Consider the following 72,089-nt stretch of genomic DNA (forward strand, 5'->3'; position numbering starts at 1 on the left):
ACTTTTTCACTCCATTATTCTGACCTGAGCTAATGATAAATCTGGCCCAATTTGTCTTACCGTGGACTGATGAACAGCAAGGCTTTTGGAGATACTTTTATAAGCCTTTCCAGCTTTATGCAAGTCAACAATTCTTAATCGTAGGTCTTCTGAGAGCTCTTTTGTGCGAGGCATCATTCACATCAGGCAATGCTTCTTGTGAAAAGCAAACCCAGAACTGGTGTGTGTTTTTTATGGGGCAGAGCAGCTGTAACCAACACCTCCAATCTCATCTCATTGATTGGACTCCAGTTGGCTGACACCTCACTCCAATTAGCTCTTGGAGATGTCATTAGTCTAGGGGTTCACATACTTTTTCCACCTGCACTGTGAATGTTTACATGGTGTGTTCAATAAAAACATGGTAACATTTAATTCTTTGTGTGTTATTGGTTTAAGCAGACTGTGATTGTCTATTGTTGTGACTTAGATGAAGATCAGATCACATTTTATGACCAATTTGTGCAGAAATCCATATCATTCCAAAGGGTTCACATACTTTTTATTGCAACTGTATATGGTGAAAGCGTTTAGTGGCGTATTTAAGTACTAAAAGAATAATATATACGCACTTCACTGTTGCAGTTATTTGCAGTAAAAGCGTTTAGTTACATATTTCAGTACAAAAATAAAAATTTATAAGCAGTTAACTTCTGCAGTTATATGTGGTGAAAGCATTTAGTGGCGCATTTCAGTACAAACAGAAAAATATATACGCAGTTCACTTCTGCAGCTATATGTGGTGAAAGCGTTTAGTGGCGTATTTCAATACAAAAAGAATAATGTATTTCAGTACAAAAGGAAAAAGATATACCCAGTTAACTGTTGCAGTTATTTTTATTGAAAATGTTTAGTGGCCTATTTCAGTACAGAAATAAAAATATATATGCACTTCAGTACAAAAGGAAAAAGATATACGCAGTTCACTGTTGCAGTTATTTGTGGTGAAAGCATTTAGTGGCCTATTTCAATAGAAAAAGAAAAATATATTTGTCGCTTTTAGGGGTGATTTAATTTGCTTTTAATTAATTTAGTTCAGCTAAAAGTATGTCAGACAGAGAAGTGCCAGGCCATGCACAGAGGAGTGGCCTAAATGTTTCTGGTGCAGGCATAGGTTGCAGCAGAGTAAGGGGCTGTGGCAGCAGCCTACCTGCCCGGAAAGGAGTGGTGCACGGGTTCAAGAAAGCAGCGGCAGTAGCAGTTATTCAGTGCGTACTGTTGGGGGTGAAATCACCTACTCGGTGGTGTGGCAGTTTTTTGTTAAGCCACCGGAGGAGGTGAACGTGGCCATATGTAGAATCTGTGGGCAGAAGGTGAAGCGTGGCCAGGGTGCCAATGTTGGCACTACGGCCCTGCGTCAACATATGCAGCATCACCACCCAGTGGCTTGGGAGAACCGTGGCTCTGATGTGGTGGTCCAGCCTGCCGCAGCAAACGCTGCATCACCCAGTGGCACGCACCTGATTTCAGGCAGTCAAGGCTCCACCACCTCAGCCGAAGGGAGCTGTCTGTCCTTCCCATCGTCTGCTGTTCCTGATGCTCCTGCTCCTCCTGCTCATTCCATCAGCAATCGATCACCGAAGCGATTGCCAAGAGACAGCAGTATGTGTGCACGCATCCAACAGCGCAGAAGCTGAACGTGCTCCTGGCCAAGTTGCTGGTGCTGCAGTCCCTCCCTTTCCAAGTGGTGGACTCAGCACCTTTCACAGAACTGATGGCTTGTGCCGAACCGAGGTGGAGAGTCCCAAGCCGTCATTTCTTTGCGAAAAATGCAGTACCAGTCCTGCACAAATATGTAGAACAGAAGGTGGGCCATAAGCAATGTGTAGCGAAATGGGTGGTTTTTCTACACAGGTAACATGAGAGGAGGAGCAGGAGCAGCCAGAGGAGCTACAGGGTGATGAGGAAGATGAGACAGAGGACCCAGACACACGGTGGCAATATGCAGTGGAGATGGAGGCAGGGAGTCCCTCCGAGTCACCTGCACAAACGGCCCGATGCATGCTCACATGCTTGTGTAGTGACAGCTGAATTGTCACTATTCGGCAGAGGGATGATTCTGGCTCTCTACCTTGTTGGACCCTTGCTACCGGTCCAAAATGGGGGCCTTTTTTACACCCACTGAGAGGGAGGACAAACTGAACTAATATAGAGACATCCTATGTAGTCAGTTGGACTCTGCCTATCTGCGCCATCGTCCATCCTCTCGCAGGTCTGACCAAGGGGGCCCTCTGCGCTGACGTTCCACTGCCATGGCTGCTGGGGAGGGGTGGCAGAAGCAGTACCAGCTTCATCAGCATCAGCCTGAGTCTACAGTCGCTGATGAGTAGCTTTCTTCACCCGCATAGTGAAGAAGCTACTCACAAGCAGCAGCAGGTGCGGTATGCCAGACCGACAGGGGAATTATACGTGAGGTCTCGGTGTGAGCAATAGGTGGGCCGAGGTAAATACAGTTCTGGTTACTCACAGGTATGTCGTCCCTGGGCAGGCCTGCACAAGTGATGAGGAGAACGGCACAGGGATTCTCTGGGGCACACTCTGGTGTAAGGGACACTGGCCAGATGGTGGTTCGAGGTGCCCTTGATGGTCTGTATTAATGTGCCTATGGCAAGGTCCCTTGTAGTCGTGACGCCAGTACCTTTTATGGTGGTACAACCATTTACTGTAGTGTTAACTGAGGAATTGGAGACTGAGACAAGGATGGTGCAATCCAGTTTATAAATTTTACTGAGCGTTATTCCTGATAACGGTTACTTCCAAGTATAAAACGGTCTTTAGTACATCCAGATATGCAATATAGTCTCTCCTGCATACGAGGGTAGGATATTGTAAGTCCTCAGATAAAACAGGCTCTTTGTCTTTTATATATATGAAAGCTACTGATTCAGACTAGGCTTTTGAAGTATAAAAAGTCTTAGGCTGGTATTAACTCTCGACTTATTCTAACCTGAATTGAAGGTGTTTTTCAGAATCCTTGAACCTCTATTTCCAGCGCTTTTCTGACAGATGGCCTAACTGTCCTCAGGGTTTAAACTGGAGGTGTGGATGCCGTTTGCTATCCTTTGACTTGAATAAAATATACTAATCCCCTTAAATACTTGCTGTAGAAGCTTGTCACTGGTCACCCTAGAGGAGAGAGCTGAAGAAGTAGGTTTCTCACCTCTAGGTTGAATCTTGTGGGCTTTAACCCTAGACTGTGAAGCCATTAGGGAGAAAGCAGAGAGGCAGAAGGCCTCCCTCCAGCAGGCAGCTACACCATAGATGCCCCCAATCATGTGCCAGTAACAGGTGCCCCCATAGATGCCCCCAATCATGTGCCAGTAGTAGTATCTTATAAAAAAAATAAACACTTATACTTACCTCCATCAGGCTGGCAGCGATGCAGGCCTCTTCCAGCCTGTGTCCCGCGCTGTACGGCTCAGGTGGCGCGATGAAGTCATTGCGCCGCCTGCATCAGCCTCTGATAGGCTGCAGGCCTAGTGCCTGCAGTCTATCAGAGGAACGGGGAAGGGAGACGCCTCTCCCTCCCCTGCCCAGCCGCAGCACTTCCTGTCCTGAGGACGGCGATACAGATGACTATGGAGATGAGCACTTCCACAATGGAAGCACTTATGTACCTGTGCTCTGCTGCCCCCCCCCCCACGTCACCAGTCGTCAGCGGGTACTGGTATTGCCACCCACCGCCCCACTCTGTCACCGGGTCACTTTGTGATCTCCTGATGGTGCTTCTTCCATATCCACACTATGTCACCTTGCCAACCTGTGGTGTCCTGATGCTGCTGCTGCAGCCATATCCACACTATGTCACCTTGCCACTCTGTGGTATCCTCCTGATGCTGCTGCTGCCGCCAACTCCAGACTCTGTCATTGTGCCACTCGGTGGCCTTCTTCTTTTGTAAATTCTTTATTTTTCTTATTCGGTGGCCTTCTTCTGATGCTGCTGCTGCCCCCTCCAGACTCGGTCATTGTGCCACTCTGCGGCATCCTCATACTGCTGCCAACTCCATACTCTGTCATTGTGCCACTCGTTGGCCTTCTCCTGATGCTGCTGCTTCCACTTCCAGAGTAGGTCATTGTGCCACTCGGTGGCCTCCTCATACTGCTGCCAACTCCAGACTCGGTCATTGTGCCACTCGGTGGCTTTCTCCTGATGCTGCCAACTCAATACTCTGTCATTGTGCCACTCGGTGGCCTTCTCCTGATGCTGCTGCTGCCTCCACCTGCAGACTCAGTCATTGTGCCACTCGGTGGCCTCCTCATACTGCCTGTAGCTGGCCAGCTAAGACCTGTCCTAGGTTGCTAGTATAGCTTACATGTGTATACAGCTAGACCTGCCAATACAGTTCCTATGTTTATGTGTTAAAGACAAAAGCAGAGTTATTTACTGTGACATCATGTTTTGGATGCCATATAACTGTTATATATTTTGTGTTCACAGAAGCAGAAAAAGATAATATGCCTTTAAGATTCAAATTATTGTGTAAGGTAAGCTCAGTGACACAGCAAAAACAACAGAAAGCATAGTGTTAATCTGTTGTTGCTGGGTAGATGTCTAGACCAATCACAGCCAGGTTCTCACACAGCAAGAGTTTTCACCAATCACAGCCAGCCTCACACACAGCCTGTCTGGGAATAACCCCAGCTCCTGCTGCTAGAATCATTATTCACCAGAGACAGGAGTTGAAGAGACAATCACTCCACTGAGAGCTGTGTTTTTATGGAAGCAGGAGAGGCCAAAATAGGTATTTAAAACAGTTATATAAGGTTCCTGTTGTTAGTATTGTGATTGGAACTGTATACTGAACTAGATATATATGTGTTTACTTACAGCTCCACCAATTACAGCCATACCAGATCATACTCAACCAATCTGCAAACAGTCACTGCTAACTGCATACTGCAAGTGAACTATTAGTTAGACCTCAGATATAGCGCTCAAAGAGATCATAAAGTGCTTAAATAACTTAAAGTGAGAGTACAGATACTGAAGAGAGAAATATATCCACCATTTTATGTTGAATGACAAGATTGAGCAGTTGAACCACGATCTTAATCATACCGCCATTTTGTGATATCTTTTCAACATGTGTTATCTACATTGACTATCTGCTGCGGAGGCGGCAGTGTTATATGTTATAAGTTAATAAAGAGGTTATTTCAAGCATTTGGTGTGCTCTTTAAACCTACTGTTTCCACAAAACGGCACTAGAGGAATTACAGGGTAATAGACAGTCTGGTTAGACTAAAAGTCAGAGATATCAAAATTCTTCTAATGCCACAGCGCAAAAGGCACTTCATAGTGCTGTGCCTGCCACACTGCCGCTGCACCTGCCACACTTATCTCACACTGCCGCTGCACCCGCTGCACCTGCCACACTTATCCTGATGCTGCCAACTCCATACTCTGTCATTGTGACACGGCCGAATCAAATTTTTGAGAAATTCGCTCATCTCTAGTCATCATCAATACTGAACTCTCATAAAACCTCTTTAATACTCCAAAATTCATGACCATCATGTCTTTGGATCGAGCAAAGATTTCACATTCTTTTTTACCTGGGAGGTACTTCTACCCCTCAATATTATCACAAAGCTGAAAATACCCTCATCTCTGGCTGTAAGGCAGCTGAATGCAGCAGGAGCTCTCCCCCGCTGCTCTATAATAGACCAGAATCATTAAACCCTCCCCTTGCCGAAGCCCGTACACTTCACCACTGCATCATTGCCATTAGGTCCATATTACTTCCCTATAGCTCAATTGCTATCAGATCCAATGTAAACACCTAAATGTAAGGCTGGGGCTCCAGAGCGACATAATGCATGAAATGAGGCACAAATGTGCTCACAACTCACCATTGTAGGAGTCGTGAGGAGGTAAACCAATATAATTTGCGATTTAAACAAAAAAACAACAGTGTTCTAAATTTTTGTGATTGTGAGACTGTGGAGGAATGACCTCACATGATGTGCCTGCTTGTGCAAATGTGTTACTCCTTCGAACAGAAGAACCGGCTACTGACAGTTGAAGGATGGAACTGAGCATGTGCGACCACCTCAGCGATGTTACACCTGGTGGCCTATCTTCAGGATGAGTTATCTCTATCTGATTGGAGGGGGTCTCATTGAGCAGCTGTTTCAGAGTACCTTCAGCCCCGGAATTTCATGCTAAAACTACGCAGCTCCATCCATCATGTAGAGGTTGGAGCTGGTAACTGCTACACAATGGAGAGAGTGGTGTACCTACTGCGGAATGGCTTGTCAGAGGGAATGCGGCATGTCAGATCCCCACTGAGCAGATCGTGATGGCCTCAATCTGAGAATAGGTCATCTCTAGTAAAATCCTGGACAACCCCTGAAAGGGGTTTCAGTGTATACATTTTAGGTCGAATCCCCTTTAAGAGCTTTAAAATCCCTTTTTGTACATACTAGATCAGTGGTGGAGAACCTATGGCACTGGTGCCAGAGGCGGCACTCAGAGCCCTGTCTGTGAGCACCCGCACCCTGGAAAAAGTCTAAGGCATACCAATATTCCTTAGATTTTACATTCATCAGCGCAGGGCGCACTATGTACAGCACAAACAGCGCACTAAATGTAGGCAGGTTATTATAGCTAAATGATAAAGTACATAGAAGATGTACTATATTGGACTGTAGTATTCAGGGTAAATTGCTGTGTTGGCACTTTGCGATAAATAAGTGGGTTTTTGGTTGAAGTTTGGCACTCGGTCTCTAAAAGGTTCGCCATCACTGTACTAGATGGTGCCTACATACAGAACCTGCTAACTGAGACCATTTAGACCTCCCCAATGAGCTATATATTGAGAAATGTGCTTCATTCACGTTCTATGGGACTTCCAGAAAAAGCTGAGCCTTGAGGTTTTCACGCTTGTGGAACTCCTATAGAAGTGAATAGGGAGCATGCAGTGGATGTGTGGTACACTCTCCTTTGCTTTGGAGGCCTCCTTTTACAGATAAGTGCGGGTATAAGAGGTGGCACCTACACCTATCGGTGCGATATGGCACCAACATGTGAGATGGGCCAACACCTAGGAGTTTTCCCACAATACAAACCTATCCCCTGTCCACAGGATAGGTGCTAAGTATCTGATTGGTGGGGGTTCAACCAATGATCACCAGAAAGGCGGCCCGTTTTCCAGACTGAACAGAACGACAGGTCGAGTATGCCGCTGCAGTCACTTTCCAGAAAAAGCTGAGCAATGAGTCCCATAGAGAAGGAAGGGAGCAGCAGAGCGCATGTTACTCCTGTCATTCCATTCATTGGGAGAAATGGGACCCCAATCATCAAATACTTCTCCCCTTTAAGATGGTCCAAAGAAATAAATGTCACACAGTAGTTGGTGATGGGGGGGGGGGGGGGGGCTGTTACAGTATTTTCTTTGGTATGCCTTGGGTGGAGTCCTAAGCAGCTGCCTCTGTTGCCTAACCCTTGACCTGGTAAACAAAGTGAATCATGTACAGACGTAGCAGAGTTTACCGTCACATTTGGTGAGTTCTCACATCTAGTTAATGCTTTATGACTGTGATTGTTAACACTGCTACATCTGTAGGGCTATGCTTTTAGTGGGTAGGTTTTGTGTTTACTATCCCCCCCCCCCCCCCCCCCCCGATGTAAACATTGAGAAACCAATAGCCACCAATTGTTCTTTACATCTTACATTTATTTTTTCATTGCATTTGATAATAAATACATTGCATCGAACTCCTGTTACATATAAAAGTATAAATATATAAATACAAAAAATTTAAAAAATATTGTCTGAGAATTTGCAATGTACATTGCTACCTAATACCCGCACTTTACCAGTGCTACTTTTATTTGACTTCTTCATTTTCTAAATTTTGCTCCATCCATTAAACACAATAGATAAACATCCTGGTATGGGGACTTCTCTTTATGCCGGAGCTGGATCCTCTCCTCTCTATTGCTGCTCTTGGGTGACGGCTCGTACGCAGGTGCAGCCCACAGTCACGATCTTTCTCTCCAGCGTGAAGACGGGGACGCACCCCTTCATCTCACGGTGAAGGACCAGGATCTCTTGTCTAATGGGGACAGAATTTAATTCGTTGTCCACTTTGCCCTCGGCGTCTATGCATCCGGAAAGTTCACACTTGGCCTCGGCAATAACCACAGGGTGTCGGTGGATGTTTTTGTCATAGCTGTGGACAAAAAGAAAAAATAAATAAATACATGGAGATATTGATTCAACTTTAACTAAAGCTCCTATGGAACAAACCTTAACGTCAGAGTTCAATGTACCATGCAGCTCGTTGGGCCCCCTGGAGAGATGGGGCTAGAACACACTGAATGGGGCCAACTCATGCCAAGCACTATCTTGGCCTGTCCCTCTCTCATGCTGTAATGGGGTATGAGGCACCAGAGCAGCCCTGGTGGGCTCCCCCTGTCTGGGGCTGCATCCCTGGGTGAGCGGCTCTTGAGCCGCCCCCCAGCGCCGTTACAGGGGGGCCAGGAGGTGGAGGTCCTTCTAAAATATGGCAGAGCAGGCATCTGCTTACCCTGATGGCTGGTTCCTGCTCTGCCAGTAAATTACTGGAGGAGAGGAGGCGGGCGGCAAAGGAGGCTGTTCTAGCAGCTCCCCACTCCTCCCTCGTGCGCCCTCTGTGATGCCGGAATATGACGTCATTCCGGCCCCGGCATACTAAACGGCGCGCTGGAGGACTGAGGAGCTGCACCACACTGGAGTGTTTAAGTGTTTGACTGAGTATTTATGTCAGTGAGAGAGTGTATGTATGTCTATCTGTCTGTCAGTAAATGTATATGTGTCTGTCATTGAGTGTTTGTGTGTATATGTCAGTGAGTGAGTGTATGTCAGTGAGTGTGGATGTCTGTCGGTCAGTAAGTGTGTGTATGTTTGTCAGTGAGTGTCTGTGTGAGAGTATATGTGTGTGTTTGTCAGTGAGTGAGTGTCTGTCAGTGAGTTTCTCAGTGTGTGTGTTTCAGTGGGTATGTGTATGTCTGTCAGTGAATGTGTGTCTATCAGTGAGTGTTTGAATGAGTGTATGTGTACGTCATTCAGTGAGTGTCTGAGTACTTGTCTGTCTGTCAGTGTGTGTGTCTGTCAGCAGTGATGGCTAGTTCGCATTGTTCGCCCGCGAACATATGCGGGCTGCCATCTTTTTTCACAAGTCTGGCGAGACACAGGTAAGCCCTTATCTGTGCTTATGCCGCGAGCCGGTCTGAAAACAAATGCGGTCACCGGGAGCAGGCAGTTCCGACAACAGCCCGATGAAGGCCCCGGTGGCTGTTCTCGGAACTGCCTGCTCCTGCTGACCGCACTTGTTTTCAGACCGGCTCGCGCACAGGTAAGGGCTTACCTGTGCCTCGCTGGACTTGTGAAAAAAGATGGCAGCCCGCATATGTTCGCGGGCGAACAATGCGAACTAGCCATCACTGCTGACAGTAAGTGAGTGACATGAGAGGTGGGCAAAATGGATCTTTGCCTAGGGAGGCAAAAATCCTTGCATCGGCCCTGCACCAGAGACCGCGTTTATTATATCTATGCCTACCCTGATAGCTCCGCCTATGTAGTGAGCTCCGCCTACTTGTTTACAGGAACTACACCCTTAGAAGGGTTTGAAAGTGTCAACCATTGCAGTAAACCCAACATTTGCTCAGGACGGTTGTCACCTCCCTTCCCCCACAAATTAGTAAAGGGCAAGAAGACTTTACTGCATCACATAGGAAATGTGAACATGGTGTACAGTGCAAAGCATGATGGTCATTTTCTTCACATTATCCACATTGCCATGAATCCTGGAGCATGATGGGATCTGTGCAACTTTCTTCTATTACTCTATCCTTTATATGCAATTTTGCAGCTATTTGCATTACTTCCGTTTAGTTTACTATTTACAAGGCAGGGGCGGGGCTTCCAGGAGTTGCTCTGGGGCGGTATGAATCCCAGTCACGCCCCTGCTTAGTGCAATGTTAATCCATGGTTGCTGATTTCGTTCATGAATAATCAATATTTGATTAGATAGGCAAATGTACATTACCTGTACTCCCATGGAGAGGTGGAGCGCTTCCTCACATCACCACTCAGGAGAGGCGAGTCCTGTCCACTCATATTTAGGCTGACTTTCACCGTAGGTGGGAATTTAGTGGCAGGTGGACATCCTTTATGACGATGAAGATCCAGGCATTGGACAGACATCAAAGTGGTGACTCCAAGGAGAAGCAGCACCGCTGTGAACTGAATGTGAGAAGACGATTAGATGACAATATAGACAATATATTTATCCCATTTACTGCCAGTGTGCGGAACATAAAAAGCTCAACCACAAGACATGCAGAAAATAACAAAGATTAGCCTAAAGAATAATAATTTACATACATAGATACAGACAGAAAGATAAGAGATAGATAAATAGATATTAGATAGATAGATAGATAGATAGATAGATAGATAGATAGATAGATAGATAGATAGAAGAAACAAAAAAAGTGGAGAGCAGCACACAGACGGTAAATGTGGGTGCAAAACAAATTCTCCAAAAGACCAACGACCAAGGTCTTGTTAAACAATCTTGAGAAAAAAAGAAATGTAGCCTTCCTTTTTTCTCTAGATAGATAGATTATAGATAAATAGATAGATATTAGATAGATATATAAATAATAGATAGATAGATAGATAAATAGATAGAAAGATAGATATGAGATAGGTAGATAGATAGATAGATAGATAGATAGATAGATAGATAGATAAAACAGACAGACAGATAGATACAGACAATAGATTTAGTTACAAAAATTACAATTCTCTGTTGACCAGCTAAAAAGAAAAAAAAATCAAATACTGTCTAAATGTATTATGTTGAATAATATGAAAATGATGCATGGAATAATAGATAAAATGAAATTATATAAAGTACTAAAAAATCAGAAATCTAAGCAGTGCATAATGGAAATAATATATAATAACTAAAATAAAAAACAAAATATAGAAAAAAATCTTAATATGTAACACAATCATAATGAAAAGTTAAAATAAATAATATCTATTAAAATAAAGTATATAACATAAAATAAACAATAAATCCTAATAAAGTAAAGGAAGAGGTCATTGTCGGTGCTGTCTGTGGCGGTGGGTCCGCTTCTCACCTTGCAGGTTCCTGTCAGGATGTCCATGGTTCTGCTGCTGTTTGATCTCTGGCTGCTTTCTAGTCTTGAGCAGGTGATTGCTGTGATGTGCTGAGGTCTAGACCCGGCATTATATAGAGAGCACGCCTTCCATATCTGGTTCAGCCTGTGGTTTCAGGTTCTTGTCAAGTAGGAAAATCTTAGCTGATAAATCATAGAGAGCGATAGGCTTCCTGAGCTGGAATCTGCTGATAGTTGCCCCGTCAGGGAGTCCGGGGTGAAGAATTCAGTAACAGATTTGCATATTAATAGACAATACGTCACAGTGGAAGTGGGTCGTGGTTTTCTCCAATGAGTCTTCTGATTTTTATCTCGCTTTATAACAGGTGCTTCTATGTTTCCCCATTTCTCAATTTTTCTATATCAACATATAGAAAAAATACAAAAATTCCAGATTTGAAAATTCGCAGAAAGATTTAATTGGAATAAATAATCAGGCTACCAGTACAGAGATAATACACACAGTGATGTCACAGTACAGAGATAATACACACAGTGATGTCACAGTACAGAGATAATAAACACAGTGATGTCACAGTACAGAGATAATAAACACAGTGATGTCACAGTACAGAGATAATACACACAGTGATGTCACAGTACAGAGATAATACACACAGTGATGTCACAGTACAGAGATAATACACACAGTGATGTCACAGTACAGGGATAATACACACAGTGATGTCACAGTACAGAGATAATAAACACAGTGATGTCACAGTACAGGGATAATAAACACAGTGATATCACAGTACAGAGATAATAAACACAGTGATGTCACAGTACAGAGATAATAAACACAGTGATGTCATAGTACAGATATAATACACACAGTGATGTCACAGAACAGGAATAATAAACACAGTGATGTCACAGTACAGGGATAATAAACACAGTGATGTCACAGTACAGAGATAATAAATACAGTGATGTCACAGTACAGAGATAATAAACACAGTGATGTCACAGTACAGGGATAATAAACACAGTGATGTCACAGTACAGAGATAATAAATACAGTGATGTCACAGTACAGAGATAATAAACACAGTGATGTCACAGTACAGAGATAATACACACAGTGATGTCACAGTACAGAGATAATAAACACAGTGATGTCACAGAACAGGAATAATAAACACAGTGATGTCACAGTACAGGGAAAATAAATACAGTGATGTCACAGTACAGGGATAATAAACACAGTGATGTCACAGTACAGGGATAATAAACACAGTGATGTCACTGTACAGTGATAATAAACACAGTGATGTCACAGTACAGGGATAATAAACACAGTGATGTCACAGTACAGGGAAATAAATACAGTGATGTCACAGTACAGGGATAATAAACACAGTGATGTCACTGTACAGTGATAATAAACACAGTGATGTCACAGTACAGGGATAATAAACACAGTGATGTCACAGTACAGGGATAATAAACACAGTGATGTCACTGTACAGTGATAATAAACACAGTGATGTCACAGTACAGGGATAATAAACACAGTGATGTCACAGTACAGGGAAAATAAATACAGTGATGTCACAGTACAGAGATAATAAACACAGTGATGTCACAGTACATAGATAATAAACACAGTGATGTCACAGTACAGGGATAATAAACACAGTGATGTCACAGTACAGAGATAATAAACACAGTGATGTCACAGTACAGGGATAATAAACACAGTGATGTCACAGTACAGGGATAATAAACACAGTGATGTCACAGTACATGGATAATAAACACAGTGATGTCACAGTACAAGGATAATAAACACAGTGATGTCACAGTACAGAGATAATAAACACAGTGATGTCACAGTACAGGGATAATAAACACAGTGATGTCACAGTACAGGGAAAATAAATACAGTGATGTCACAGTACAGGGATAATAAACACAGTGATGTCACAGTACAGGGATAATAAACACAGTGATGTCACAGTACAGAGATAATAAACACAGTGATGTCACAGAACAGGGATAATAAACACAGTGATGTCACAGTACAGAGATAATAAACACAGTGATGTCACAGTGCAGGGATAATAAACACAGTGATGTCACAGTACAGAAATAATAAACACAGTGATGTCACAGTGCAGGGATAATAAACACAGTGATGTCACAGTACAGGGATAATAAATACAGTGATGTCACAGTACAGAGATAATAAACACAGTGATGTCACAGTACAGGGATAATAAATACAGTGATGTCACAGTACAGAGATAATAAACACAGTGATGTCACAGTACAGGGATAATAAACACAGTGATGTCACAGTACAGGGAAAATAAATACAGTGATGTCACAGTACAGAGATAATAAACACAGTGATGTCACAGTACAGGGATAACAAACACAGTGATGTCACAGTGCAGGGATAATAAACACAGTGATGTCACAGTACAGGGATAACAAACACAGTGATGTCACAGTACAGGGATAATAAACACAGCAATGTCACAGTGCAGGGATAATAAACACAGTGATGTCACAGTACAGAGATAACAAACACAGTGATGTCACAGTACAGGGATAATAAACACAGTGATGTCACAGTACAGGGATAACAAACACAGTGATGTCACAGTACAGGGATAATAAACACAGCAATGTCACAGTGCAGGGATAATAAACACAGTGATGTCACAGTACAGAGATAACAAACACAGTGATGTCACAGTACAGGGATAATAAACACAGTGATGTCACAGTGCAGGGATAATAAACACAGTGATGTCACAGTACAGGGATAACAAACACAGTGATGTCACAGTACAGGGATAATAAACACAGTGATGTCACAGTACAGGGATAATAAATACAGTGATGTCACAGAACAGAGATAATAAAATGAAAGTTGTCACAGTACAGGGATAATAAATACAGTGATGTCACAGAACAGAGATAATAAAATGAAAGTTGTCACAGTACAGAGATAGTAAACACAGTGATGTGCAATACAATGACATAGCATTACAACAATTAACCCTTTGCAAATGCTTTACTGACATCAAGAAGAGAATTGCTTTGGCAAAGAAACCAGTGGAAATCTGTAATGTGGTCTGATGTGTCAAAATTTGAGATTTTTGGTTCCAACTGCCATGTCTTTGTGAGACTCAAAAAAGGAGGAATCATGGAGGAGGAGGTGTGTTGGTGTGGGGGGGGGGGGGGGGGGGCTTTGCAGACAACACTTTTGGTGAGTTTGGCTTCCTTCACACAGTGGGGTTTGTTGCCAAAAACTTCTGCTACAGAAAATCAGTTCTGGGTTTGCAGAAACCCGTGTGCTCGCTGCCAAAACAATCCTATTCAGATAAATGGAACTAATTCAGTCACAGAAGTTTTCTGCAATAAAATTTGTGGAATGTGCAGGAACTCTTTTCAAAATTCAAGGCACACTTAACCAGCGTGGCTATCATAGTATTCTGCAGAGATATGACGTTCCATCTGGTTTGAAGTTAGTGGGACCATGATTTGTTTTTCACCAGGTTGATGATCCCAAACACACCTCCAGGCTATGTAAGGGCTATGTAAAAGGTAGATGGTCCGAGGTCAAGTCAGTCAGTGAAGGGTCAGAATCCAGTAAACAGGCAGAAAGTCAGTACACAGGCAGACAACAGAACATACATCTTTGTGGGATCCTAGCGTGCTAGGAAACCTATTGCTCAGGCACCTACCCCCAGTTGTAGATTAGGGTGTAGATTAGCATGCGCACCCTAAAGCCAAAGGAAGAGAGGCCAAGATAACAAGTAGGTTGCAAGCTGCAAGGATAAACAGAGTGAGCCTGGTGGCCAGACCTGCTGGGAAGGAGAGATTGGGAGGCAGGTTGCTGTAATTACACTGACACACTGAATAAGGGCTCATGCACACAAACATATTTTTTGTCTGCATTTTTTGCAGGTCGGATGCGTAGCCATTCACTTCAACAGGGCCGCAAAAGATGCAGACAGCACACTGTATGGTGTCTGCAACCATATGTCCGTTCTGTGGCTCCGCAAATATATATAACAGGTCCTATTGTTGGTCACATTACGAACAAGGATAGGACTTTTCTATTGTGGGCTAAACGGAAAAATGCGCAAAGCACGCGGCCAGTATCCATGTTTTCTCGATCTGCTTTTACTGTCAATGCAAATGTTATAGTAAATGCTATACATGCTTATTACTTATACATATTATTTGTATTCTTGTAGTTTTACCAAACAATCAATCAATCGTATATATAATCCATCAGTCACATATGTACCTGTTGACCAATAAACAAGTTAGACTACAAAGAACAGTCCTCTTATTTGGAAGACAGGGATGGTTTATGCTGAATGTCAGACTGCACACTGTGTGGACGTGTATGAAGACAGAACACATGTCTACCACCAAGTGCCGATGCTATTTCTGCAGCATGGCGTTCATCATCAGAGGTTCCAGTGGAGATTCCATCACTGATAAAACATTGATAGTCTATCCTAAGCCTATGTCAATTTCTACTGTATGGTAAAGCAGGTGACAAAAATATATTTAATAGCCTCTTGTAAAATCTTGAAAGATTCATGTTGAACTCCCTGTAGCATAAAAGGGACTGCAGTCATATGTTGGGACTGAGTGACATTGCTGTACAGCGGAGCTGCTGACTTCCACCTGTAAAGTTTTGCTTGAGTTCAGGCTGTAGATGTGGCTATAACTGTCAGGCTGTATTGTGTACGGCAAAATGGGGTCAAAGTATAAAATCTAGGTTGAGTGACTGTAAGCTTAGCCTAGGTTTCTGAGACATGAACCAGACGAACGTGGAGGACCACATGTCATCAATCTGTGTAATAAACAAGGGGTGATAGGGGTTCTCCACCAGACAATCCCCACAATCAAAAGCTGATCAGCGAGTGTCCTGCCGCTGGGATCCACAGCTATGGCTTTAATCTGCGATGCCAACTGGAAGCAACTGTTTAATACCCCTACAGCACCCCCACAGTTGAAATGAAGAATTACATAGTCCTCATTGAAGTCAGTGGGTTGACCATGTAATGAATGGACATACCGGGTCCTCCAGAGTTGCTCTTCATTCCAACCCATAAGTGAGTATACTGAGAGTGGGACTTTATTAAATGAGTTGTTTCTTGAAGATAAACCTCTGTCCATATATGTTTTAAGGCATATTTACGTCAAATTGGGGGATCCCTGCACAGGATAGTCCTGGATGAGGCCAAACTGGTGGACCCAAGCTGACTACATACTGCATAGATAGCCATTCAATTGCTGTCAATTAAAATAAGATTTCCAGAGGTTCTACGAATATGGTGTCACTGGCATAGGAAGAGGTCGTAGTTCTGACTACCTGCTCTTTTCAAACAGATGATTGGCGGGGGCGCCGGAGGCTTGGACCCCCACAGATCAGAAATTGTTGACCTGTCCTGAGGATAGAACATGATCAATACTGAACTCCCATAAAACCTCTTTAATACTCCAAAATTCACGACCATCATGTCTCTGGATCGAGCAAAGATTTTGCTATTTTTTTTACCTGGGAGGTACTTTTTCTCCTCAATATTATCACAAAGCTGAAAAAACCTCATCTCTGGCTGTGAGGCAGCAGAATGCAGCAGGAGCTCTCCCCCGCTGCTCTATAGAAGACCAGAATCATTAAACCCGCCCCTTGCATTAAGCCCGTACACTTCACCACTGCATCATTGCCATTAGGTCCATATTACTTCCCTACAGCTCAATTGCAATCAGATCCACTGTAAAAACCTAACTGTAAAGCTGGTGCTCCACAGCGACATAATGCATGAAAAGAGGCGCAAATGTGCTCACAACTCACCATTGGAGGAGTCGTGAGGAGGGAAAAAAATATAATTTGCGATTTAAACAAAAAAACAACAGTGTTGGAGGTTTTTGTGAATGTGAGACTTTGGTGGAATGACCTCACATGATGTGATTGCTTGTGCAAATATGTCACACCTTCGAACAGAAGAACAGGCTAGTGATGGCCGAACATCGGCCAGGACGGTTCGCGAATGCAATCAAATGTTTGCGAACCGCAAGTTCGCGGTGGGCCCCATTCACTTTAATGGCAGGCAAACCTGAAAAACCTTCAGCTCATATTTGCAGCCACCAAATACTTAGCAGAAGTGCACAAATAGTCCCACAACATGGACAGTGGCATACTAGAGGGGGATCAATGGCAAAATTTCCCACAAAAAATATTTTAATCATGGGCAATTTTAAGGCGTCTTAAAGGGAAGTTATCTGAAACGTGACCTGTTGGAGTCTAGAAATTGTGCGGGCCTTAAAAATTAGGCATTCACCTGAAAGAAAAGAAATTGTGATTATGTGGCTGGAGGTACATTATGTGTTCACTGAATAACAATTTTACTTTAGCCCACTTTTTTTTTTCACTTTTTTGGGGGGCAACTGGTATATCAGCAAAAGAAATTATTTGTTCCAATGGCATTTGTCACTATCTGTAGCTGTGGTAACGCAGCAAAACCGCAAACAAACGCTGCACTACCCAAATGCATTATATAGAATGTATATTATTGGTATATCACACCTCTGCTTCAATCAGTTTTTTGGGGGGCGACTGGTATATCACACCAGTAGAAATTATTTGTTCCAATAGCGTTTGTCCCTCTATATAGCTGCAGTATCGCAGCAGAACCCCACACAACTGCTGCACAATACAAATGCACTATTATATACTCTCTATATTAGAAAGTATATTATAAGTATATCGTACCCCTCTGTGTATAACACCTATCGATAGAAAACCTATACCAGTCCTTAAAAGGACCTTTGTGGCCCTATTAGTTAGCGTTTGGTGTCCCTAACAGCCTGTCCCTGCTCCACACAGCAACCTCTCCCTACACTGGCAAAAGACAGAAGGTAAAATGGCGGCCAGATCAGGTTAATTTATAAGGTAGGGGGTGAGTCCATGTGCTGAAACGTCTCAATTGGCTGTCCTGTACCACCTGATGGATGTGTCATGGGTCAAAGTTCTTCACAATGTAAATGAATATGGCGCCGGCGAACATCAACAAACGAGCAAAGTTTGCTGTGAAACGACCGCCGGGCGAACCGCAAGAACCGGCTACTGGCAATTGAAGGATGAAACTGAGCATGTGCGACCACCTCAACGATGTTACACATGGTGGCCTATCTTCAGGATGAGTTATCTCTATCTGATTGGAGGTGGTCTAACATCCTGCACCCCCATTGAGCAGCGGTTTCAGCCCTGGAATTTGATGCTAGAACACAACACAACGCACTTCATCCATCATGTAGAGGTTGGAGATGGTAACTGCTACACAATGGACAGAGTGTGCCTACTGCGGAATGGCTTGTCAGAGGGAATGCGGCATGTCAGATCCACACTGAGCAGATCATGGTCATTACTAGTAAAATCCTAGCCAACCCCCCCCCCCCCCCAATATCTGCATGCTAGCTTCTATCTGTACTGCAAGGATAATCCTACCCCTGCCCTCTCAAGGCCCCCCCCCCCTTCCCTCTCAAGGCCCCCCCTTCCCGTTATTCATTTTCTTTAATACTCCACAGTTAACACACTAACTTCCGAAGGATTTATCTTTTCCTCTAAAAGTGGGCACAAGTCCAGCAGATCTGTACATGCCCAACCTCATTGTAAAGGATACTTAACCAAATACAGTATGTGATTAAAACGACTGTAAACTGAGCAATATAAACAGCAACAACATTAAATACCAAGATAGAAACAGATAAACTTGAAGTCTAGAAGCATGAAAACTTTCTGTGATCTGTAACTGCACCCCTTGCCAATCACAGGGTTATTGGTCATCGGCAACTCATTGGTTTCTTATAACCTAGCCGTTGGTGGGTGCTTCAAATTGTGCTGGGAGTTCCCGCTTTAAGAAGACAGAGAGAGCTGCTTCATTCATTGTCTGGACACAGAGTTTGTTAAAAGGGGAATTTTGTTGCATAGTGTCCATAATGAATATGACAGATGGCCCATGTGAGTCTTTAGTGAAACTGTACCCAAATTAGTGCCCAGTGACAGGATCCCATTATCATTATCAGAAAGATGTAGGTCATGAGTGGTATGATTTTCCTTCAATTAATTTGGTGGGTATGGTGATGTCCCTACCCCATTGGAAGCAGAGTAAGTTGTGCCCAGGAGTGTAGCAACAGAGGCCCAAAGTGGGGTTGGCCCATCTCACACATTGGTGGCATATCGCTAGGATATTCCAGCAATGTCACCTAGTGGCGATAAGTATCTGATTGGTGGGGTTCACCCACTGATCAAGAGAATGGGGGTCCCATTTTCAGATTGAATAAAACAACAGGTTGAGTTTGTCAGCTGCCGCTCCATTCACTTTCTATGGGACTTCTAGAAGAAGCTGAGCCTTGAGGTTTTCACGCTTGTGGAACTCCTATAGAAGTGAATAGGGAGCAGGCAGTGGATGTGTGGTACACTCTCCTTTGCTTTGGAGGCCTCCTTCTACAGAGGAGTGCGGGTATAAGAGGTGACACCTGCACCTATCAGACATTGGTGCGATATGGCACCAACATGTGAGATGGGCCAACACCTAGGAGTTTTCCCACAATACAAACCTGTCCCCTGTCCACAGGATAGGTGCTAAGTATCTGATTGGTGGGGGTTGAACCAATAATTAACCGGAATGGCGGCCCGTTTTCCAGACTGAACAGAACGACAGGTCGAGTATGCCGCTGCAGTCACTTTCCAGAAAAAGCTGAGCAATGAGTCCCATAGAGAAGGAAGGGAGCAGCAGAGTCCATGTTACTCCTGTCATTCCATTCATTGGCAGAAATGGGACCCCAATCAATCAAATACTTCTCCCCTTTAAGATGGCCCAAAGAAATAAATGTCACACGGTAGTTGGTGATGGGGGGGTGGCTGTTACAGTATTTTCTTTGGTATGCCTTGGGTGGAGCCTTAAGCAGCTGCCTCTGTTGCCTAACCCTTGACCTGGTAAACAAAGTGAATCATGTACAGACGTAGCAGAGATTACCGTCACATTTGGTGAGTTCTCACATCTAGTTAACGTGTCATGACTGTGATTGTTAACACTGCTACATCTGTAGGGCTATGCTTTTAGTGGGTAGGCTTTGTGTTTACTATCCCCCCGACGTAAACATTGAGAAACCAATAGCCACCAATTGTTCTTTACGTCTTACATTTATTTTTTCATTGCATTTGAGAATAAATACATTGCATCGAACTCCTGTTACATATAAAAGTATAAATATATAAATACAAAAAATGTAAAAAATATTGTCTGAGAATTTGCAATGTACATTGCTACCTAATACCCGCACTTTACCAGTGCTACTTTTGCTTGACTTCTTCATTTTTCTAAATTTTGCTCCATCCATTAAACACAATAGATAAACATCCTGGTATGGGGACTTCTCTTTATGCCGGAGCTGGATCCTCTCCTCTCTATTGCTGCTCTTGGATGACGGGTCGTACGCAGGTGCATCCCACGGTCACGATCTTTCTCTCCAGCGTGAAGACGGGGACGCACCCCTTCATCTCACGGTGAAGGACCAGGATCTCTTGTCTGATGGGGACGGAATTTAAGTTGTTGTCCACTTTGCCCTCGGCGTCTATGCATCCGGAAAGTTCACACTTGGCCTCGGCAATAACCACAGGGTGTCGGTGGATGTTTTTGTCATAGCTGTGGACAAAATGAAAATTGTTATAAATATCTAATACATGGAGATATTGATTCAACGTTGACTACAGCTCCTATGGACCAAACCTTAATGTCAGAGTTCAATGTACCATGCGGCTAGAACACACTGAATGGGGCCAACTCATGCCAGGCACTATCTTGGCCTGTCCCTCTCTCATGCTGTAAGGGGTAGGAGGCACCATAGACCCTGAACCACACCTTCTATTATTATATCTATGCCCACAGTGTGGCACTACCCTGATAGCTCCACCTATCTAGCGAGCGTCGCCTACTTTTTTACAGGGACTACGCCCTTGGTAGGATTTGAAAGTGTCAACCATTGCAGTAAACCCAACATTTGCTCAGGACGGTTGCCACCTCCCACCCCCCACAAATTAGTAAAGGGCAAGTAGACTTTACTGCATCACATAGAAAATGAGAACATGGTGTACAGTGCAAAGCATGATGGTCATTTTCTTCACATTATCCATATTGCCATGAATCCTGGAGCATGATGGGACCTGTGCAACGTTCTTCTATTACTCTATCCTTTATATGCAATTTTGCAACTATTTCCATTACTTCAGTTAAGCTTACTATTAACAAGGCAGGGGCGGGGCTTCCAGGAATTGCTCTGGGGCGGCATGAATCCTATTAACGCCCCTGCTTAGTGCAATGTTAATCCATGGTTGCTGATTTCATTTATGAATAATCAATATTTGATTATATAGGCAAATGTACATTACCTGTACTCCCATGGAGAGGTGGAGCGCTTCCTCACATCACCACTCAGGAGAGGCGAGTCCTGTCCACTCATATTTAGGCTGACTTTCACCGTAGGTGGGAATTTAGTGGCAGGTGGACATCCTTTATGACGATGAAGATCCAGGCATTGGACAGACATCAAAGTGGTGACTCCAAGGAGCAGCAGCACCGCTGTGAACTGAATGTGAGAAGACGATTAGATGACAATATAGACAATATATTTATCCCATTTACTGCCAGTGTGCGGAACATAAAAAGCTCAACCACAAGACATGCAGAAAATAACAAAGATTAGCCTAAAGAATAATAATTTACATACATAGATACAGACAGAAAGATAAGAGATAGATAAATAAATATTAGATAGATAGATATTAGATTGATGGATAGATATATAGATAGATACTGTAGATAGATATGAGATAGATAGATAGATACAGACAATAGATTTAGTTACAAAAATTACAATTCTCTGTTGACAAGCTAAAAAGAAAAAAAATCAAATACTGTCTAAATGTATTCTAAATTATGTTGAATAATATAACATTATGAAAATGATGCATGAAATAATAGATAAAATGAAATTATATAAAGTAATAAACAATACGAAATCTAAGCAGTGCATAATGGAAATAATACATAATAGCTAAAATAAAAAACTAAATATAGAAAACAAAATATTAATACGTAACACAATCATAAAGAAAAGTTTAAATAAATAATATCTATTAAAATAAAGTATATAACATAAAATAAATCCTAATAAAGTAAAGGAAGAGGTCATTGTCGGTGCTGTCTGTGGCGGTGGGTCCGCTTCTCACCTTGCAGGTTCCTGTCAGGATGTCCATGGTTCTGCTGCTGTTTGATCTCTGGCTGCTTTCTAGTCTTGAGCAGGTGATTGCTGTGATGTGCTGAGGTCTAGACCCGGCATTATATAGAGAGCACGCCTTCCATATCTGGTTCAGCCTGTGGTTTCAGGTTCTTGTCAAGTAGGAAAATCTTAGCTGATAAATCATAGAGAGCGATAGGCTTCCTGAGCTGGAATCTGCTGATAGTTGCCCCGTCAGGGAGTCCGGGGTGAAGAATTCAGTAACAGATTTGCATATTAATAGACAATACGTCACAGTGGAAGTGGGTCGTGGTTTTCTCCAATGAGTCTTCTGATTTTTATCTCGCTTTACATCAGGTGCTTCTATGTATCTCCATTTCTGATACTAGCATTTGACTTTTCATTCTCTGCATTTTATCAACATATAGAAAAAAGACCAAAATTCCGGATTTAAAAATTTGCTGAAAGATTTGATTGCAATAAATAATCAGGCTACCAGTACAGGGATAATACACACAGTGATGTCACAGTACAGGGATAATACACACAGTGATGTCACAGTACAGGGATAATACACACAGTGATGTCACAGTACAGGGATAATAAACACAGTGATGTCACAGTACAGGGATAATACACACAGTGATGTCACAGTACAGAGATAATAAGCACAGTGATGTCACAGCACAGGGATAATAGACACAGTGATGTCACAGTACAGAGATAATAAGCACAGTGATGTCACAGCACAGGGATAATAAACACAGTGATGTCACAGCACAGGGATAATAAACACAGTGATGTCACAGTACAGAGATAATAAACACAGTGATGTCACAGTACAGGGATAATAACCACAGTGATGTCACAGTACAGAGATAATAAACACAGTGATGTCACAGTACAGAGATAATAAACGCAGTGATGTCACAGTACAGAGATAATAAACACAGTGATGTCACAGTACAGAGATAATAAACACAGTGATGTCACAGTACAGAGATAATAAGCACAGTGATGTCACAGTACAGAGATAATAAGCACAGTGATGTCACAGTACAGGGATAATAAACACAGTGATGTCACAGTACAGGGATAATAAACACAGTGATGTCACAGTACAGAGATAATAAACACAGTGATGTCACAGTACAGAGATAATAAACACAGTGATGTCACAGTACAGAGATAATAAACACAGTGATGTCACAGTACAGGGATAATAAACACAGTGATGTCACAGTACAGGGATAATAAACACAGTGATGTCACAGTACAGAGATAATAAACACAGTGATGTCACAGTACAGGGATAATAAACACAGTGATGTCACAGTACAGAGATAATAAACGCAGTGATGTCACAGTACAGAGATAATAAACACAGTGATGTCACAGTACAGAGATAATAAACACAGTGATGTCACAGTACAGAGATAATAAGCACAGTGATGTCACAGTACAGAGATAATAAGCACAGTGATGTCACAGTACAGGGATAATAAACACAGTGATGTCACAGTACAGGGATAATAAACACAGTGATGTCACAGTACAGGGATAATAAACACAGTGATGTCACAGTACAGAGATAATAAACACAGTGATGTCACAGTACAGGGATAATAAACACAGTGATGTCACAGTACAGAGATAATAAACACAGTGATGTCACAGTACAGAGATAATAAACAGTGTGATTTACAATACAATGACATAGCATTACAACAATTAACCCTTTGCAGTAGTCCCTTTGGGGTATTCCAAATGCTTAACTGACATTAAGAAGAGAATTGCTTTGGCCAAAAAAAACTGTGGAAATCTGTCATGTGGTCAAGTGAGTCAAAATTTGAGATTTTTTGTTCCAACCGCCATGTCTTTGTGAGACTCAAAAAAGGTGAGTGGATGGTTACTACAAGTGTGGTTTCCACTGTGAAGCATGGAGGAGGAGGTGTGTTGGGGGGGGGGGGGGCTTTGCAGACAACACTTTTGATGAGTTTGGCTTCCTACACACAGCGGGGTTTGTTGCCAAAAGATTCTACAACAGAAAATCAGTTCCAGCCATCTAAATTGGGTTTGCAGAAACCCGTGTGCTCGCTGCCAAAACAATCCTATTCAGATCAATGGAACTAATTCAGTCACAGAAGTTTTCTGCAATGAAATTTGTGGAATGTGCAGAAACTCTTTTCAAAATTCAAGGCACACTTAACCAGTGTGGCTATTATAGTCTTCTGCAGAGATGTAAAGTCCCATCTGGCCTGAAGTTAGTGGGACCATCATTTGTTTTTCACCAGGTTGATGATCCCAAACACACCTCCAGGCTATGCAAGGGCTATGTAAAAGGTAGATGGTTCGAGGTCAAGTCAGTCAGTGAAGGGTCAGAATCCAGTAAACAGGCAGAAAGTCAGTACACAGGCAGACAACAGAACATACATCTTTGTGGGATACTAGCATGCTAGGAAACCTATTGCTCAGGCACCTACCCCCAGTTGTAGATTAGGGTGTAGATTAGCATGCGCACCCTAAAGCCAAAGGAAGAGAGGCCAAGATAACAAGTAGGTTGCAAGCTGCAAGGATACACAGAGTGAGCCTGGTGGCCAGACCTGCTGGGAAGGAGAGATTGGGAGGCAGGTTGCTGTAATTACACTGACCCACTGAATAAGGGCTCATGCACACAAACATATTTTTTGTCTGCATTTTTTGCAGGTCGGATGCGGAGCCATTCACTTCAACAGGGCCGCAAAAGATGCAGACAGCACACTGTATGGTGTCTGCAACCATATGTCCGTTCTGTGGATCCGTAAATATATATATATGACAAGTTGTTGGCCACATTATGAATAAGGATAGGGCTGTTCTATTACGGGTTAGATGGAAAAATGTGCAAAGCACACGGCCAGTATCCATGTTTTCTGGATCTGCAATTTTCCAGACCGCAAAACAGGCAACAGTCGTGCGAATGAGCCCTAAAGGTAATGTTCATTTTTGCTGTCAGTGAATGCCATAAATGCTAAACCCATAGAACAAAAGCAGAATTGTATTTTTTTCTAATTCCACCCCCAATAATTATTTTTTCCCGCTTCAATTTAGTACATTGTATGGAATATTAAATAACATGATAACTTTATTCTCTGGTTCACTGCAATTACCGCAATACCAAATACATTAAAAAAATTTAGGTTTTACCACTTTTGCACAATAAAAAAAAAAAAAATTTTGCATCACCACTTCCCATAACCTTTTTAATTTTCTTTCTACAGAGCTGTAGGACAACTAATAGTTTTTCATTGGAATCAATATTGGGAAAAGAACGTTTTTTTATCTCTTTTTATTCCGTTTTTAGTGTCTGATAAGCAACAAAACAGCAATTCTGGCTTTTGTTTTTTAAAAGCATTCACCATAAGTTACTAATTATGTAAAAATTGTGTACAGCAGGTCATTGCGGATGCATATATAATAATGCACACATATACAGTAGTTACATACACATAAACATAGCGAAATGTACATACAAACGTCCCTCTCGTTACCTTCTTTCTTGGCTTGACATGTCCCAAGAGGTATGGTGGGAGATGACCAGCCTTCAATAAAAAACACTATTTGAAAATACTTTTTCGGGAGATGCTTATGCTGTATGTGTCTATAGGAGATCACCCAGAGCTTCTCCTGTGGATTGTATTTTGTGATATTGTCCTTAACTTGCATTGTGAGGAAATTTGCCGAAAGATAATGTTGGATACATGTTATTCTGCCCAGCTGGGTTAGAGAATCATTACAGAGCACGTCTGCCTTAGTCTTGGTATTTCTGAAGTGTTTAGTGTGGTTATAGCACCATCTAGCGCTGTTAAGTTGTATTACACTTTGTTTTTCCTGTTACGAATACTACTGCATTGTGGGTGGTGCACTGCATTGTGGGAGTGCAAAGCATTCTGGGAAAGAGAAGTCTCCAGGACACAGTACAGAGCTGTCTTATGCATGTCTCCTTCTCAAACTCCACCATCCTTGTAAAAGCATATCTGGTAAGAGATCTGTCTTTGTTTCAGGGACATCATGTTATGCAGAGCTGTTCATTTAGTTGTTATTGTTACTCAGTGAGTTGTTACTACTATTAGCTAGACATGCAATCCTATGTATAGGCAGCCATTTTACCATGTGCTTTCACTGTCAATACAAATGTTATAGTACATCCTATACATGCTTATTACTTATATATGTTATTTGTATTCTTGTCATTTTACTAAACAATCCTGTTTTACCAATCAATCAATCAATCGTATATAAACAATCAATCACATATATACGACCTGTTTATCAATAAACAAGTTAGACTACAAAGAACAGTCCTCTTTTTGGAAGACAGGAATGGTTTATGCTGAATGTCAGACTGCACACTTAGTGAACGTGTATGAAGACAGAACAGTAAACCAAATGCTAGTCAACAGAGATAGTGGATCTGACTATATGGAGCCGTCATCACACACGCGGTCCTGCGTACAAGGTTTCAGCGGCTGCCATATAGTCACAAGAAGTGAGAGTGCAGCTCCCAGCATATACAGCATGATCCAGACCGTGCTGAAGTCCGCTTCTACATAGACTCTACACAGAAACATTAAGCAGCCTGCAAACAGGCACACAATGTCCACTAGCCAGGCATCATCATTCAGGACCAGGTCACAAGCAAGCTGCTCTAGCAAGTCCTCAATAAAAGAAATTGCTGCTCTCGCCCGTGTAGAAGCTGAGGCAGCAAAAGTAAGGTCTTCCTTCGCCACACAAGAGATGTAACTAAAGCTAAGGCAAGCAGATCAAGAAACAAAGAGAGCCTGCCTGCAAGCATCAATGGAAAAGTTGAGAGTACGCCTGCAAGCATCACTGGAAGAAGAAAGAGTACGCTGCCAAGCGTCAATGGAAAAGGAGAGAGTACACCTACAAGTGTCACTGGAAAAACTTGCCGCAGAGAAAGAAGCGGCAGCTGCAGTAGCCAAAGCACAGTTCCTAGAAGCCTTGGAGTTCGCCGAATCTGAAAAACACAGCCAAGTACTTGGGCCAGACCTAGATGAACAAGATCCAACACAGCATGTCTCAGAATACGTCCATCAGCATCCCAAGACAGATGACGACTATGATCCAGTATATCAGTCAGCTTATACAGAGTGCCAAAGATCCTACCTTGAATCGCAGAACCTCGAGCAGAATGGTATGCGACAAAACGATGCTGACCACAACTACCGCCCTACAGAATGAAAGCTACAACCTTCACTTTGACTTAAAGGGACAACCTTCGCATCAGAATGATATTATACAGACTGCCCTAAGCCAGAAACCCCTAAAAGGTAGGGTGATACACCACACACGCAGCATAACAACAGCACACCGGGTAGTATTGGCGCTAACCAGGCTGCCATAGACTTCACAAAGTTCTTTGCAAAATGGGAACTGGTTACCAAAGGACTTTAAAGTTCACTGATCGCCCCGAGAACTACAGGGCATGGCGAGCCTGCTTCCAGAACGCTATAAGGGACTCAAAGCCTCTCAAATGTATGTATACTAATGCCAGAAGCCTGACTAATAAAACTGGTGAACTGGAATTAGTGATGTGTGAGGAGGACTATGTCATAGTGGGAATAACTGAGACATGGCTGGTTGATAGTACAGGGTTACAGTCTGTTTAGAAAGGATCGTCAAAACCGGAGAGGGGGAGGGGTCTGCCTTTATGTAAAGTCCGGTCTAAAGACCACACTCCGTGAAGATATAAGTGAGGGACATGAACATGTGGAGTCACTGTGGGTAGAGATACATGGCGCTAAAAACAATAATAAATTACTAATAGGAGTTTACTATAAACCACCTAATATACCAGAGTCCACAGAAAATCTACTACTAAACGAGATAGACGAGGCGGCAAATCATAATGAGGTGGTTATTATGGGGGACTTCAACTACCCAGATATAGACTGGGAAACTGAAACTTGTATATCTCATAAAGGAAACAGGTTCTTGGCAATAACCAAAGACAATTACCTCTCCCAACTGGTTCAGGACCCGACTAGAGGGACGGCCATACTGGACTTAGTATTAACCAATAGGCATGACAGAACAACAGACGTGCAGGTTGGGGGACACCTGGGAAATAGTGACCACAAAGTAATAACCTTCCAATTATCATTCAAAAGAGCGTTTCTACAGGGAGGAACAAAAATACCAAACTTCAAAAAAGCTGAATTTAGCCAACTAAGAGAGGCCATAGGCCTAACTAACTGTGACAAAGTCCTCACAAATAAAAATACAGCCACAAAATGGGATATCTTTAAAAGCATCCTAAAATCTCATTGTGAAAGGTACATACCGTATGGGAATAAAAGGTTAAGGAACAAAAAGAAACCAATGTGGATAAACAGAACTGTAAAGAAAGCAATAAATAACAAAAAGAAAGCATATAAAACACTAAAACAGGAAGGTAGCACGGAAACACTGAAAAACTATAAGGAAAAAAATAGAACATGTAAAAAACAAATAAAAGCGGCCAAACTAGAGACTGAGAGATTAATTGCCAAAGAGAGTAAAACTAACCCTAAAATGTTCTTCAATTATATAAATGTTAAAAAGTATAAATCTGAAGGTGTCGGCCCGTTAAAGAGTAATGAGGGGGGAGTCGCAGAGAGCGACGAGGAGAAAGCAAAGCTGTTAAATATTTTTTTCTCCAATGTATTCACTGAGGAAAATAAACTGTCAGATGAAATGCCAAATGTTGAAATAAATTCCCCATTAAAAGTGTCCTGTCTGACCCAGGAAGAAGTACAACAGCGACTTAAAAAGATTAAAATAGACAAATCGCCAGGACCGGATGGCATACACCCCCGTATCCTAAGGGAATTAAGTAATGTCATAGCCAGACCCTTATTTCTGATATTTGCAGATTCTATATTGACAGGGAATGTCCCACAGGATTGGCGCATGGCAAATGTGGTGCCAATATTCAAAAAGGGTCCAAAAACAGAGCCTGGAAACTATAGGCCGGTAAGTTTAACATCTGTTGTGGGTAAACTGTTTGAAGGTTTTCTGAGAGATGCTATCTTAGAGCATCTTAACGGAAATAAGCAAATAACGCCATATCAGCATGGCTTCGTGAGGGATCGGTCATGCCAAACTAATTTAATCAGTTTCTATGAGGAGGTAAGTTCTAGACTTGACAGCGGCGAATCAATGGATGTCGTGTATCTGGACTTCTCCAAAGCATTTGACACTGTACCACATAAAAGGTTAGTATATAAAATGAGAATGCTCGGACTGGGAGAAAACGTCTGTATGTGGGTAAGTAACTGGCTCAGTGATAGAAAACAGAGGGTGGTTATTAATGGTAAATACTCAGATTGGGTCACTGTCACTAGTGGAGTACCTCAAGGGTCAGTATTGGGCCCTATTCTCTTCAATATATTTATTAATGATATTGTAGAAGGCTTGCATAGTAAAATATCAATTTTCGCAGATGACACTAAACTGTGTAAAGTAATTTACACTGATGAGGACAGTATACTACTACAGAGCGATCTGGATAGATTGGAGGCTTGGGCAGATAAGTGGCAGATGAGGTTTAACACTGACAAATGTAAAGTTATGCACATGGGAAGGAATAATGCAAGTCACCCGTACAGACTAAATGGTAAAACACTCAGTAACACTGACATGGAAAAGGATCTAGGAATTTTAATAAACAGCAAACTAAGCTGCAAAAACCAGTGTCAGGCAGCTGCTGCCAAGGCCAATAAGATAATGGGCTGCATCAAACGGGGCATAGATGTCGTGATGAGAACACAGTCCTACCACTTTACAAATCATTAGTCAGACCACACATGGAGTACTGTGTACAGTTCTGGGCTCCTGTGAACAAAGCAGACATAGCAGAGCTGGAGAGGGTCCAGAGGAGGGCAACTAAAGTAATAACTGGAATGGGGCAACTACAGTATCCTGAAAGATTATCAAAATTAGGTTTATTCACTTTAGAAAAAAGACGACTGAGAGGAGATCTAATTAATATGTATAAATATATCAGGGGTCAGTACAGAGATCTATCCCATCATCTATTCATTCCCAGGACGGTGACTGTGACGAGGGGACATCCTCTGCGTCTGGAGGAAAGAAGGTTTGTACACAAACATAGAAGAGGATTCTTTACGGTAAGAGCAGTGAGACTATGGAACTCTCTGCCTGAGGAGGTGGTGATGGTGAGTACAATAAAGGAATTCAAGAGGGGCCTGGATGTATTTCTGGAGCGTAATAATATTACAGGCTATAGTTACTAGAGAGGGGTCGCTGATCCAGGGAGTTATTCTGATGCCTGATTGGAGTCGGGAAGGAATTTTTATTCCCCTAAAGTGAGGAAATTGGCTTCTACCTCACAGGGTTTTTTTGCCTTCCTCTGGATCAACTTGCAGGATAACAGGCCGAACTGGATGGACAAATGTCTTTTTTCGGCCTTATGTACTATGTTACTATGTTAGATCTTTCTGGTAGTGAGGAGTTAGATCTGTTGGCAAAGTGGCTTGGAAGCAAGTCTGCTGAACACGCCAAAAGAATCAGAGACATTAACATAAGCTATCAGGGAAAAGGGCTTAAGATGGTGTGAGAAAGACTTGATGATTGTTATGGGTTAATTGAAGATATAAAAAATGCTTTATAAAAGAGAATTGATAATTTTCCCAGAATAGTTGGTAAGTGTTACCGGAAGCTCAGAGAACTCAGTGACTTGTTGATAGAGGTACAGGTTGCTCAGGCAGAAGGAGATCTGCTGGGGTGGGGGTAGCATTCCTGGACACCGCCAGAGGTGTCAATCCGATTGTCCAAAAACTCTCTTATAATCTACAGGAGAAGTGAATCACGCATGGTTCCTATTATAAACAGGTTCATAATGTACCATTCCCCTGTTTGTAGACTTTGTTACTCAACAGGCGAGGATTAAAAATGATCCCAGTTTTGACTTTACATTGTCATGTCCCACTACCCCTGGTGTCAAACCTCATAAAACACCAATGACAGTCCACAAAATTAATGTTGCCTCCACAGGTTCTCCTTATAGGCCGTTTAAGTCTTATCAAGAAGAGAACATACCAAAAGATCTTACCAAACAATGCCCCCTGCACAAGAAACCACATCCTCTACTAAAATGCAGAGCCTTCAGGGAGAAGTCTTTAGAGAACCGCAAAGAATTCCTCAGAGAATACAACATCTGCTTCAAGTGCTGCACCACAACATCGCACTTCACCAGGAACTGTAAGGTCAGTGTGACATGCACAGAATGCGGTAGCACAGAACACAACACAGCTTTACACCCTGGACCACCCTCTCAGGTATCATCCCAAGCAGAGGAGCAAAGCTGATAGACACCGACATAGATACCCAAGTAGTCACACTCCGGTGGGCCACCGTAATACTCAAGGTATATGCAATCTTAGATGATCAAAGCAACTGGTCTTTAGCTAAATCCACCTTCTTCGACACCTTCAACATTGTAGGGCCCGGTTCTCCCTACTCGTTAAGGACATGTGCTGTACCGTTGAGACCACGGGGAGGAAGGCAACTGGGTACAAGGTAGAATCCATAGATGGTCAGACCTGCTTGTCCCTGCCAACCATACTGGAGTTCAATCACATACCTGACCCTGACAACCGGTCTGAGAGACCTACACCAGAGGTGGCAGCAGACCACCCCCACTTGAGGTGTATAGCTCACTAGAACTGGACCTAGAAGCCCCGATAGTCTTACTCCTTGGAAGAGTCATAATACGAGTTCATAAGGATAGAGGACAGATTAATGGTCCCAAAAACGCTCCATACGCTCAGAGACTTGACCTAGGATGGGTCATCATAGGAGACGTCTGTCTAGGAGGAGCACACAAGCCGACCTCAGTCAACAGTTTGCTCACCAACACACTTGAAAATGGACGTCCTTCCCTATTCCTGCCATGTCAAAGCAGTTTCCTGATAAAAGAATTGCCACACAGCGCTCCTGTGCCCTGTCCTTTCGTGGATCCCTCCTGTGAAGACCAAGCCTGCGATGATGAGCAAGATCACTTAGGGTGCAGTCTTCCACAGGAGAAGAGAAGACAACAGGGTCGCAATGTCAGTAGAAGACAGGCTGTTCTTGGATATCATGGATCAAGGAATAGTAAAAGACAAGTCAAAAAGCTGGGTCGCACCTTTACCATTTAAACCCCAAAGACAATGCTTACTTAACAACAAAGAACTTGTCTACAGTCGATTCATCTCCATCAAGCACAAACTTCAGAGGACACTGGAGACGAAAAAACATTTCTTTACCTTCATGGAAAGAATATTCCAGAATAACCATGCAGAAATGGCACCCGCGCTCCAAGACTCCGAGGAGTGTTGGTACCTATCCATATTCAGCGTGTATCATCCTAAAAAACCAGGGCAGATATGAGTAGTATTCGACTCGAGCACCAGGTGCGAAGGCGTCTCGCTAAACGATGTCTTACTGTCTGGTCCAAACCTCAACAACAGACTTCTAGAGGTACTTCTCCGCTTCCGCAGAGATTCCGTAGCATTTATGGCCAACATACAACAGATGATCCACTGCTTCCTCGTCAAGGAAAAACATAGAAACTACTTGATGTTCTTCTAGTACCGCAACAACGACCCCAATGAAGACATTGTAGAGTACCAAATGAGAGTGCACATCTTTGGAAACAGTTCTTCCGCTGCAGTCGCTATCTTTGGTCTCAGACATTCAGCCCGAGAGGGTGAAGCAAAGTATGGATCAGATGTCAGATCCTTTATGGGAAAAGATTTCTACGTAGATGACTGATTGAAATCCACACCCACGAACGAGACAGCAATCAGTCTCCGGAAAAAGGCTCAAGAGATGCTCACTTTGTCTAATTTGAGGTTGCACAAAATCGTCTCCAACAGCCGTGAGTTAATGGAGGCCTTCTCACCCCAAGACCATTCAAATGATCTAAAGAACTTGGATCTTAGCACCGACTCCCTTCCGATGCAGCGGAGCCTCTGTTTGCTCTGGGATTTAAAGGCAGACATATTCACCTTCCAAATCAGCAAGGAAGAAAAGCCCTTCACACGCAGAGGAGTCCTGTCCACCATAAACAGCTTATATGATCCTCTGGGATTCATAGCGCCTGTTACCATCCAAGGTAAAATGATGTTAAGAGACTTCCCCACAAAGACGTCTGATTAGGATACGCTTCCCACGGAGAAAAAGGACCAGTGGACAGGTTGGAAGAAGTCTCTCGAATCTTTGACCAGTCTTCACGTGGCATGACCCTATGCTTCCATGCCATCAACTGAAGTCAAGATGCAAAGACTATATATCTTCTGCGATGCTTCAGTCAAGGCGATTGCAGCCATAGCATACCTAAAGACCATAGACATTAAAGAACAATGCCATATTCCCAAACTGGAACTCTGCGCTGCTGTGCTTGCAGTGGAGTTGGCTGAAGCTAAAACATCTGGAATGAATCTGGATATCGAAGAAGTCGAGTTTTACACGGACAGCAAGGTATTCCTAGGATATACAGTATTTGGAACGAAACCAGACGCTTTTACATCTATGTAAGCAATTGAGTGCTAAGGATCAGGAGATCCACTTGTCCTAAACAGTAGCACTATGTGCCTACACAGCAAAATCCTGCGGACCACATGACTAGATCCGTCGAAGCAAGCCACCTTAAGAACACAACATGGTTTACGGGTCCTGCATTCCTGTACCGTTCAAAGTCTTGCAGTATCGGATCCGATGCGTTTGAATTGGTAGACCCAGATGCCGATGAAGAAATCCGACCTGAAGAATCTGTTCTACGTACAGTGACTTCGGACCACCAACGCAAATCCCATCGTTTCGACAGGTTCTCCACCTGGATGTTGCTCGTTTATGCTGTATCCTGTATAGTTCATATAGCTCAGTCTTACAAGTTGACATTAGCTGTGAGCCAGAAGCCCTGCAAAGGTTGGCATCACTGCAAACACGCCTTTACCGTTCCTAATCTGGAAAGGTCCAAGAACATAATAATTCGCACCATACAATGTTAATATCATGAAAAGGAAACAGACTACCACAGCAAACGTCAAACAGTCTCCAAGAATAGCGCTTTGATAAAACTTGATCCCATCATTGACCAAAATAGGTTTCTAAGAATGAAGGATCTAGTAGTGGCGTCTGTCTGTTCTGCCCAGTTGGGTTAGAGTATCATTACAGATCACATCTGCCTCAGTCTTGGTATTTATGAAGTGTTTAGTGTGGCTATAGCACTGTCACGAGAAGGGGATAGGGAAGGTGCAAACTGACTCCACCCACTCCCCTGTCCCTGCCTACCTGCGCTTACCCTTCCTAGGCAACAGAGCGCAACTGGGAGGCTATCCCTAACCTGCGTAAATGTGGATTGACAAACAAAGAGAGGTTGAATTAGAAAGGTCAAAACCAGGAGATCAAGGCGGTACCAGTGAGCATGCAAGGACAAGTCAAAAGGTCAAGCAGAAGTCAAATACCAGTAGAAGCAAAAGTACAAAAGGTTCTAGCAAGAGGCGTAGTCAGGTAAAGCCGAAATACAAAGACGCCAACCGAATATTCACAAGGAATAGGACCTTAATCACAGGCATCCTGTGGCCAGCAGGCTGCCTGTTAAATAGGGGAGCGAAGGAGTCATGTGACGTGGCCAGCGTCACATGACTCACCCCCCTGCACACTGCTGAGCGCCGAGTGTCCAGTACGGCGCTTAGACTTTTCGTCGAACTTACGGGAGAGGAGGACGCCGGTCACGCTAAGGAGGCGTGCGAGACTGGGTCCTCCCCGCCAACCGTTGCCTTGGAGATGAGGGCGCAGACCACGTCCTCACTCCAAAGTTATCGCAGGGCGCCTGTGGCCCCAAAGGGAAGGAGCGTGAAGCCAGCGCCCTGTCACAGTACTTCCCCTTCTACGAGGCCACCGGACCCAAAGTAGCTGGAGAAGGTTTTTCTGGATGAGCAAGATGAAAAAAAAATTTCAGCCTAGAAGCATGAATCTTATTCTCTGGCACCCAGGACCTTTCCTCGGGTCCATAACCCTTCCAATGAACAAGGTATTGAAACGAATTACAAGCTTTCCTAACATCAATGATTTTAGAAATAATAAATTAATTTTGACCATTCACCAGTACCGGGGGAGGGACTGACTGAGACGGAACTACGGGTGAAATATATTTTTTAAGCAGAGATTTATGAAATATGTTGTGGATATGAAACGAGTCTGGCAGCTTCAACCTAAAAGATACAGGATTAAAGATGTCGAGAATTTCATATGATCCTACAAATCGCGGCACAATTTTCCTGGAAGACAGTTTCAAAGACAAATTTTTTGGGGACGACCAGACTTTTTCCCCAACCTTAAAATCAACCCCTTTGGAACGTTTCCTATTAGCTTTAATTTTCTGAACCTCCTGAGCTTTTTCCATGTTCGAATAAACCCGAGCCCAAACTGTGCACAGTTCTGAAGTTACACTATCAGCTTCAGGGTAAGGTGAGGAAATAGAATGAAGAAAAGGAATTAAATCGAGGATGGAAACCAAAATTACAGAAGAACTGCGAGACTCCAGTGGAAGAGTTCACACGGTTATTGATGGCGAACTCTGCCAAAGGAAGATATTTCACCCATAAATGCTGATTATCAGAGATGTAAGATCTTACAATCGTTCAGTCTGTCCATTAGTCTCGGGATGAAAAGCTGATGAAAAGGGCAACGATATCTCACACCTCTGACAAAAGGCTCTCCAAAACTTGGAAACAAACTGAACACCTCTGTCAGATACAATGTTCTCCAGAACTCCATGCAATCGTACCACTTACTCAACAAAAACAGAAGTCAGAGTATTGGCATTTGGGAGCTTGGCCAGAGGAACAAAATGTACCATCTTACTAAACCTATCAACCACTACCCAAACCACAGATTTCCCCTCAGAGGGTGGAAAGTTAGTAATGAAATCCATAGAAATATGTGACCAGGGTTTACTAGGACAGGGTAATGGTCGTAATTCACCAGCAGGGCATGTTCTAGGAGTCTTGGATCTGGCACATACCTCTCAAGCGGAGACAAAAGAACTGACATCCCAAGATAACGTAGGCCACCAATAAGACCTGGACACCAGTTCCCTGGTGACCGCAATACCAAGATGACCACATAAAACAGAATCATGGCACTCACCCAGCAGCTGGAGATGGAAATGACCAGGAACAAACGACTTATCTGTGGGTGTCTGCTCTGGAGCTAGGTGTTGTGCTGCCTAAATGTCAGAAGCAAGATCCGTGGATAAAGATGCCACAATGATGTTAGCCGGCAAGATAGGTTCAGGAGGAGTGTCAGGAGGTGGAAACGCACAAAAGCTTGAGACAAAGCATCAGCTTTCACATTCTTACTTCCTGGCCTGAAAGAAATAGAGAAGTTAAAACGTGTGAAGAAAAATGCCCATCTGGCCTGGCGAGGATTCAGGCGTTTCGTGGATTCGAGAAATAATACATTTTTATGATCAGTAAGAACAGTGATGCAATGTTTGTCCCCCTCCAAAAAATGTCTCCACTCCTCAAATACCCATTTAATGGCTAACAATTCACGATTGCCAATATCATAATTCAGCAAGCTTAACATAAGGTACCGCCTGTAGTGCGGATGACGAAGAAACAGAGAGGTTTCTGACAGTTTCCTGAGCTTGAAATCTCTCCCCTAATTCCTGGAAAATCTGAGCCAGGTTTATGGCCTGTGATTCTGTCACGAGAAGGGGATGGGAAGGTGCAAACTGACTCCACTCACTCCTCTGTCCCTGCCTACTTGCACTTAACCGTCCTAGGCAACGGAGTGCAACTGAGCGGCGATCCCTCACCTGCGTAAGTGCAGAGTAACAAACAAACAGACAAACAAAGAGAGGTTGAACTAGCAAGGTCAAAACCAGGAGATCAAGGCGGTACCAGGGAGCAGGCAACGCCCACCGTTGTCTTGGAGACGAGGACACAGCGCATGTCCTCGCTCCAAAGTTATCGCAGGGCGCCAGCGGCCCCGAAGGGAAGGAGCGAGAAGCTAGCGCCCTGTGGCAAGCACCATACCTTCCTTCTTGACTTTACATGTCCCAAGAGGTATGGTGGGAGATGACCAGCCTTCAATAAAAAACACGATTTTAAAATACTTTGGCGGGAGATGCTTATGCTGTATGTGTCTATAGGAGATCACCCAGAACTTTTCCTGTGGATTGTATTTTGTGATATTGTCCTTAACTTGCATTGTGAGGAAATTTGCCGTAAAATATTGTTGGATACGTGTTGTTCTGCCCAGCTGGGTTAAAAAATCATTACAGATCATGTCTGCCTCAGTCTTGGTATTTCTGAAAGTGTTTAGTGTGGTTATAGCACCATCTAGCGGTGTTAAGTTGTATTACACCTTGTTTTTCCTGTTACGAATACTACTGCATTGTGGGTGGTGCACTGCATTATTGTAGTGCAAAGCATTCTGGGAAAGAGAAGTCTCCAGTCTCCAGGACACAGTACAGAGCTGTCCTATGCATGTCTCCTTCTCAAACTCCTTTGTTTCAGGGACATCATGTTATGCAGAGCTGTTCAGTTAGTTGTAATTGTTACTCAGGGAGTTGTCACTACTGTTAGCTAGACATGTAATCCTATGTATAAGCAGCCATTTTACCATGTGCTTTCACTGTCAATGCAAATGTTATAGTAAATGCTATACATGCTTAATACTTATACATATTATTTGTATTCTTGTAGTTTTACCAAACAATCCTGTTTTACCAATCAATCAATCAATCGTATATAATCAATTAATCACATATTTACGACCTGTTGACCAATAAACAAGTTAGGCTACAAAGAACAGTCCTCTTATTTGGAAGACAGGGATGGTTTATGCTGAATGTCAGACTGCACACTGTGTGGACGTGTATGAAGACAGAACACATGTCTACCACCAAGTGCCAATGCTATTTATGCAGCATGGCGTTCATCATCAGAGGTTCCAGTGGAGGTTCCATCACTTATAAAACATTGATATTCTATCCTAAACCTATGTCAATTTCTACTGTATGGTAAAGCAGGTTGTCAAAAATATATTTACTAGCCTCTTGTAAAATCTTGAAAGATTCACGTTGAACTCCCTGTAGCATAAAGGGGACTGCAGTCATATGTTGGGATTGGGTGACATTTCTGCACAGCGGAGCTGCTGGCTTCCCACCTGTAAAGTTTTGCTTGACTTCAGGCTGTAGATGTGGCTATAACTGTCAGGCTGTATTGTGTACAGCAAAATGGGGTCAGAGTTTGGTTTTACTAAGTATAAAATCTAGGTTGAGTAACTGTAAGCTTAGCCTAGGTTTCTGAGACATATACCATACGAACGTGGAGGACCGCATGTCATCAATCTGTGTAATAGACAAGGGGTGATAGCGGTTCTTCACCAGACAATCCCCACAATCATAAGCTAATCACAGAGTGTCCTGCCGCTGGGATCCACAGCTATGGCTTTAATCTGCAACTGTACAATTCCCCTACAGCACCCCCACAGTGGAAATTAAGAATTACATAGCCCTCATTGAAATCAGTGGGCTGACCATTTAATGAATGGACATGCCGGGTCCTCCAGTGTTGCTCTTCATTCCAACCCATAAATGAGGACACTGAGAGTGGGACTTTATTAAATGGGTTGTTTCTTGAAGACAAACCTCTGTCCATATATGTTTTAAGGCATATTTACGTCAAATTGGGAGATCCCTGCACAGGATAGTCCTCGATGAGGCCAAACTGGTGGACCCAAGCTGACTACATACTGCATGGATAGCCATTCAATAGCTGTCAATTAAAATTAGATTTCCAGAGGTTCTACGAATATGGTGTCACTGGCATCATGATCAATACTGAACTCCCATAAAACCCCATTCACTTTAATGGCAGGCAAACCTGAAAAACCTTCAGCTCATATTTGCAGCCGCCAAATACTTAGTAGAAGTGCACAAATAGTCCAACAACATGGACAGTGACATACCAGAGGGGGATCAATGGCAAAAATTCAGTATTCAGTATTTTAATCAGGGGCCATTTTTATGCGTCTTAAAGGGAAATTCTCTGAAATGTGCCCTGTTTTAGGCCACAGTAGTACGGGCTTAAAAATTAGGCATTCACCTGACATAAAATAAATTGTGATTATGTGGCTGGAGGTACATTATGTGGTCACTGAATAACAATTTTACTGTAGCCCACTTTAAAAAAAAAACATTTTGGGGGGGGCAACTGGTATATCAACAAAACCGCAAACCAATGCTGCCCTACCCAACTGCACTATATAGAAAGTATATTGGTATATAGCACCCCTGCTTCAATCATTTTGTTGGGGGGGGCAACTGGTACAGTATATCACACCAGTAGAAATTATTTTTTCTAATAGCGTTTGCCCCTCTATATACCTGCGGTATCGCAGCAGAACCGCACACAACTGCCGCACAATACAAATGCACTATAATATACTTTCTATGTTAGAAAGTATAAGTATATCACACCCCTCTGTGTATCACACCTATCGATAGCACACCTATACTACTCCTTAAAAGGACTTTTGTGGCCCTATTAGCTAGTGTTCGGTGTCCCTAACAGTCTGTCCCTGCTCCACACAGCAACCTCTCCCTACACTGGCAAAAGACTGAATGTAAAATGGCGGCCAGATCAGGTTAATTTATAAGGTAGGGGGTATGTCCATGTGCTGAAACGTCTCCATTGGCTGTCCTGTACCACCTGATGGATGTGTCACGGGTCAAAGTTCTTCACAATGTAAAAGAATATGGCGCCGGTGGACCTCGCCATATGTTCGCCCTTTCGGCAAACCGCGAATGAGCAAAGTTCGCAGCGAAATGAACTGTAAGTCCATCTCCAGAACCGGCTACTGGCAGTTGAAGGATGGAACTGAGCATGTGCGACCACCTCAGCGATGTTACAGCTGGTGGCCTATCTTCAGGATGAGTTATCTCTATCTGATTGGAGGGGGTCTAACATCCTGCACCCCCATTGAGCAGTTGTTTCAGAGTAGCTTCAGCCCCGTAATTTGATGCTGAAACTACGCAGCTCCATCCATCATGTAGAGGTTGGAGCTGGAAACTGCTACACAATGGACAGAGCTGTGTACCTACTGCAGAATGGCTTGTCAGCGGGAATGCGGCATGTAGGATCCCCACTGAGCAGATCGTGATGGCCTCAATCTGAGGATAGGTCATCACTAGTAAAATCTTGGACAACAAAGGGGTTTCAGTGTATACATTTTAGGTCAAATCCCCTTAAAGAGCTTTAAAATCCCTTTTTGTATATACTAAATGGTGCCTACATACAGAACCTGCTAACTGAGACCATTTAGATTAGCTATATATTGAGGAATGTGTATGTCCATGGCTCTGGTACAAATGCTATTATGCTCCCATGTGAGCCTCCAATATCTGCATGCTAACGTCCATCTGTACTGCAAGGAAAATACTCCCCCCACCCACCCCGTTTTTCATTTTCTTTAATACTTCACAGTTCACACACTAACTTCCGAAAGTTTTATCTTTTTCTCTAAAAGTGGGCACAAGTCCAGCAGATCTGTACATGCCCAACCTCATTGTAAAGGATACTTAACCAAATATCTGATTAAAACGCTTGTAAACTGAGCAATATAAACAGCAAAAACATTAAATACCAAGATAGGAACAGATAAACTTGAAATCTAGAAGAATGAAAACTTTCTGTGATCTGTAACTGCACCCGTTGCCAATCACAGGGTTATTGGTCATCGGCAACTCATTGGGTTCTTGTAACCTAGCCCTTGGTGGGTGCTTCAAATTGTGCTGGGAGTTCCCGCTTTAAGAAGACAGAGAGAGCTGCTTCATTCATTGTCTGGACACAGAGTTTGTTAAAAGGGGAATTTTGCTGCATAGTGTCCATAATGAATATGACAGATGACCCATGTGAGTCTTTAGTGAAACTGTACCCAAATTAGTGCCCAGTGACAGGATCCCATTATCATTATCAGAAAGATGTAGGTCATGAGTGGTATGATTTTCCTTCAATTAATTTGGTGGGTATGGTGATGTCCCTACCCCATTGGAAGCAGAGTAAGTTGTGCCCAGGAGTGTAGCAACAGAGGCCCAAAGTGGGGTTGGCCCATCTCACACATTGGTGGCATATCGCTAGGATATTCCAGCAATGTCACCTAGTGGCGATAAGTATCTGATTGGTGGGGTTCACCCACTGATCAAGAGAATGGGGGTCCCATTTCCAGATTGAATGAAACAACAGGTTGAGTTTGTCAGCTCCGTTCACTTTCTATGGGACTTAAAAATCTGAGCCTTGAGGTTTTCACGCTTGTGGAACTCCTATAGAAGTGAATAGGGAGCATGCAGTGGATGTGTGGTACACCCTCCTTTGCTTTGGAGGCCTCCTTCTACAGATAAGTGCGGGTATAAGAGGTGGCACCTGCACCTATCGGTGCGATATGGCACCAACATGTGAGATGGGCCAACCCCTAGGAGTTTTCCCACAATACAAACTTATCCCCTGACCACAGGATAGGTGCTAAGTATCTGATTGGTGCGGGATCAACCAATGTCATCAGAAAGGGCCCGATTTCCAGACTGGTCGAGTATGCCGCTGCAGTCACTTTCCAGAAAAAGCTGAGCACTGAGTCCCATAGAGAAGGAAGGGAGCAGCAGAGTCCATGTTACTCCTGTCATTCCATTCATTGGGAGAAATGGGACCCAAATCAATCAAATACTTCTCCCCTTTAAGATGGCCCAAAGAAATAAATGTCACACGGTAGTTGGTAATGGAAGGGGGGGGGGGGGGGCTGTTACAGTATTTTCTTTGGTATGCCTTGGGAGGAGCCTTAAGCAGCTGCCTCTGTTGCCTAACCCTTGACCTGGTAAACAAAGTGAATCATGTACAGACGTAGCAGAGTTTACCGTCACATTTGGTGAGTTCTCACATCTAGTTAACGTGTCATGATTGTGATTGTTAACACCAATCAGCCACCAATTGTTCTTTACATCTTACATTTATTATTTCATTGCATTTGAGAATAAATACATTGTATCGAACTCCTGTTACATATAAAAGTATAAATATATAAATACAAAAAATGTTAAAAATATTGACTGAGAATTTGCAATGTACATTGCTACCTAATACCCGCACTTTACCAGTGCTACTTTTGCTTGACTTCTTCATTTTTCTAAATTTTGCTCCATCCATTAAACACAATAGATAAACATCCTGGTATGGGGACTTCTCTTTATGCCGGAGCTGGATCCTCTCCTCTCTATTGCTGCTCTTGGATGACGGGTCGTATGCAGGTGCAGCCCACGGTCACGATCTTTCTCTCCAGCGTGAAGACGGGGACGCACCCCTTCATCTCACGGTGAAGGACCAGGATCTCTTGTTTGATGGGGACGGAATTTAAGTTGTTGTCCACTTTGCCCTCGGCGTCTATGCATCCGGAAAGTTCACACTTGGCCTCGGCAATAACCACAGGGTGTCGGTGGATGTTTTTGTCATAGCTGTGGACCAAAAGAAAAAATAAATAAATACATGGAGATATTGATTAAACTTTGACTAAAGCTCCTATGGACCCATGCGGGTCATTGGGCCCCCTGGAGAGATGGGGCCAGAACACACTGAATGGGGCCAACACATGCCAGGGCACTATCTTGGCCTGTCCCTCTCTCATGCTGTAAGGGGTAGGAGGCACCAGAAACCCCGTTTTGCTGAACCACACCTTCTATTATTATATCTATGCCCACAGTGTGGCACTACCCTGATAGCTCCGCCTATGTAGTGAGCGCCCCCTACTTTTTTACAGGGACTACGCCCTTGGTAGGATTTGAAAGTGTCAACCATTGCAGTAAAGCCAACATTTGGTCAGGACGGTTGCCACCTCCCATCCCCCACAAAGTAGTAAAGGGCAAGTAGACTTTACTGCATCACATAGAAAATGGTGTACAGTGCAAAGCATGATGGTCATTTTCTTCACATTATCCATATTGCCATGAATCCTGGAGCAGGATGGGACCTGTGCAACGTTCTTCTATTACTCTATCCTTTATATGCAATTTTGCAACTATTTCCATTACTTCAGTTAAGCTTACTATTAACAAGGCAGGGGCGGGGCTTCCAGGAATTGCTCTGGGGCGGCATGAATCCTAGTCACGCCCCTGCTTAGTGCAATGTTAATCCATGGTTGCTGATTTCATTTATGAATAATCAATATTTGATTATATAGGCAAATGTACATTACCTGTACTCCCATGGAGAGGTGGAGCGCTTCCTCACATCACCACTCAGGAGAGGCGAGTCCTGTCCACTCATATTTAGGCTGACTTTCACCGTAGATGGGAATTTAGTGGCAGGTGGACATCCTTTATGACGATGAAGATCCAGGCATTGGACAGACATCAAAGTGGTGACTCCAAGGAGCAGCAGCACCGCTGTGAACTGAATGTAAGAAGACGATTAGATGACAATATATTTATCCCATTTACTGCCAGTGTGCGGAACATAAAAAGCTCAACCACAAGACATGCAGAAAATAACAAAGATTAGCCTAAAGAATAATAATTTACATACATAGATACAGACAGAAAGATAAGAGATAGATAAATAAATATTAGATAGATAGATATTAGATTGATGGATAGATATATAGATAGATACTGTAGATAGATATGAGATAGATAGATAGATACAGACAATAGATTTAGTTACAAAAATTACAATTCTCTGTTGACAAGCTAAAAAGAAAGAAAAACAAATACTGTCTAAATGTATTCTAAATTATGTTGAATAATATAACATTATGAAAATGATGCATGGAATAATAGATAAAATGAAATTATATAAAGTAATAAACAATAAGAAATCTAAGCAGTGCATAATGGAAATAATACATAATAGCTAAAATAAAAAACTAAATATAGAAAACAAAATATTAATATGTAACACAATCATAAAGAAAAGTTTAAATAAATAATATCTATTAAAATAAAGTATATAACATAAAATAAATCCTAATAAAGTAAAGGAAGAGGTCATTGTCGGTGCTCTCTGTGGCGGTGGGTCCGCTTCTCACCTTGCAGGTTCCTGTCAGGATGTCCATGGTTCTGCTGCTGTTTGATCTCTGGCTGCTTTCTAGTCTTGAGCAGGTGATTGCTGTGATGTGCTGAGGTCTAGACCCGGCATTATATAGAGAGCACGCCTTCCATATCTGGTTCAGCCTGTGGTTTCAGGTTCTTGTCAAGTAGGAAAATCTTAGCTGATAAATCATAGAGAGCGATAGGCTTCCTGAGCTGGAATCTGCTGATAGTTGCCCCGTCAGGGAGTCCGGGGTGAAGAATTCAGTAACAGATTTGCATATTAATAGACAATACGTCACAGTGGAAGTGGGTCGTGGTTTTCTCCAATGAGTCTTCTGATTTTTATCTCGCTTTACATCAGGTGCTTCTATGTTTCCCCATTTCTGATACTAGCATTTGACTTTTCATTCTCTGCATTTTATCAACATATAGAAAAAAGACCAAAATTCCGGATTTAAAAATTTGCTGAAAGATTTGATTGCAATAAATAATCAGGCTACCAGTACAGGGATAATACACACAGTGATGTCACAGTACAGGGATAATACACACAGTGATGTCACAGTACAGGGATAATAAACACAGTGATGTCACAGTACAGGGATAATAAACACAGTGATGTCACAGTACAGGGATAATAAACACAGTGATGTCACAGTACAGAGATAATAAGCACAGTGATGTCACAGTACAGAGATAATAAGCACAGTGATGTCACAGCACAGGGATAATAAACACAGTGATGTCACAGTACAGAGATAATAAGCACAGTGATGTCACAGCACAGGGATAATAAACACAGTGATGTCACAGTACAGAGATAATAAACACAGTGATGTCACAGTACAGGGATAATAAACACAGTGATGTCACAGTACAGAGATAATAAACACAGTGATGTCACAGTACAGGTATAATAAACACAGTGATGTCACAGTACAGAGATAATAAACGCAGTGATGTCACAGTACAGGGATAATAAACACAGTGATGTCACAGTACAGGGATAATAAACTCAGTGATGTCACAGTACAGGGATAATAAACACAGTGATGTCACAGTACAGAGATAATAAACGCAGTGATGTCACAGTACAGAGATAATAAACACAGTGATGTCACAGTACAGTGATAATAAACAGTGTGATTTACAATACAATGACATAGCATTACAACAATTAACCCTTTGCAGTAGTCCCTTTGGGGTATTCCAAATGCTTAACTGACATTAAGAAGAGAATTGCTTTGGCCAAAAAAAACTGTGGAAATCTGTCATGTGGTCAAGTGAGTCAAAATTTGAGATTTTTTGTTCCAACCGCCATGTCTTTGTGAGACTCAAAAAAGGTGAGTGGATGGTTACTACAAGTGTGGTTTCCACCGTGAAGCATGGAGGAGGAGGTGTGTTGGGGGGGGGGGGGGTCGGGGGGGCTGGCTTTGCAGACAACACTTTTGATGAGTTTGGCTTCCTACACACAGCGGGGTTTGTTGCCAAAAGATTCTACAACAGAAAATTAGTTCCAGCCATCTAAATTGGGTTTGCAGAAACCCGTGTGCTCGCTGCCAAAACAATCCTATTCAGATCAATGGAACTAATTCAGTCACAGAAATTTTCTGCAATGAAATTTGTGGAATGTGCAGAAACTCTTTTCAAAATTCAAGGCACACTTAACCAGTGTGGCTATTATAGTCTTCTGCAGAGATGTAAAGTCCCATCTGGCCTGAAGTTAGTGGGACCATCATTTGTTTTTCACCAGGTTGATGATCCCAAACACACCTCCAGGCTATGCAAGGGCTATGTAAAAGGTAGATGGTTCGAGGTCAAGTCAGTCAGTGAAGGGTCAGAATCCAGTAAACAGGCAGAAAGTCAGTACACAGGCAGACAACAGAACATACATCTTTGTGGGATACTAGCGTGCTAGGAAACCTATTGCTCAGGCACCTACCCCCAGTTGTAGATTAGGGTGTAGATTAGCATGCGCACCCTAAAGCCAAAGGAAGAGAGGCCAAGATAACAAGTAGGTTGCAAGCTGCAAGGATACACAGAGTGAGCCTGGTGGCCAGACCTGCTGGGAAGGAGAGATTGGGAGGCAGGTTGCTGTAATTACACTGACCCACTGAATAAGGGCTCATGCACACAAACATATTTTTTGTCTGCATTTTTTGCAGGTCGGATGCGGAGCCATTCACTTCAACAGGGCCGCAAAAGATGCAGACAGCACACTGTATGGTGTCTGCAACCATATGTCCGTTCTGTGGATCCGCAAATATATATATATGACAAGTTGTTGGCCACATTATGAATAAGGATAGGGCTGTTCTATTACGGGCTAGATGGATAAATGTGCAAAGCACACGGCCAGTATCCATGTTTTCTGGATCTGCAATTTTCCAGACCGCAAAACAGGCAACAGTCGTGCGAATGAGCCCTAAAGGTAATGTTCATTTTTGCTGTCAGTGAATGCCATAAATGCTAAACCCATAGAACAAAAGCAGAATTGTATTTTTTTCTAATTCCACCCCCAATAATTATTTTTTCCCGCTTCAATTTAGTACATTGTATGGAATATTAAATAACATGATAACTTTATTCTCTGGTTCACTGCAATTACCGCAATACCAAATACTTTAAAAAAATTTAGGTTTTACCACTTTTGCACAATAAAAAAAAAAAAATTTTTTGCATCACCACTTCCCATAACCTTTTTAATTTTCTTTCTACAGAGCTGTAGGACAACTAATAGTTTTCATTGGAATCAATATTGGGAAAAGAACGTTTTTTCATCTCTTTTTATTCCGTTTTTAGTGTCTGATAAGCAACAAAACAGCAATTCTGGCTTTTGTTTTTTAAAAGCATTCACCATAAGTTACTAATTATGTAAAAATTGTGTACAGCAGGTCATTGCGGATGCATATATAATAATGCACACATATACAGTAGTTACATACACATAAACATAGCGAAATGTACATACAAACGTCCCTCTCGTTACCTTCTTTCTTGGCTTGACATGTCCCAAGAGGTATGGTGGGAGATGACCAGCCTTCAATAAAAAACACTATTTGAAAATACTTTTTCGGGAGATGCTTATGGTGTATGTGTCTATAGGAGATCACCCAGAACTTCTCCTGTGGATTGTATTTTGTGATATTGTCCTTAACTTGCATTGTGAGGAAATTTGCCGAAAGATAATGTTGGATACATGTTATACTGCCCAGCTGGGTTAGAGAATCATTACAGAGCACGTCTGCCTCAGTCTTGGTATTTCTGAAGTGTTTAGTGTGGTTATAGCACCATCTAGCGCTGTTAAGTTGTATTACACTTTGTTTTTCCTGTTACGAATACTACTGCATTGTGGGTGGTGCACTGCATTGTGGGAGTGCAAAGCATTCTGGGAAAGAGAAGTCTCCAGGACACAGTACAGAGCTGTCTTATGCATGTCTCCTTCTCAAACTCCACCATCCTTGTAAAAGCATATCTGGTAAGAGATCTGTCTTTGTTTCAGGGACATCATGTTATGCAGAGCTGTTCATTTAGTTGTTATTGTTACTCAGTGAGTTGTTACTACTGTTAGCTAGACATGCAATCCTATGTATAGGCAGCCATTTTACCATGTGCTTTCACTGTCAATACAAATGTTATAGTACATCCTATACATGCTTATTACTTATATATGTTATTTGTATTCTTGTCGTTTTACTAAACAATCCTGTTTTACCAATCAATCAATCGTATATAAACAATCAATCACATATATACGACCTGTTGATCAATAAACAAGTTAGACTACAAAGAACAGTCCTCTTTTTGGAAGACAGGAATGGTTTATGCTGAATGTCAGACTGCACACTTAGTGAACGTGTATGAAGACAGAACAGTAAACTAAATGCTAGTCAACAGAGATAGTGGATCTGACTATATGGAGCCGTCATCACACATGCGGTCCTGCGTACAAGGTTTCAGCGGCTGCCATATAGTCACAAGAAGTGAGAGTGCAGCTCCCAGCATATACAGCATGATCCAGACCGTGCTGAAGTCCGTTTTTACATAGACTCTACACAGAAACATTAAGCAGCCTGCAAACAGGCACACAATGTCAACTAGCCAGGCATCATCATTCAGGACCAGGTCACAAGCAAGATGCTCTAGCAAGTCCTCAATAAAAGAAATTGCTGCTCTCGCCCGTGCAGAAGCTGAGGCAGCAAAAGTAAGGTCTTCCTTCGCCACACAAGAGATGTAACTAAAGCTAAGGCAAGCAGATCAAGAAACAAAGAGAGCCTGCCTGCAAGCATCAATGGAAAAGTTGAGAGTACGCCTGCAAGCATCACTGGAAGAAGAAAGAGTACGCTGCCAAGCGTCAATGGAAAAGGAGAGCGTACACCTACAAGTGTCACTGGAAAAACTCGCCGCAGAGAAAGAAGCGGCAGCTGCAGTAGCCAAAGCACAGTTCCTAGAAGCCTTGGAGTTCGCCGAATGTGAAAAACACAGCCAAGTACTTGGGCCAGACCTAGATGAGCAAGATCCAACACAGCATGTCTCAGAATACGTCCATCAGCATCCCAAGACAGATGATAACTATAATCCAGTATACCAGTCAGCTTATACAGAGTGCCAAAGATCCTACCTTGAATCGCAGAACCTCGAGCAGAATGGTATGCGACAAAACGATGCTGACCACAACTACCGCCCTACAGAATGAAAGCTACAACCTTCACTTTGACTTAAAGGGACAACCTTCGCATCAGAATGATATTATACAGACTGCCCTAAGCCAGAAACCCCTAAAAGGTAGGGTGATACACCACACACGCAGCATAACAACAGCACACCGGGTAGTATTGACGTTAACCAGGCTGCCATAGACTTCACAAAGTTCTTTGCAAAATGGGAACTGGTTACCAAAGGACTTTAAAGTTCACTGATCGCCCCGAGAACTACAGGGCATGGCGAGCCTGCTTCCAGAACGCTATAAGGGACTCAAAGCCTCTCAAATGTATGTATACTAATGCCAGAAGCCTGACTAATAAAACTGGTGAACTGGAATTAGTGATGTGTGAGGAGGACTATGTCATAGTGGGAATAACTGAGACATGGCTGGTTGATAGTACAGGGTTACAGTCTGTTTAGAAAGGATCGTCAAAACCGGAGAGGGGTCTGCCTTTATGTAAAGTCCGGTCTAAAGACCACACTCCGTGAAGATATAAGTGAGGGACATGAACATGTGGAGTCACTGTGGGTAGAGATACATGGCGCTAAAAACAATAATAAATTACTAATAGGAGTTTACTATAAACCACCTAATATACCGGAGTCCACAGAAAATCTACTACTAAACGAGATAGACGAGGCAGGAAATCATAATGAGGTGGTTATTATGGGGGACTTCAACTACCCAGATATAGACTGGGAAACTGAAACTTGTATATCTCATAAAGGAAACAGGTTCTTGGCAATAACCAAAGACAATTACCTCTCCCAACTGGTTCAGGACCCGACTAGAGGGACGGCCATACTGGACTTAGTATTAACCAATAGGCCTGACAGAACAACAGACGTGCAGGTTGGGGGACACCTGGGAAATAGTGACCACAAAGTAATAACCTTCCAATTATCATTCAAAAGAGCGTTTCTACAGGGAGGAACAAAAAATACCAAACTTCAAAAAAGCTGAATTTAGCCAACTAAGAGAGGCCATAGGCCTAACTAACTGTGACAAAGTCCTCACAAATAAAAATACAGCCACAAAATGGGATATCTTTAAAAGCATCCTAAAATCTCATTGTGAAAGGTACATACCGTATGGGAATAAAAGGTTAAGGAACAAAAAGAAACCAATGTGGATAAACAGAACTGTAAAGAAAGCAATAAATAACAAAAAGAAAGCATATAAAACACTAAAACAGGAAGGTAGCACGGAAACACTGAAAAACTATAAGGAAAAAAATAGAACATGTAAAAAACAAATAAAAGCGGCCAAACTAGAGACCGAGAGATTAATTGCCAAAGAGAGTAAAACTAACCCTAAAATGTTCTTCAATTATATAAATGTTAAAAAGTATAAATCTGAAGGTGTCGGCCCGTTAAAGAGTAATGAGGGGGGAGTCGCAGAGAGCGACGAGGAGAAAGCAAAGCTGTTAAATATTTTTTTCTCCAATGTATTCACTGAGGAAAATAAACTGTCAGATGAAATGCCGAATGTTGAAATAAATTCCCCATTAAAAGTGTCCTGTCTGACCCAGGAAGAAGTACATCAGCGACTTAAAAAGATTAAAATAGACAAATCGCCAGGACCGGATGGCATACACCCCCGTATCCTAAGGGAATTAAGTAATGTCATAGCCAGACCCTTATTTCTGATATTTGCAGACTCTATATTGACAGGGAATGTCCCACAGGATTGGCGCATGGCAAATGTGGTGCCAATATTCAAAAAGGGTCCAAAAACAGACCCCGGAAACTATAGGCCGGTAAGTTTAACATCTGTTGTGGGTAAACTGTTTGAAGGTTTTCTGAGAGATGCTATCTTAGAGCATCTTAACGGAAATAAGCAAATAACGCCATATCAGCATGGCTTCGTGAGGGATCGGTCATGCCAAACTAATTTAATCAGTTTCTATGAGGAGGTAAGTTCTAGACTTGACAGCGGCGAATCAATGGATGTCGTGTATCTGGACTTCTCCAAAGCATTTGACACTGTACCACATAAAAGGTTAGTATATAAAATGAGAATGCTCGGACTGGGAGAAAACGTCTGTATGTGGGTAAGTAACTGGCTCAGTGATAGAAAACAGAGGGTGGTTATTTATGGTAAATACTCAGATTGGGTCACTGTCACTAGTGGAGTACCTCAGGGGTCAGTATTGGGCCCTATTCTCTTCAATATATTTATTAATGATCTTGTAGAAGGCTTGCATAGTAAAGTATCAATTTTCGCAGATGACACTAAACTGTGTAAAGTAATTAACACGGAAGAGGACAGTATACTACTACAGAGCGATCTGGATAGATTGGAGGCTTGGGCAGATAAGTGGCAGATGAGGTTTAACACTGACAAATGTAAAGTTATGCACATGGGAAGGAATAATGCAAGTCACCCGTACATACTAAATGGTAAAACACTCGGTAACACTGACATGGAAAAGGATCTAGGAATTTTAATAAACAGCAAACTAAGCTGCAAAAAACAGTGTCAGGCAGCTGCTGCCAAGGCCAATAAGATAATGGGTTGCATCAAAAGGGGCATAGATGCTGTGATGAGAACACAGTCCTACCACTTTACAAATCATTAGTCAGACCACACATGGAGTACTGTGTACAGTTCTGGGCTCCAGTGAACAAAGCAGACATAGCAGAGCTGGAGAGGGTCCAGAGGAGGGCAACTAAAGTAATAACTGGAATGGGGCAACTACAGTACCCTGAAAGATTATCAAAATTAGGGTTATTCACTTTAGAAAAAAGACGACTGAGAGGAGATCTAATTAATATGTATAAATATATCAGGGGACAGTACAGAGATCTCTCCTATCATCTATTTATCCCCAGGACTGTGACTGTGATGAGAGGACATCCTCTGCGTCTGGAGGAAAGAAGGTTTGTACACAAACATAGAAGAGGATTCTTTACGGTAAGAGCAGTGAGACTATGGAACTCTCTGCCTGAGGAGGTGGTGATGGTGAGTACAATAAAGGAATTCAAGAGGGGCCTGGATGTATTTCTGGAGTGTAATAATATTACAGGCTATAGCTACTAGAGAGGGATCGTTGATCCAGGGATTTATTCTGATGCCTGATTGGAGTCGGGAAGGAATTTTTATTCCCCTAAAGTGAGGAAATTGGCTTCTACCTCACAGGGTTTTTTTGCCTTCCTCTGGATCAACTTGCAGGATAACAGGCCAAACTGGATGGACAAATGTCTTTTTTTGGCCTTATGTACTATGTTACTATGTTAGATCTTTCTGGTAGTGAGGAGTTAGATCTGTTGGCAAAGTGGCTTGGAAGCAGGTCTGCTGAACACGCCAAAAGAATCAGAGACATTAACATAAGCTATCAGGGAAAAGGGCTAAAGATGGTGTGAGAAAGACTTGATGATTGTTATGGGTTAATTGAAGATATAAAAAATGCTTTATAAAAGAGAATTGATAATTTTCCCAGAATAGTTGGTAAGTGTTACCGGAAGCTCAGAGAACTCAGTGACTTGTTGATAGAGGTACAGGTTGCTCAGGCAGAAGGAGATCTGCTGGGGGTAGCATTTCTGGACACCGCCAGAGGTGTCAATCCGATTGTCCAAAAACTCTCTTATAATCTACAGGAGAAGTGAATCACGCATGGTTCCTATTATAAACAGGTTCATAATGTACCATTCCCCTGTTTGTAGACTTTGTTACTCAACAGGCGAGGATTAAAAATGATCCCAGTTTTGACTTTACATTGTCATGTCCCACTACCCCTGGTGTCAAACCTCATAAAACACCAATGACAGTCCACAAAATTAATGTTGCCTCCACAGGTTCTCCTTATAGGCCGTTTAAGTCTTATCAAGAAGAGAACATACCAAAAGATCTTACCAAACAATGCCCCCTGCACAAGAAACCACATCCTCTACTAAAATGCAGAGCCTTCAGGGAGAAGTCTTTAGAGAACCGCAAAGAATTCCTCAGAGAATACAACATCTGCTTCAAGTGCTGCACCACAACATCGCACTTCACCAGGAACTGTAAGGTCAGTGTGACATGCACAGAATGCGGTAGCACAGAACACAACACAGCTTTACACCCTGGACCACCCTCTCAGGTATCATCCCAAGCAGAGGAGCAAAGCTGATAGACACCGACATAGATACCCAAGTAGTCACACTCCGGTGGGCCACCGTGATACTCAAGGTATATGCAATCTTAGATGATCAAAGCAACTGGTCTTTAGCTAAATCCACCTTCTTCGACACCTTCAACATTGTAGGGCCCGGTTCTCCCTACTCGTTAAGGACATGTGCTGTACCGTTGAGACCGCGGGGAGGAAGGCAACTGGGTACAAGGTAGAATCCATAGATGGTCAGACCTGCTTGTCCCTGCCAACCATACTGGAGTTCAATCACATACCTGACCCTGACAACCGGTCTGAGAGACCTACACCAGAGGTGGCAGCAGACCACCCCCACTTGAGGTGTATAGCTCACTAGAACTGGACCTAGAAGCCCCGATAGTCTTACTCCTTGGAAGAGTCATAATACGAGTTCATAAGGATAGAGGACAGATTAATGGTCCCAAAAACGCTCCATACGCTTAGAGACTTGACCTAGGATGGGTCATCATAGGAGACGTCTGTCTAGGAGGAGCACACAAGCCGACCTCAGTCAACAGTTTGCTCACCAACACACTTGAAAATGGACGTCCTTCCCTATTCCTGCCATGTCAAAGCAGTTTCCTGATAAAAGAATTGCCACACAGCGCTCCTGTGCCCTGTCCTTTCGTGGATCCCTCCTGTGAAGACCAAGCCTGCGATGATGAGCAAGATCACTTAGGGTGTAGTCTTCCACAGGACAAGAGAAGACAACAGGGTCGCAATGTCAGTAGAAGACAGGCTGTTCTTGGATATCATGGATCAAGGAATAGTAAAAGACAAGTCAAAAAGCTGGGTCGCACCTTTACCATTTAAACACCAAAGACAATGCTTACTTAACAACAAAGAACTTGTCTACAGTCGATTCATCTCCATCAAGCACAAACTTCAGAGGACACTGGAGACGAAAAAACATTTCTTTACCTTCATGGAAAGAATATTCCAGAATAACCATGTAGAAATGGCACCCGCGCTCCAAGACTCCGAGGAGTGTTGGTACCTATCCATATTCAGCGTGTATCATCCTAAAAAACCAGGGCAGATATGAGTAGTATTCGACTCGAGCACCAGGTGCGAAGGCATCTCGCTAAACGATGTCTTACTGTCTGGTCCAAACCTCAACAACAGACTTCTAGAGGTACTTCTCCGCTTCCGCAGAGATTCCGTAGCATTTATGGCCAACATACAACAGATGATCCACTGCTTCCTCGTCAAGGAAAAACATAGAAACTACTTGATGTTCTTCTAGTACCGCAACAACGACCCCAATGAAGACATTGTAGAGTACCAAATGAGAGTGCACATCTTTGGAAACAGTTCTTCCGCTGCAGTCACTATCTATGGTCTCAGACATTCAGCCCGAGAGGGTGAAGCAAAGTATGGATCAGATGTCAGATCCTTTATGGGAAAAGATTTCTACGTAGATGACTGCTTGAAATCCACACCCACGAACGAGACAGCAATCAGTCTCCGGAAAAAGGCTCAAGAGATGCTCACTTTGTCTAATTTGAGGTTGCACAAAATCGTCTCCAACAGCCGTGAGTTAATGGAGGCCTTCTCACCCCAAGACCATTCAAATGATCTAAAGAACTTGGATCTTAGCACCGACTCCCTTCCGATGCAGCGGAGCCAATGTTTGCTCTGGGATTTAAAGGCAGACATATTCACCTTCCAAATCAGCAAGGAAGAAAAGCCCTTCACACGCAGAGGAGTCCTGTCCACCATAAACAGCTTATATGATCCTCTGGGATTCATAGCGCCTGTTACCATCCAAGGTAAAATGATGTTAAGAGACTTCCCCACAAAGACGTCTGATTAGGATACGCTTCCCACGGAGAAAAAGGACCAGTGGACAGGTTGGAAGAAGTCTCTCGAATCTTTGACCAGTCTTCACGTGGCATGACCCTATGCTTCCATGCCATCAACTGAAGTCAAGATGCAAAGACTATATATCTTCTGCGATGCTTCAGTCAAGGCGATTGCAGCCATAGCATACCTAAAGACCATAGACATTAAAGAACAATGCCATATTCCCAAACTGGAACTCTGCGCTGCTGTGCTTGCAGTGGAGTTGGCTGAAGCTATAACATCTGGAATGAATCTGGATATCGAAGAAGTCGAGTTTTACACAGACAGCAAGGTATTCCTAGGATATACAGTATTTGGAACGAAACCAGATGCTTTTACATCTATGTAAGCAATTGAGTGCTAAGGATCAGGAGATCCACTTGTCCTAAACAGTAGCACTATGTGCCTACACAGCAAAATCCTGCGGACCACATGACTAGATCCGTCGAAGCAAGCCACCTTAAGAACACAACATGGTTTACGGGTCCTGCATTCCTGTACCGTTCAAAGTCTTGCAGTATCGGATCCGATGCGTTTGAATTGGTAGACCCAGATGCCGATGAAGAAATCCGACCTGAAGAATCTGTTCTACGTACAGTGACTTCGGACCACCAACGCAAATCCCATCGTTTCGACAGGTTCTCCACCTGGATGTTGCTTGTTTATGCTGTATCCTGTATAGTTCATATAGCTCAGTCTTACAAGTTGACATTAGCTGTGAGCCAGAAGCCCTGCAAAGGTTGGCATCAATGCAAACACGCCTTTACCGTTCCTAATCTGGAAAGGTCCAAGAACATAATAATTCGCACCATACAATGTTAATATCATGAAAAGGAAACAGACTACCACAGCAAACGTCAAACAGTCTCCAAGAATAGCGCTTTGATAAAACTTGATCCCATCATTGACCAAAATAGGTTTCTAAGAATGAAGGATCTAGTAGTGGCGTCTGTCTGTTCTGCCCAGCTGGGTTAGAGTATCATTACAGATCACATCTGCCTCAGTCTTGGTATTTATGAAGTGTTTAGTGTGGCTATAGCACTGTCACGAGAAGGGGATAGGGAAGGTGCAAACTGACTCCACCTACTCCCCTGTCCCTGCCTACTTGCGCTTACCCTTCCTAGGCAACAGAGCGCAACTGGGAGGCTATCCCTAACCTGCGTAAATGTGGATTGACAAACAAAGAAAGGTCGAATTAGAAAGGTCAAAACCAGGAGATCAAGGCGGTACCAGTGAGCATGCAAGGACAAGTCAAAAGGTCAAGCAGAAGTCAAATACCAGTAGAAGCAAAAGTACAAAAGGTTCTAGCAAGAGGCGTAGTCAGGTAAAGCCGAAATACAAAGACGCCAACCGAATATTCACAAGGAATAGGACCTTAATCACAGGCATCCTGTGGCCAGCAGGCTGCCTGTTAAATAGGGGAGCGAAGGAGTCATGTGACGTGGCCAGCGTCACATGACTCACCCCCCTGCACACTGCTGAGCGCCGAGTGTCCAGTACGGCGCTTAGACTTTTCGTCGAACTTACGGGAGAGGAGGACGCCGGTCACGCTAAGGAGGCGTGCGAGACTGGGTCCTCCCCGCCAACCGTTGCCTTGGAGATGAGGGCGCAGACCACGTCCTCACTCCAAAGTTATCGCAGGGCGCCTGTGGCCCCAAAGGGAAGGAGCGTGAAGCCAGCGCCCTGTCACAGTACTTCCCCTTCTACGAGGCCACCGGACCCAAAGTAGCTGGAGAAGGTTTTTCTGGATGAGCAAGATGAAAAAAAAATTTCAGCCTAGAAGCATGAATCTTATTCTCTGGCACCCAGGACCTTTCCTCGGGTCCATAACCCTTCCAATGAACAAGGTACTGAAACGAATTACAAGCTTTCCTAACATCAATGATTTTAGAAATAATAAATTAATTTTGACCATTCACCAGTACCGGGGGAGGGACTGACTGAGACGGAACTACGGGTGAAATATATTTTTTAAGCAGAGATTTATGAAATATGTTGTGGATATGAAACGAGTCTGGCAGCTTCAACCTAAAAGATACAGGATTAAAGATGTCGAGAATTTCATATGATCCTACAAATCGCGGCGCAATTTTCCTGGAAGACAGTTTCAAAGACAAATTTTTTGGGGACGACCAGACTTTTTCCCCAACCTTAAAATCAACCCCTTTGGAACGTTTCCTATTAGCTTTAATTTTCTGAACCTCCTGAGCTTTTTCCAGGTTCGATTAAACTGGAGCCCAAACTGTGCACAGTTCTGAAGTTACACTATCAGCTTCAGGGTAAGGTGAGGAAATAGAACGAAGAAAAATAATTAAATCGAGGATGGAAACCAAAATTACAGAAGAACTGCGAGACTCCAATGGAAGAGTTCACAAGGTTATTGATGGCGAACTCTGCCAAAGGAAGATACTTCACCCATAAATGCTGATTATCAGAGATGTAAGATCTTACAATCGTTCAGTCTGTCCATTAGTCTCGGGATGAAAAGCTGATGAAAAGGGCAACGATATCTCACACCTCTGACAAAAGGCTCTCCAAAACTTGGAAACAAACTGAACACCTCTGTCAGAAACAATGTTCTCCGGAACTCCATGCAATCGTACCACTTACTCAACAAAAACAGAAGCCAGAGTATTGGCATTTGGGAGCTTGGCCAGAGGAACAAAATGTACCATCTTACTAAACCTATCGACCACTACCCAAACCACAGATTTCCCCTCAGAGGGTGGCAAGTTAGTTATGAAATCCATAGAAATATGTGACCAGGGTTTACTAGGAATGGGTAATGGTCGTAATTCACCAGCAGGGCATGTTCTAGGAGTCTTGGATCTGGCACATACCTCGCAAGTGGAGACAAAAGAACTGACATCCCAAGATAACGTAGGCCACCAATAAGACCTGGACACCAGTTCCCTGGTGGCCGCAATACCAAGATGACCACATAAAACAGAAATGACCAGGAACAAACGACTTATCTGTGGGTGTCTGCTCTGGAGCTAGGTGTTGTGCTGCCTCAATGTCAGAAGCAAGATCCGTGGATAAAGATGCCACAATGATGTTAGCCGGCAAGATAGGTTCAGGAGGAGTGTCAGGAGGTGGAAACGCACAAAAGCTTTGAGACAAAGCATCAGCTTTCACATTCTTACTTCCTGGCCTGAAAGAAATAGAGAAGTTAAAACGTGTGAAGAAAAATGCCCATCTGGCCTGACGAGGATTCAGGCGTTTCGTGGATTCGAGAAATAATACATTTTTATGATCAGTAAGAACAGTGATGCAATGTTTGTCCCCCTCCAAAAAATGTCTCCACTCCTCAAATGCCCATTTAATGGCTAACAATTCACGATTGCCAATATCATAATTCCTCCCGGTAGGAGAGAATTTTCGTGAAAAAAAAGCACAAGGTCTTAGATTAGTGAGGTTAGAGGGTCCCTGAGAAAGAATTGCCCCCACCACATCCTCAGAAGCATCGACCTCCACCATAAAAGGTTTCTCTTGATCTGGCTGAATCAAGACTGGGGATGTTCCCAAAAGATTTCTTAAGAGTTTTGAAGGCTTCTATGGCCTCTACAGGCCAGTTAACAAGATCCGCACCCTTCTTGGTTAAGTCGGTTAAGGGTCTGGCAATTACTGAATTTTATTTTATAAATTTACGATAATGATTAGAGAGCCCAAGGAAGCGCTGTAATGCTTTAAGGGAAGAAGGCCTCACCTAGTCTTGAATAGCCTGTACCTTACCAGGATCCATCTTAAACGAGTGTGGAGTAAGGATATAACCTAGATATAAGATTTCTTGTACCCCAAAAACAAAATTTTTCAAATTTTACAGATAATTGATTTTTTCTTACAATTTCAAGAACTTGTTTGATATGAATAACATGAGAATGCCAAGTCGGGGAAAAAATCTAAATATCATCAAGATATACAATCACAAATTTGCCGATAAATTCTCTGAATATGTCATTCATAAAATTTTGAAAAACTGCAGGAGCATTAAAGGCATGACAGTGTATTCAAAGTGCCCCTCCGGAGTATTAAAAGCAGTCTTCCATTTGTCCCCTTCTTTGATACGAATCAAGTTATATGCCCCTTTCAAATAAAGTCTGGAGAACCATGATGCCCCCAGAACCTGATTAAACAGATCGGGGATCAATGGGAGAGAGTATTGATTTTTAATGGTGATTTTGTTTAAGTCACGATAATCAATACATGGTCTGAGGTCTCCATCCTTTTTTTTTTATTACAAAAAAGAACCCTGTCCCCATAGGAGACACAGATGGTCTGATGTGTCCTTTACTTAGACTCTACTTAATATACTCCCTCATAGAATTGTGCTCTGGCCCAAATAAATTATATATCCAACCCTTAGGGAACTTGGAACCCGTCACTAAATCAATAGCACAGTCATAAGATCTATGGGGGGGGGGGGCAGATTCCCCGGGTCAGATGAGGAGAACACATCGGCAAATTCCTTAATACACTACGTGCAGAATTATTAGGCAAATGAGTATTTTGACAACATCATCCTCTTTATGCATGTTGTCTTACTCCAAGCTGTATAGGCTCGAAAGCCTACTACCAATTAAGCATATTAGGTGATGTGCATCTCTGTAATGAGAAGGGGTGTGGTCTAATGACATCAACACCCTATATCAGGTGTGCATAATTATTAGGCAACTTCCTTTCCTTTGGCAAAATGGGTCAAAAGAAGGACTTGACAGGCTCAGAAAAGTCAAAAATAGTGAGATATCTTGCAGAGGGATGCAGCACTCTTAAAATTGCAAAGCTTCTGAAGCGTGATCATCGAACAATCAAGCGTTTCATTCAAAATAGTCAACAGGGTCGCAAGAAGCGTGTGGAAAAACCAAGGCGCAAAATAACTGCCCATGAACTGAGAAAAGTCAAGCGTGCAGCTGCCAAGATGCCACTTGCCACCAGTTTGGCCATATTTCAGAGCTGCAACATCACTGGAGTGCCCAAAAGCACAAGGTGTGCAATACTCAGAGACATGGCCAAGGTAAGAAAGGCTGAAAGACGACCACCACTGAACAAGACACACAAGCTGAAACGTCATGACTGGGCCAAGAAATATCTCAAGACTGATTTTTCTAAGGTTTTATGGACTGATGAAATGAGAGTGAGTCTTGATGGGCCAGATGGCTGGATTGGTAAAGGGCAGAGAGCTCCAGTCCGACTCAGACGCCAGCAAGGTGGAGGTGGAGTACTGGTTTGGGCTGGTATCATCAAAGATGAGCTTGTGGGGCCTTTTTGGGTTGAGGATGGAGTCAAGCTCAACTCCCAGTCCTACTGCCAGTTTCTGGAAGACACCTTCTTCAAGCAGTAGGTACAGGAAGAAGTCTGCAAGGTAAGAAAAACATGATTTTCATGCAGGACAATGCTCCATCACACGCGTCCAAGTACTCCACAATGTGGCTGGCAAGAAAGGGTATAAAAGAAGAAAATCTAATGACATGGCCTCCTTGTTCACCTGATCTGAACCCCATTGAGAACCTGTGGTCCATCATCAAATGTGAGATTTACAAGGAGGGAAAACAGTACACCTCTCTGAACAGTGTCTGGGAGGCTGTGGTTGCTGCTGCACGCAATGTTGATGGTGAACAGATCAAAACACTGACAGAATCCATGGATGGCAGGCTTTTGAGTGTCCTTGCAAAGAAAGGTGGCTATATTGGTCACTGATTTGTTTTTGTTTTGTTTTTGAATGTCAGAAATGTATATTTGTGAATGTTGAGATGTTATATTGGTTTCACTGGTAAAAATAAATAATTGAAATGGGTATATATTTGTTTTTTGTTAAGTTGCCTAATAATTATGTACAGTAATAGTCACCTGCACACACAGATATCCCCCTAAAATAGCTAAAACTAAAAACAAACTAAAAACGACTTCCAAAAATATTCAGCTTTGATATTAATGAGTTTTTTGGGTTCATTGAGAACATGGTTGTTGTTCAATAATAAAATGAATCCTCAAAAATACAACTTGCCTAATAATTCTGCACTCCCTGTATATGAAGGTAATGTTTTTGATTCAGCAGAGATACCCGCCTGTATAACGGGTAAACAATAATTACATTTGGGAACCCATTTTTCCACCTCACCTCTGGTCCAATTAATGACAGGTTTGTGTAATTGGAGCCAAGGCAAACCTAAAACCATTTCAGTGGGCAAATTTTTTAAGATCAACAAGGAGCAATTCTCAGTGTGGGTGACCCCTACAGTCAGGGTTATTTCAGGTGTACAATACTTAACAGTGCCCCCCAGAAAGGGGGTAGAGTCAATGGCTACAATGTAAATATGATTGGGAAGGGCTAACATAGGTATCCCCACATGAAGAGTAAACGTAAGATCAATAAAGTTAGAGGCCGAGCCAGAATCAACAAAGGCACTACCTGACCCCTTGTTCAAACCAAATCAAATAGTAAAAGGTACCAATAATTTTTGCTATATCACTTCTGGGAGTACCTTATCTTTAGATCCCTCAGGTTTGGGTGATCTTCCAGAAGGAGGGACCTTGGGACATTGCTGGATCAAATGATCACCACACTAAAAACATGTACCACGGCAACGACGTTGATCTCTTCTGATCAAACTGAGCTGCATAGGTTCATCTGTACAAGGCTCGGACTTGATCCCCATAGGACTGGTCTCTGGTTTGGACATAACCTGTAGAAAAAGCAAATGCTCCCATTGTCTCTCCCTAATGCGTCTGTCCAGTCTCACAGCAAGAGTCATGGCTTGCTCCAAAGTCTCAGGAGAGGGATAACATACAAGCATGTCTTTGAGAGTCTCAGATGGGCCAGACCTAAACTGACTTTTAAGAGCTGGTATATTCCAACCAGAGAGAACGCACCATTTACAAAATTGAGTACAGTAGTCTTCTACCGGTCGGTCACCCTGCTCAAGAGATTTTAACAGACTTTCCACTACAAATGCTCTGTCAGGTTCATCATACAAAATCCAGAGGGCTTGAAAAAATCGACAGATCTGAGACACTGAGAGTCGGGGGGGGGGGGGGGTAACGAAAATGCCCATTCCTGGGGGTCGCCTTGTGATAAGGACATTATAATTCCCACTTTTTGTTGAGCAGAACCAGAAGAGTGAGGGCGCAAACGGAAATACAGTTTGCAGCTCTCCCTAAAAGCCATAAAACAATTGCAATCCCCCGAGAACCGATCAGCAAGCTTAACATAGGGTTCCGCCTGTAGTGCGGATGACGAAGAAACAGAGAGGTTTCTGACAGTTTCCTGAGCTTGAAATCTCTCCCCTAATTCCTGGACAATCTGAGCCAGGTTTATGGCCTGTGATTCAGTCACGAGAAGGGGGTGGGAAGGTGCAAACTGACTCCACCCACTCCTCTGTCCCTGCCTACGTGCACTTACCCGTCCTAGGCAACGGAGTGCAACTGGGCGGCGATCCCTAACCTGCGTAAGTGCGGAGTAACAAACAAACAGACAAACAAAGAGAGGTTTAACTAGCAAGGTCAAAACCAGGAGATCAAGGCGGCACCAGGGAGCAGGCAACGCCCACCGTTACCTTGGAGACGAGGACGCAGTGCATGTCCTCGCTCCAAAGTTATCGCAGGGCGCTGGCGGCCCCGAAGAGAAGGAGCGAGAAGCCAACGCGCTGTGACAAGCACCATACCTTCCTTCTTGACTTCACATGTCCCAAGAGGTATGGTGGGAGATGACCAGCCTTCAATAAAAAACACGATTTAAAAATACTTTGTCGGGAGATGCTTATGCTGTATGTGTCTATAGGAGATCACCCAGAACTTTTCCTGTGGATTGTATTTTGTGATATTGTCCTTAACTTGCATTGTGAGGAAATTTGCCGTAAAATATTGTTGGATACGTGTTGTTCTGCCCAGCTGGGTTAGAGAATCATTACAGATCATGTCTGCCTCAGTCTTGGTATTTCTGAAAGTGTTTAGTGTGGTTATAGCACCATCTAGCGGTGTTAAGTTGTATTACACCTTGTTTTTCCTGTTACGAATACTACTGCATTGTGGGTGGTGCACTGCATTATGGTAGTGCAAAGCATTCTGGGAAAGAGAAGTCTCCAGTCTCCAGGACACAGTACAGAGCTGTCCTATGCATGTCTCCTTCTCAAACTCCTTTGTTTCAGGGACATCATGTTATGCAGAGCTGTTCAGTTAGTTGTAATTGTTACTCAGGGAGTTGTCACTACTGTTAGCTAGACATGTAATCCTATGTATAGGCAGCCATTTTACCATGTGCTTTCACTGTCAATGCAAATGTTATAGTAAATGCTATACATGCTTAATACTTATACATATTATTTGTATTCTTGTAGTTTTACCAAACAATCCTGTTTTATCAATCAATCAATCAATCGTATATAATCAATTAATCACATATTTACGACCTGTTGACCAATAAACAAGTTAGACTACAAAGAACAGTCCTCTTATTTGGAAGACAGGGATGGTTTATGCTGAATGTCAGACTGCACACTGTGTGGACGTGTATGAAGACAGAACACATGTCTACCACCAAGTGCCAATGCTATTTATGCAGCATGGCGTTCATCATCAGAGGTTCCAGTGGAGGCTCCATCACTTATAAAACATTGATATTCTATCCTAAGCCTATGTCAATTTCTACTGTATGGTAAAGCAGGTGGCAAAAATATATTTACTAGCCTCTTGTAAAATCTTGAAAGATTCACGTTGAACTCCCTGTAGCATAAAGGGGACTGCAGTCATATGTTGGGATTGGGTGACATTTCTGTACAGCGGAGCTGCTGGCTTCCCACCTGTAAAGTTTTGCTTGACTTCAGGCTGTAGATGTGGCTATAACTGTCAGGCTGTATTGTGTACGGCAAAATGGGGTCAGAGTTTGGTTTTACTAAGTATAAAATCTAGGTTGAGTAACTGTAAGCTTAGCCTAGGTTTCTGAGACATGAACCATAGGAACGTGGAGGACCGCATGTCATCAATCTGTGTAATAAACAAGGGGTGATAGGGGTTCTCCACCAGACAATCCCCACAATCATAAGCTAATCACCGAGTGTCCTGCCGCTGGGATACACAGCTATGGCTTTAATCTGCAACTGTTTAATTCCCCTACAGCACCCCCACAGTGGAAATGAAGAATTACATAGCCCTCATTGAAATCAGTGGGCTGACCATGTAATGAATGGACATGCCGGGTCCTCCGGAGTTGCTCTTCATTCCAACCCATAAATGAGAACACTGAGAGTGGGACTTTATTAAATGGGTTGTTTCTTGAAGACAAACCTCTGTCCATATATGTTTTAAGGCATATTTACGTCAAATTGGGAGATCCCTGCACAGGATAGTCCTCGATGAGGCCAAACTGGTGGACCCAAGCTGACTACATACTGCATGGATAGCCATTCAATAGCTGTCAATTAAAATGAGATTTCCAGAGGTTCTACGAATATGGTGTCATTGGCATCATGATCAATACTGAACTCCCATAAAACCCCATTCACTTTAATGGCAGGCAAACCTGAAAAACCTTCAGCTCATATTTGCAGCCGCCAAATACTTAGTAGAAGTGCACAAATAGTCCAACAACATGGACAGTGACATACCAGAGGGGGATCAATGGCAAAAATTCAGTATTCAGTATTTTAATCAGGGGCCATTTTTATGCGTCTTAAAGGGAAATTCTCTGAAATGTGCCCTGTTGGAGCCTAGAATTTTTTATTTAGAAAATTAGGCATTCATCTGACATAAAAGAAATTGTGATTATGTGGCTGGAGGTACATTATGTGGTCACTGAATAACAATTTTACTGTAGCCCACTTTAAAAAAAAAACTTTTTTGGGGGAGGAACTGGTATATCAACAAAAAAGCAAACCAATGCTGCCCTACCCAACTGCACTATATAGAAGGTATATTGGTATATAACACCCTGCTTCAATCAGTTTTTTTTGGGGGGGGCAACTGGTACAGTATATCACACTAGTAGAAATTATTTGTTCCAATAGCGTTTGCCCCTCTATATACCTGCGGTATCGCAGCAGAACCGCACACAACTGCACAATACAAATGCACTATGATATACTTTCTATGTTAGAAAGTATAAGTATATCACACCCCTCTGTGTATCACACCTATCGATAGCTCACCTATACTAGTCCTTAAAAGGACTTTTGTGGCCCTATTAGCTAGCGTTTGGTGTCTCTAACAGCCTGTCCCTGCTCCACACAGCAACCTCTCCTACACTGGCAAAAGACTGAATGTAAAATGGCGGCCAGATCAGGTTTATTTATAAGGTAGGGGGTATGTCCATGTGCTGAAACGTCTCAATTGGCTGTTCTGTACCACCTGATGGATGTGTCACGGGTCAAAGTTCTTCACAATGTAAAAGAATATGGCGCCGGTGGACCTCGCCATATGTTCGCCCTTTCGGCAAACCGCGAATGAGCAAAGTTCGCAGCGAAATGAACTGTAAGTCCATCTCCAGAACCGGCTACTGGCAGATTGAAGGATGGAACTGAGCATGTGCGACCACCTCAGCGATGTTACAGCTGGTGGCCTATCTTCAGGATGAGTTATCTCTATCTGATTGGAGGGGGTCTAACATCCTGCACCCCCATTGAGCAGTTGTTTCAGAGTAGCTTCAGCCCCGTAATTTGATGCTGGAACTACGCAGCTCCATCCATCATGTAGAGGTTGGAGCTGGAAACTGCTACACAATGGACAGAGCGGTGTACCTACTGCAGAATGGCTTGTCAGCGGGAATGCGGCATGTAGGATCCACACTGAGCAGATCGTGATGGCCTCAATCTGAGAATAGGTCATCACTAGTAAAATCCTGCACAACAAAGGGGTTTCAGTGTATACATTTTAGGTCAAATCACCTTTAAGAGCTTTAAAATCCCTTTTTGTATATACTAGATGGTGCCTACATACAGAACCTGCTAACTGAGACCATTTAGATTAGCTATATATTGAGGAATGTGTATGTCCATGGCTCTGGTACAAATGCTATTATGCTCCCATGTGAGCCTCCAATATCTGCATGCTAACGTCCATATGTACTGCAAGGATAATACTCCCCCCACCCACCCCGTTTTTCATTTTCTTTAATACTTCACAGTTCACACACTAACTTCCGAAGGTTTTATCTTTTTCTCTAAAAGTGGGCACAAGTCCATCAGATCTGTACATGCCCAACCTCATTGTAAAGGATACTTAACCAAATATCTGATTAAAACGCTTGTAAACTGAGCAATATAAACAGCAACAACATTAAATACCAAGATAGGAACAGATAAACTTGAAATCTAGAAGAATGAAAACTTTCTGTGATCTGTAACTGCACCCGTTGCCAATCACAGGGTTATTGGTCATCGGCAACTCATTGGGTTCTTGTAACCTAGCCCTTGGTGGGTGCTTCAAATTGTGCTTGGAGTTCCTGCTTTAAGAAGACAGAGAGAGCTGCTTCATTCATTGTCTGGACACAGAGTTTGTTAAAAGGGGAATTTTGTTGCATAGTGTCCATAATGAATATTATAGATGGCCCATATGAGTATTTAGTGAAACTGTACCCAAATTAGTGCCCAGTGACAGGATCCATTATCATTATCAGAAAGATGTAGGTTATGAGTGGTATGATTTTCCTTCAATTAATTTGGTGGGTATGGTGATGTCCCTACCCCATTGGAAGCAGAGTAAGTTGTGCCCAGGAGTGTAGCAACAGAGGCCCAAAGTGGGGTTGGCCCATCTCACACATTGGTGGCATATCACTGGGATATTCCAGCAATGTCATATAGGTGTGGGTCCCACCTAGTGGCGATAAGTATCTGATTGGTGGGGTTCACCCACTGATCAAGAGAATGGGGGTCCCATTTCCAGATTGAATGAAACAACAGGTTGAGTTTGTCAGCTCCGTTCACTTTCTATGGGACTTCCAGAAAAATCTGAGCCTTGAGGTTTTCAGGCTTGTGGAACTCCTATAGAAGTGAATAGGGAGCATGCAGTGCATGTGTGGTACACTCTCCTTTGCTTTGGAGGCCTCCTTCTACAGATAAGTGCGGGTATAAGAGGTGCCACTCATTTATTTGCCTTCCTTGCCAATCAATAGTGGGGTTATGTCTCGTGAGCCAGGGTAACCCCAAAACTAGAGGAGAAGGCAATCCGTTAAGGACAAAACAAGATATATCCTCCACATGAGTGTCACCTACAGCTAACCGGATATTGTGAACAATGCCCTTCAGAGATCTCTGCGAGAGTGGAGCAGAGTCAGTGGCAAAAACAGGTATATCCTTTTCCAATGTGCAAACCTGAAAACCATGCATGGCTACAAATTGAGTGTCAATAAGATTGACGGCCGCTCCACTATCGACAAAAATCTCACAAGAAATGACTTTGCTCCCTAGCGCCACCCTGGCAGACAGGAGAAAACGGGAACTGCAGGTCAGAGGAAAAGCATCAATTCCCACATCAAGTTTGCCCAAAGTAGCAGATGAAGTAGAACCTGATGATTCACCTTTTGAGGTTTTTCTCTTATTATCACTCTTAGTACAGTTCAGGAATCTCCTAGACGGACAAACATTTGCCAAATGACCTATGCCCCCACAACAAAAACACACCATATTCTGAGGACTAAATCCTCTTTTATCAGGGGCAAGTCGGCCTAGCTGCATGGGCTCCTCCTCAGAGGGGAGCGAGACAGGATGAGGCCCCTGCACACTGAATGAGTCCGCACCATTGCCCCAAGACTGACAATGGCTGGACAGAGAGGTCTTGTTTCTTTCTCTTAGACGTCTGTCAAGGCGTACCGCCAATGACATGGCAGACTCTAAGGACGTTGGTCTCTCATGGAAAGCAAACGCATCTTTCAATCTCTCTGAGAGACCATGACAGAACTGACTCCAGGAGTGCAGCATCATTCCAACCTGAATCAGCTGCCCATCTCCGAAATTCAGAACAATAAAGCTCCGCAGACAGTTTGTTCTGGCATAAAGCACGTAAGTTCGATTCGGCCAGAGCAACACGATCCGGGTCATCATATATTTGCCCCAGGGCCACAAAAAATCTTTCCACGGATCGAAGGGAGGGATCCCCTGATGGCAGCAAAAAAGCCCAAGTCTGAGCATTGCCCCTGAGCAGGGAGATGACAATCCTCACCCTCTGTTCCTCATTACCAGAGGAATGGGGACACAAGCAAAAATGGAGTTTGCATGCCTCTCTGAAGCGAACAAAATTCTCACTGCCCCCGGAGAACGTCTCCGGAAGAGAGACCTTTGGCTCGCAACAGACTCCATGAGCCGGAGCAGAGCCTAATGCTTGTAACTGAGTCATAGATTGACGGAGATCCGCTACTTCCAACGAAAGACCCTGCATGCGGTCAACCAGGCCAGAGAGCGGATCCATGTCAAAAAAGGACGGTTTTGGTGGATTATAATGTCACGGCTGTTTGAGAGTAACAAGAGCAAACACAGTGAAAGGAGCTACTGACCGGACCCAAACTAGGGAAGATAAAGGGTGACCCCTGTCAGACCCTCAAAGCTCTCCCTATGCTGCTAAAGCACATGCCCGGATCCAAATGGTGGAAGGAGGCATGCCCGCGTGCCTAAGACTGATGGCCACTGTAACCCCTACAATAGTGGAAGGGGCACGGCCACCGGTGCCCTACTCAGTATATGGAGGGAACCGTGGCCACCTCAGATCCAGTCAGAAAATAACCAGGTAAACAACAATATCTGCACACTTAGCTGAAGGAGATGCAGCCGCAGAGAAGACGGATCCAAGGACAGCTGGCAATATCCGGAGTGCTTGCTGCAGCAGAAAACAGGTCCAGTGAACTGATAGCTTACAAGTGAAGATACTCAAGCCATAGCTACAACTGAAATGAGAAATATAATCCACGCCCTGCAATAGGAGGAGGGGTGATTTAAAGGCAGGAAAATCAACCGCAGGAGAAACAGCTAGGAGTAAAGACCTCATCACAGGGGCGGAGAAACAGAACAGTGAGAACACCTCCAAGCTCTAAGTGACATCATCGCAGGGGTGGAGACACAGAGCTGTGAGAGCTTCTCAAAGCTCTGGTAGTGACAGGCATGTTCTAGGAGTCTTGGATCTGACACATACCTCACAAGCGGAGACAAAAGAACTGACATCCCAAGATAACGTAGGCCACCAATAAGACCTGGACACCAGTTCCCTGGTGGCCGCAATACCAAGATGACCACATAAAACAGAATCATGGCACTCACCCAGCAGCTGGAGATGGAAATGACCAGGAACAAACGACTTATCTGTGGGTGTCTGCTCTGGAGCTAGGTGTTGTGCTACCTCAATGTCAGAAGCAAGATCCGTGGATAAAGATGCCACAATCATGTTAGCCAGCAAGATAGGTTCAGGAGGAGTGTCAGGAGGTGGAAACGCACAAAAGCTTTGAGACAAAGCATCAGCTTTCACATTCTTACTTCCTGGCCTGAAAGTAATAGAGAAGTTAAAACGTGTGAAGAAAAATGTCCATCTGGCCTGACGAGGATTCAGGCGTTTCGTGGATTCGAGAAATAATACATTTTTATGATCAGTAAGAACAGTGATGCAATGTTTGTCCCCCTCCAAAAAATGTCTCCACTCCTCAAATGCCCATTTAATGGCTAACAATTCACGATTGCCAATATCATAATTCAGCATGCTTAACATAAGGTACCGCCTGTAGTGCGGATGACGAAGAAACAGAGAGGTTTCTGACAGTTTCCTGAGCTTGAAATCTCTCCACTAATTGCCTGGAAAATCTGAGCCAGGTTTATGGCCTGTGATTCAGTCACGAGAAGGGGGTGGGAAGGTGCAAACTGACTCCACCCACTCCTCTGTCCCTGCCTAGGATGACTATTAAATCGTTTGATGCATGTGTCTTTACAGAGGAAGATGTTCTAAGTTTGCTGTCTAAAGTGAAGACAAATAAGTCACAGGGGCCTGATGAGATACACCCAAAATTATTAAAAGAGCTTAGTGGTGAGCTGGCAAAACCGTTAACAGATTTATTTAACCAATCATTAGTAACAGGAGTCGTCCCGGAAGATTGGAAATTGGCAAATGTCGTGCCCATTCACAAGAAAGGTAGTAGGGAGGAATCGAGCAACTATAGACCAGTGAGTCTGACATCAATAGTAGGCAAATTAATGGAAACCCTACTAAAGGATAGGATTGTGGAACATCTAAAATCCCATGGATTGCAAGATGAAAAACAACATGGGTTTACTTCAGGGAGATCATGTCAAACAAATCTTATAGATTTTTTTGACTGGGTGACTAAAATAATAGACGGTGGAGGTGCAGTAGACATCGCATATCTAGATTTTAGTAAGGCTTTTGACACTGTCCCACATAGAGGACTTATCAATAAACTGCAGTCATTGAGCATGGACTCCCATATTGTTGAGTGGATTAGGCAGTGGCTGAGTGACAGACAACAGAGAGTTGTAGTCAATGGAGAACATTCAAAACAAGGTCATGTTACCAGTGGGGTTCCACAGGGATCTGTACTGGGACCAATTTTGTTTAATATCTTCATAAGTGATATTGCAAAAGGCCTCGATGGTAATGTAGTGTCCCACTAGGTATGGGTGGGCACTACACAAGGGTCAATTGGTGTGCGCGTTACTCCTACTCACAAGGAACAGAAATGTCATATTTAATTCTGCATTTAATGTATGTTTTAATGTGTTGTTATATGCAATGTACCCCTGTCTAATGCAGCAGCAGGCCTAGTTGGGTGTAGTTAGACATCCCAGACACTAGAGGGAGATAGGGAGCCCCTAGTATAAATGTCCAGGCCCAGACAGGGAGTGGTAGTGCAGAGTCAGGAGTCTGAGAAGACACAGGTTAAGAAGCCTGCTCCTGACATGCAGCTGGATAGCCCTGGCTGCTAGTGATGTCCAGGAGGCTAGTGAGAAGATCCAGCTTGCCTGAGAACAAGAGAGCCTAAGTTAGCTCTGAAGAGATACCCCAGTTGCAGGATTCAACCTCCTGGGAGAAACCAACAGTTATCCACCTGATGGGAGGAGGCGTCCCAGGGTAAGCAAAGTGACCCTGATAGGCAGAGGAACTTAAAAACCATTGCAAGCAGTATATTACCTGAGGAAGAAAGTAACCAAGGATATAAGCCACCCTTTTAGGCATCCGGGCCTTGGGAGATATAAAGCCAGAGCAGGAGTTCTATAAAGGACAGTGTACAGTGATTCTGGGAAAAGTACAACCTGCTGCTGAGTGCTTGTGGAATTTACCCTCAGTGTAACTTGCATGACTATTGCCTGCCATATTTGTGAATAAGCCCCTTCTTGTGGAACTGTAATAATACAGAGACTGTACTACTCCCTGCTGTACAAAGTTGGATTGTCCAGTAAAGTTTCCGTTTGGTTCACTGCATACTTGTGTACCTTCATCTTTCCAACCACCAACCGGCGTGCCACCGGCCAAAGGCACTGGCGTCACGAATACTACAGGGACCTTGCCCCAGGCACACAAAATACCTGTAACATCCAGGGCACCTCAACTACCATCAGGCCTGGTCCCTATATACAGAGCGTGCCCCAGAGGAACTGTGTCTACCTCTCCTTCACTGCCACGCGCCTGCCCAGGGTTCTGCAAATATAGTGAGTACCCTCGATTGCCCATAACTGTGACCTCACTTCGTCATAGCCTGCAGGTCTGGCGTGTTGCAGTAAGGTTTGTCTTTTTGCTGATGACACAAAGATATGTAACAGGGTTGATGTTCCTGGAGGGAAACGCCAAATGGAAAAGGATT

At 43.1% G+C, this 72,089-nt stretch overlaps 3 protein-coding genes across 3 annotated transcripts; all 3 read right to left on the reverse strand.

Annotated features, from left to right (window-relative positions):
- Positions 1–7,979: 7,979 nt before the first annotated feature.
- Positions 7,980–11,291, reverse strand: LOC122945470 (interleukin-17A-like). The gene is made up of 3 exons (XM_044304538.1): positions 11,180–11,291; positions 10,075–10,271; positions 7,980–8,217 (listed from the first exon to the last, which is right to left on the reverse strand). The coding sequence occupies exons 1-3, from the start codon at positions 11,204–11,206 to the stop codon at positions 7,980–7,982; spliced, it is 462 nt and encodes a 153-aa protein (XP_044160473.1). The 5' UTR covers positions 11,207–11,291.
- Positions 11,292–20,516: 9,225 nt separating this feature from the next.
- LOC122945471 (interleukin-17A-like) lies at positions 20,517–22,514 on the reverse strand. Its single transcript, XM_044304539.1, has 3 exons — positions 22,488–22,514; positions 21,648–21,844; positions 20,517–20,904 (listed from the first exon to the last, which is right to left on the reverse strand). Exons 1-3 carry the CDS (start codon positions 22,512–22,514, stop codon positions 20,667–20,669), a joined length of 462 nt encoding a protein of 153 aa, XP_044160474.1. The 3' UTR covers positions 20,517–20,666.
- A 20,156-nt stretch (positions 22,515–42,670) lies between these two features.
- LOC122945472 (interleukin-17A-like) lies at positions 42,671–44,010 on the reverse strand (the record flags this gene model as incomplete). The annotated part of the gene is made up of 2 exons (XM_044304540.1): positions 42,671–43,058; positions 43,796–44,010. Coding segments are annotated over 2 exons (453 nt in total), but the record flags the coding sequence as incomplete, so codon positions are not given.
- Between the last annotated feature and the right edge of the window lie 28,079 nt (positions 44,011–72,089).

Source organism: Bufo gargarizans, chromosome 8 (assembly GCF_014858855.1).
Source record: "Bufo gargarizans isolate SCDJY-AF-19 chromosome 8, ASM1485885v1, whole genome shotgun sequence".
NCBI classification, from domain to species: domain Eukaryota; kingdom Metazoa; phylum Chordata; class Amphibia; order Anura; family Bufonidae; genus Bufo; species Bufo gargarizans.

Bases quoted from the DNA above. Each gene is read 5' to 3' on its own strand.
- LOC122945470 (XM_044304538.1), bottom strand. From the start codon at position 11,206: ATGGACATCCTGACAGGAACCTGCAAG. The intron at 10,272-11,179 runs GTGAGAAGCGGA...TCTCACATTCAG, and splicing joins TCCTGACAGGAACCTGCAAG to TTCACAGCGGTGCTGCTTCT. The intron at 8,218-10,074 runs GTAATGTACATT...TTTTGTCCACAG, and splicing joins ACCTCTCCATGGGAGTACAG to CTATGACAAAAACATCCACC.
- LOC122945471 (XM_044304539.1), bottom strand. From the start codon at position 22,514: ATGGACATCCTGACAGGAACCTGCAAG. The intron at 21,845-22,487 runs GTGAGAAGCGGA...TCTCACATTCAG, and splicing joins TCCTGACAGGAACCTGCAAG to TTCACAGCGGTGCTGCTGCT. The intron at 20,905-21,647 runs GTAATGTACATT...TTTTGTCCACAG, and splicing joins ACCTCTCCATGGGAGTACAG to CTATGACAAAAACATCCACC.